The sequence below is a fragment of the Sorex araneus genome, chromosome 2 (assembly GCF_027595985.1).
Source record: "Sorex araneus isolate mSorAra2 chromosome 2, mSorAra2.pri, whole genome shotgun sequence".
In the NCBI taxonomy this organism is placed as follows: domain Eukaryota; kingdom Metazoa; phylum Chordata; class Mammalia; order Eulipotyphla; family Soricidae; genus Sorex; species Sorex araneus.
The window spans coordinates 235,514,169-235,585,345 of NC_073303.1; the positions used below are offsets into that span (position 1 = coordinate 235,514,169).

Genomic DNA, 71,177 nt, shown 5'->3' on the forward strand with positions numbered 1-71,177 from the left:
GTGAGAAATACTTTGACTCAGATGCACACAACCTAGAGATGGTGAACTTCCTGTCTTCAAAAATTGTAATTTTCCAGGACTCGATTGATGGTACAGCAAGTAGGGATTTTGCCTTGCACGTGGCCAACCAAGGTTCGATCCACGGCATTCCACAGGGTCCACAGAACACCACCAGGAGTCATTCCTGAGTACAAAGCCAGGAGTAAGCCCGAAGTACCAACAGCTATAGCCCCCAAAACAAACAACAACAACAACAATAATAATAATAATAATAAACTTATAAAATTCCATCTTCCACTCAGATTTGGGTATTGGGAGTCAATTAGAACTGATTGCACAAGTTAGAAGGAAATCAGGATTGTGGATGGGAGAAAGGCATCCTGCTGTCGGCAATCTGGGATGGAGTGAGGATGGAGGCCGTTCATAGGTGAATCTTTAGATGATGATAGCCTATGCCTTGTAAAACTTGGAGCAAATGTGGCTAGACAACCCTCCATCACTGGGAAATTTGTGAGAATTTTTTTCAGAGGACGTGGTGTTTGCTATTTCCCCCTTCATCCATAATGTACCTGGCTGAACATGAAACATACAATGTATGAGAACATCTTTTAGGAGTGGCGGAGGGGGCAGAGGTGAAGAGGAATGTGAGCTATTAGGATGTGTGTGTGGTGGTGGGGGGAGCAAGATGGAATCTGGGATGCTTGTTCTCTTACAGATCTTTCATGGAGTCTTCCTTGGGCTTACCTTGATTGAGCAGGATGACTCTGGCTCATGTCCTGCCAACTTTGGAAACTGTTCAGAGTCATTTATGCTTATTTTCCTGGTGTGCTATGTTCTTTTAAATGTTTGTCATCAGTGTCTGAAGATATGAAGCACCAAGGAATTCATTTTCCCAAAATGAGAATATCAGGGAAGAAAGGAGAAGGATGAAGTTAAAGAAGGTGAGAAAATGATGACTGGAGGAACCAGCTGGGATGGGAGATGCATGCCCAAAGTAGATAATGGACCAAACATGATGACCTCTCAGTGTCTGTGTTGCAAGCCATAATGCCCAAAAGTAGAGAGAGATTATGGGGAATATTGTCTGCCATGGAGGCAGGGGGAGGGTGGGAAAGGGGGCAGTATACCCGGGATATTGGTGATGGGGAATGTGCACTGGTGGAGGGGTGGATGTTTGATCATTGTGAGATTATAACCTGAACATGAAAGCTTGTAACTATCTCACGGTGATTCAATAAAATAAAATTTTAAAAAATTTATTTTTAAAAAAATAATTAAAAAAAAAGAAAGAGAACCTAGAAAGTTTCTTCATTAAATGGTGTTGGGGCCGGAGAGATAGTTCAGCAGGTAGGGCATGAGTCTTGTACACGGCCGACCCAGGTTCGATCCCTAGAATCCCATATGGTCCCATGAGCCCCACCAAGAGTAATTCCGGAGTGCAGAGCAAGGAGTCACCTCTGAGCACTTCCAGGTGTGACCCAAAAAGCAAATAGTAATAGTAATAACAACAATAATAATAACAATAATAAAGTGGTGTTGAGAAAACCAAATAATGAAAATATGCCTCTATTTGTTGTTGTTGTTGTTTTGCGGTCACATCCAGCAATGCTCAGGAATTAGTCCTGACAGTGTTTGGGGACATATGGGGTGCCACAGATCAAACCTGGGTCAGCCGCATGCAAGGCAAATACCTTGTCCAGCCCTGAAAATATATCTCTATTCAGCATGAAACAAACTCAAGATGGATCAGAGACCTGGATATAAAAAGATCCAAGACACTAGTTACAGAAGATATAATGCATGGGACAAACTCTTCACCATCAACCTCAGCACTGTCTTAGTGATCCATCTCTCAAGGGAAAAAGAACCAAAGTAAAAAAATAGGACTCCGCGCCTTCCGCCCAGAGATGAACCGAGAGCCGCGGCACGAGAAGCAGAGCCTCCGCGCCTATTGACTGTGATCCTGAGGTCTCCTAACCCATTTTGGCACCAGAGCGGATGCTTGAGCCATGCATTTTGACTGTGAACTGAGCTACAACCTCGTGCAGCCCGGGGAGGGATTTTTCTCCCTCTCCACCCCATTTTTCTGAGCGAAAATGGCGGCAGCGGCAGCAGCCACGCGGTGAGAGCCACCCTCTAAGACCCCTCCACCAGGAGGTAGGACTCTCTTTAGTGACGTAGCCTGTAGGTGGTCCTGGGAGGGGGGGCGTTCCCGGCGCGCCTTCCGCCCAGAGATGAACCGAGAGCCGCGGCATGAGAAGCAGAGCCTCCGCGCCTATTGACTGTGATCCTGAGGTCTCCTAACCCATTTTGGCACCAGAGCGGATTCTTGCAGCCATCCATTTTGACTGTGAACTGAGCTAAAATATTAGAAACCCAAAACCGCGCGGCCGCAATAGCGGCCTCGCGGACTCAAAGTCTTCACTCTTACCAATGAAGAGAAATTATTAGATGATGCCTATTCAGCAGGCCTGATTGTTGGGGAAAATTTCCAATCAATAATAGTGAGTTCTGTATGGAAATATGAAATGTACTCAATATATAGAGAGAATAATGGGAATATCATTAGCTACTTAGATGGGGGGTGGGGTGGGAGGGGGGTGTATTGGGGTTCTTGGTGGTGGAACGGGTGCACTGGTGAAGGGATGGTGGTTTAATCAGTATTTGACTGTGACTTAAACCTGAAAAAAAAATAAATAAAAGTGCGTTTGATAAAAAAATAGGACTCATCAAATTTTTAAAAACTTTTCCAAGCCCTTGTTCTCTCTTGGACTGGATCGGTAGCACAGCGGGTAGAGCATTTGCCTTGCACGTGGCTGACCCAGGTTTGATTCCTCCATCCCTCTCAGAGAGCCCAGCAAGCTACCAAGAGTACCCCACCCATATGGCAGAGCCTGGCAATCTACCCATGGTGTATTTGATATGTCAAAAACAGTAACAACAAGTCTCACGATGGAGACGTTACTGGTGCCTGCTCAAGCAAATTGATGAACAATGGGATGACAGTGCTACAGTGCTACAGAGTTCTCTCTTGAACATGTATTCCCTTTTTCTCACCCCTCACATCTAAGTAAATTCCTTTAAGTGAAAACTACATTGCTTCACCAAAAAAATTGTATTTTGCTTTTTGGGGGAGGTCACACCTGGCTACTCCTGGGTCTGCAGTCAGGAAATACTCCTGTAAGTGCTCGGGGACCCTATGGCATGCCAGTGATAGAACCCGGATCAGCCACGAGCAAGGTAAACACCCTTCCCTCTGTGCTATGGCTCCAGCCAAAAAATTAAAGTTTAAGAAAGCTTCAAGCAATTTGCTTATAAATGGATAGACATGGGGAGTATCATGCTAAGTGAAATGAGTCAGAAAGAAAGGGACAGACATAGAGGGACTGCACTCATTTGTGGAGTATAGAATAACATCACATGAAGCTGACACCCAAGGACAGTAGACACAAGGGCCAGGAGGATTGCCCCATAGCTGGAAGACTGCTTTATGAGCAGAGGGGAGAAGGCAGATGGAATAGAGAAGGGATCACTAAGAAAATGATGGCTGGAGGAATCAATTGGGATGGGAGATGCGTGCCGAAAGTAGATAATGGACTAAACATGATGACTTCTCAGTGTCTGTGTTGCAAACCATAATGCCAAAAAGTAGAAAGAGTATGGGGAATATTGTCTGCCATAGAGGCAGGGGGAGGGTGGGAAAAGGGGGGTATATCAGGGATATTGGTGGTGGGGAATGTGCACTGGTGGAGGGATGGGTGTTTGATCATTGTGAGATTGTAACCCAAACATGAAAGCTTGTAACTATCTCACGGTGATTCAATAAAATTAAAAAAAATCTTCAAGCACAGAGAAATAAATATTAAAAAGGAAAAGACAGCCTCCTCTCAAGAGAGAGAGAGAAAGGAGTGGGGGAAGAGAGAGGAGAGAGAGAGAGAGATGGATAAGTGTTTGCCATAGAGACAGGCTCGGGTTGGAGGGTGGCAGGTGGGAAGGAAACTGAGGATATTGGTATTGGTTGTGGGAAATATGCACCAGTGAAAGAACCGGTGTTGGAACATTGTATGACTAAAACCCAATCATGAACAACTTTGTCATATGTAGCACTGTAGCACTGTCATCCCATTGTCCATCGATTTGCTTAAGCAGGCACCAGTAACGTCTCCGTGGTGAGACTTGTTACTGTTTTTGGCATATGGAAAACACCACGGGTAGCTTGCCAGGCTCTGCTATGTCAGTGGAAAACTCTTGGTAGCTTGCCAGGCTCTTCAAGAGAGATGGAGGAATTGAACCCGGGTCGGCCTCGTGCAAGGCAAACACCCTACCCACTCTGCTATCGCTCCAGTCCTTGCATATGTATCTCACAGTAGTTCAACTAAAATTTTTTTTAATTCAAAAATTCCTTCATATGGGGCACAGCGGGCAGGGCATTTGCCTTGCACAGCCAACCCAGGTTCGATTCCCAGCATCCCATATGGTTTCCTGAGCACTGCCAGGGGTGATTCCTGAGTGCAGAGCCAGGAGTAACCCCCGTGCATCTCTGGGTGTGGCCCAAAAATAAATAAGTAAATAGATAAATAAATAAATAAATAAATAAATAAATAAATAAATAAATAAATAAATAAATGGACTGGAGCGATAGCCCAGCGGGTAGGGCATTTGCCTTGCACGGGGCCGACCTGGATTCGATTCCCAGTATCACATATGGTCTCCTGAGCACCGCCAGGAATGCACTCTCCTGAGTGCAGATCCAGGAGTAACCCCTGTGCATCGCTGGGTGTGACCCAAAAAGAAAAAAAATTCCCTCATAGTAAGAGGAAGAAAATTTTAACTTTTTATTATTATTAACGGACTGGAGCGATAGCACAGTGGGTAGGGCGTTTGCCTTGCATGCGGCTGACCCTTGTTCAATTCCTCTGTGCCTCTCAGAGAGCCCAGCAAGCTACCAAGAGTATTCCGCCCTCATGGTAGAGCCTGGCAAGCTACCCTGGGCGAATTTGATATGCCAAAAACAGTAACAAGTCTCACAATGGAGACGTTAGTGGTGCCCACTCGAGCAAATCGGTGAACAACGGGATGACAGTGCTACAGTGCTATTATTATTAACAAAGAAAAAATGATTCTTTGGGGGAATTAAATTTTGCCTTAGGGTCTTTATGACTTATATGTGGTTGATTTTCTCTTTTGAGATATTACAAAAACTTTATAACCAGACTGTGAAACATCTTCATCAAATATTTTGTGGATTTTTGACTTTGCACAGTATATTTTATGTGTCAATTTTACTTCTGGTTCAAATTTATATCATGTCATCTTTTGAACAACATAATCACTTTTCTTGATTAACTAAAAATTTAGTGTCTCAATTCTGTCCAAAATGATCATTTCCAACTATTATTCTCACACTGGTCCCTTCTTTATCCTAACTTTGACAAACTCATCTTGAACAACTTTGTAATTGTGTATCTTACTGTGATTCAATTTTAAAAAATGTTTAATAAATAATAAAACACTAAATATCACCTTAAAAATGGTATCTGAAGTAAAAAGAAAAGACAGCCTCTTGAAGGAAACAAACATTTGCATCTCATATATCAAAGGGCTAAGATCTGGAATAAAGAAAACAGTCATAAAACTCAAGGATGTTACAAAGAGGGCCCTGCGTAGGGAGGGCATTTGCTCAAAGCTGATCGGGGTTCTATTCCCAGCATTCTGTGTGGTCCCCTCAAGCACCTCCCAGGAGTAATTCCTGAGTGCAGAGTCAGGAGTAACCCCTTGGTATCACTGGGTGTGACTCTCCCCGTCAAAAAAGCAAAAAACCAAAAAAAAAATGCTACAAAGTACTTGAATTGTTGAAATGGACAGAAAGTTCCAATTTCTTCCCTTCTTAACTTTGGGAAAGATCATCTCTACTTTCTAGTCTTCTTTACCTCTACATGCCAATGTTTGCATTATTTGCATGGATTGCTACAATTTCCAATGTCATGGCTAAGGCGCCTACTTCCATTTGTTCCACTAAAATAAAGTTCATCATTCCTTGGGATGACTCCAAACTTTGGGGACGCTTAACTTAGTCCTGTTCCTTGATTTCTAGACCATTCGCTCCCTTTTTCAACCCCCCATCTTAAAGACTTTCTACATTGGTCACAATTACACTCTCTAACGTCTGCAGCAACAGCCTAGAATTCTCTGCGATACCCCTAATCTTCCAAATACTTGATCTCTTTTCCATATCCCTGCCAATGGTGGCTGCATTCTCTTCTTTGAGTTAATGAAATACTTCCCCTGGGAGGGTGGCAGGGAGAACAACTCTAAACTTTGACATTAAGCCAGGTGAAGATGAAGCAAGAATTGGCTGTTGCATGAGACCCCCCAGAGAATTCTGGAAAGAAAAGCAAAGGGAACTTTTGATTTTTTTATTTTAAATCGCCAGCAAGATGACTGAGTTGGCTGCCCATGTTGCAAGGGACCAAACAGAAGAATAATTGGGAGCCAGAAATTTGTCTCTCTCCAACGGCCGCCTTCAGGGAAATAAGAAGTGGTAGAAAGTTTTGTCTCTATTCTGCTTTTACCCAAGGGAACATAATTGTTTTAAGGAGTAGAATTAAAAAAAAATAATAATGAAACCATTTCTTTAATGAGCCACTCTGAGAATTCCACCTCCAGGACTCTGTAAACTTGCAGTAATCTCCCAGTACGGCCAAGGCCAAGCTAATTGGGTCTCTCCCCAGATGCTAATAATGAATGAGCGCTTCTGAGTCTCTCTGCTACCTTCTAGCGGTGAGGGGAAATCACCCACAGAGCAAGAACCAAGACCACCAGAAATTTCCACTGCCATCTGAAAGACCTTAGTGAAGACAGAGTTGGGGAGAGAGTGGGAGAGAAACCTGTAAAGACCTTAATGCCAGGGATGCACAAGATCAAAGTTTCTCACAGCTCTCCCGGGAGCTTGTTAAGCGCCAAATCCTTGGCCTTCATCCCAGATACACACTGAAACTCCAGGGTCAGCCTCCGTCTTTTGTGTTTAATAAGCCACATGGGTGAATCTCATACATGGCTAATTTTTTTTTAAGACAACGGCCTTCTGGGGTTTGTTTCAACCTTGCAGAACTAGCTCCTCGTTGAATATCTGTAGGTAACACCAATCATGTACACAATTCACCATGTATTTGTCCTTGGCAATGTTCTGGAACATTCATTTTTTGTGTATATTTTGGATGTGGAATCTCAGGGTGCTATTTATCCAGGGTGGGTCCTGCCAGGAATTCTTGATCATTCATTCCTATTTCTTACTGCTTGAACATTTAATTGATTATTATCTCTCATTTGAAAATTATTGTTCTTTTTTTTTTCATTGCCAAGAGTGAACCTAGAATCTTCCACACACTATCTGGCTGAGCAATAGTTGGACCCAGAAGGCATTATTATTAATCGCATTAAAGAGGTATCTTGGGGCCAGAATGATAGGATAACGGGGAGAGCACTTGCACACAGTAGATCCAAGTTCAATCCTAGGAACCTCATATGACCACCACCACCACCACCCCATCCCACCCCAGGAGTGATCCCTGAGCACAGAGCCAAGTATAAACCCTGAGTAACACCAGGTGTGGTTCAAAACCAAGATAAATAAACAGATAAATATATAGCCTCATTTGTCTGCGTTCATTTCCCGACCAGCTCATGTAAACACTGCTGTCTTCAGCATTGGGTATTAAGATGATCAAATGCTTTTTAAAAAACAAATAATTGTTTATGATTGGGTTTCAGTCATAGAATGTTCCAACACCCACTTCACCAGTGTACATTTCCCACCACCAAATACACTTCTTATTACCATTGAATTTGCAATTTTCTGGTTTGTATGTTTAAGAAACTAATGTAAATCACTGTATCACTATCATCCTATTGCTCATCGATTTGCTCGAGCAGGCACCAGTAATGTCTCCATTGTGAGACTTGTTACTGTTTTTGGCATATCGAATTCACCACGGGTAGCTTGCCAGGCTCTGCCAAAGATGTAAATAGATTTTCTAAAATTGCGTTTATCCAGATTCCTGGGACAAGCATTACATATTTAGTGCCACTGAACCACATACTTCAAATGACTAAAATCTTTCATTTTGAGTCACTTGTATTTTAGAATAGTTCGGTGTCTATTTCCCTTTTGTTCTCTTGGTCTGGGGACCACACTCACGTGAAATGCTCTCAGCTGGGTGCTCAGAGGTCACTGCCACTAATGCTTGGGGTATCCTGTGTACTGTTGGAAAGCCATGAAAAAATCTAGTTTTCGAGGATTTCAACAAATCCCTCTCTGGACATCAGTCTGGAGACGTCTCCAAACACTTAAACTCCCATATGATGTAACAATCCCAAACTCCTGGTGAATTTTTACTCTCAGAACCAAAAGCCAGACACCCAAAAAAATTAAAAAACCTTAAATTCAAAAACTTCTACTCAAGATTAGAAAATTCAAAAAATTCAATTTAGCAATCCCAAATTCTTGGTGAATTTTCACCCCAAGCACACAAAAACCATGAATTTGAAACATTCCAATCATCAAGATCTGCAGACAAGTGCTCTGGGTTACAGGAAAATGTGGTAGATAAAGGAAATATGGGCTGGGGCCGGAAAGATAGTACAATGGGTAGGGTGTTTGCCTTGCATGTGGCTGACCTGGGATCAATCCCTTCGCATCCCATATGGTCCCCCAAGCATCACCAGGAGTAATTCCTGAGTGCAGAGCCAGGAGTAACCCCTGAGCATCGCTGGGTGTGACTCCCCCGCCCCCCAAAAAAGAAGATTTCTGGGATCCCCTTAGCACCACCAGGAGTGATTCCTGTGTGCAGAGTCAGGAGTAGGTAGGAGTCGAGTCAGTGAGCACCACCAGGTGTGACCCAAAAACCAACAACAACAACCAAATTTAGGATGATTAATGCAGTAACTGTGCAATGAGAAAATAATTCTATACTATTTTAAACAATGATGCTTCCATTAAAATAATTTCTTTGTTCTTTTTAGGCCACACCTGGTGATGTACAGGAGTTACTCCTGGCTCTGCACTCAGGAGTCACCCCTGGCGGTGCTCAGGGAACTATATGCTGGGAATCGAACCCAGGTCGACCACATGCAAGGCAAACGCCCTACCCGCTGTGCTATCACTCCACCCCCCTTAAAATAATTTTTTTAATCGCAATACTACTGCTTTGGAACTCCAGGGCATGGAAAACTTGTGGTTCAGTTGTGTGTGATTTGGGTGGGTGATGATGGGGACTCTGAGGGGGAGTGAGATGCTATCTTTCCCCCGCTGTCTGCACCTTCCAGAATCTTCCATGGAGGTGTGCTCAAGAGGGGAGTGATGTGGGGGTGCTGGGTCAACACTACAGCCCATCTGTAGCCACCCCACTGGCCCAAGGGGGGGAAGAATGTTGTAGAAGTATCCAGAGAGCCGCAGGGAGGCCGCTGGCCTTGCACACAGCCTCCATGGGTTCAAGCCCCAGCACCCATAGGGTTCCCTGAGCATGGTGAGGAGTGATCCCTGAGAGCAGAGCCAGGAGTCAGTCCCGAGCCTGCTGTGTGAGACCCAAAAACGAATGAACAAAGAAAAAAAACACCTACCAGACTTTGTGTGAACTCTATTTATATATTATAGTTTTTGCTTTGGGGCCACCCCCAGCAGTGCTCAGGTCTTACTCCCGGCCCTGCACTGAGGGAATCACTCCTGGAGGGATTTGGGGGGACCCTATGAGGTGTTGGGGATCAAACCCAGGTCAGCCTCGAGCAAGGCAAATGTCCTCCCTGCTGGCCTCTCTCCAGGCACCGTTGCCGTGACAATATCAACCCTTCCACATGTCCCTCTTCAATGTTTGTCCTGTTTGATCTGTTTCTTCGCAGAGCTGAAGCTGAAATTCAGGCCCCTGTGCAAGTCACGCACCCTACCCCCACTTCCCCCGCCATGCTGTCTTGCAGAGTCCTTTTATAGAGACAAATGCACCCCTTAATCAAGAGTGTGGTGTAGCTGTATACTTTCTGGAGGTCTCCCCAGTACAGGGGACCACATTATTGTAGACTTCCCAATTTTCATGCTGTGTTTAAATTTTGCCACCTTTCCCATTCTTTCTGTCTTTCTTTGTAAGGTTTTGGGTCACACCTGGCAATGCTCAGGGGTTACTCCTGGCTCTATACTCAGGAATTACTCCTGGCACTGCTCAGGGGACCATATGGGATGCTGGGGATCAAACCCAGGTTGGCTGCATACAAGGCAAACACCCTCCCTGCTGTACTATCACTCCGGACCCCCTGTCCCTTTCTTTCCTTCTTTCTTTCTTTCTTTCTTTCTTTCTTTCTTTCTTTCTTTCTTTCTTTCTTTCTTTCTTTCTTTCTTTCTTTCTTTCTTTCTTTCTTTCTTTCTTTCTCTCTTTCTTTCTCTCTTTCTTTCTTTCTTTCTTTCTTTCTTTCTTTCTCTCTTTCTCTCTCTCTTTTTCTCTCTCTTTCTCTTTCTGTCTCTCTTTCTCTCCTTTCTTTCTTTCTTTCTTTCTTTCTTTCTTTCTTTCTTTCTTTCTTTCTTTCTTTCTTTCTTTCTTTCTTTCTTTCTTTCTTAGGTTCTGGGGTCACACCTAGGGGTTTCTTCTGGCTCTGTGCTCAGGGGGTCACTCCTGGTGAACTTGGGAGACACTATGGGGTGCCGGGGATGGAAGCTGGGCTGGTGGCATGCTCTCCCCGCTGTCCTATGGCTCCGCGCCTCCCCCTTTTGCAGTTCTAAGGCACCCAGAGAGTGCCTCAGAGGGCTACTGAGGACGGGTCATCCTGCCGGCCACTCTCCAGAGGGCACTCTTGATGTCCCTGTTCCTCAGGCTGTAGATAAAGGGGTTCAGCATGGGGGTGACCACTGTGTACATCACCGAGACCACTGCATCCTTCCTTGGGGAAGAGGAGACGGCGGAGCTGAGGTACACCCCGAGGCCCGTCCCGTAGAACAGGCAGACCACGGACAGGTGGGAGCCGCAGGTGGAGAAGGCTTTGGACCGGCCGCCGGGGGACGGCACTCTCAGGACCGAGGACACGATTTTAGAGTAAGAGAAAACAATCCCCGAGATGGGAACGAAACCGGAAATGGTGCCCACCAGGAAGATGACCACGTGGTTGATGGACGTATCCGAGCAGGCGAGGCGGAAGAGCTGGGGGACGTCACAGAAGAAGTGAGGGATTTGCACCTGGGCGCAGAAGGCCAGTCGCGATACCATCAGGCAATGGACCTGGGAGTCCAGGAGGCTGAGGAGGAAGGACACGAGGACCAGCAGGCCACAGAGGCGGGGACTCATGATGACGGGGTAGTGCAGAGGGTGACAGATGGCCACCAACCGGTCATAGGCCATCACAGCCAGGAGCAGACTGTCCAGGCAGCCGAAGAAGAAAAAGAAAGATACCTGCGTCAGACAGCCCGCATAGGAGATGGACCTGCTGCCCGTCTGGACGTTGGCCAGCATCTTGGGGACCGTGGTTGTGCTGAACCCAATGTCAGCTGTGGACAGGACGGAGAGGAAGAAGTACATGGGGGTGTGCAGGTGCGGGTCAGTGATGACGGCCAGGACGATGAGCAGGTTCCCTGTGACGGTGACCAGGTACATGGACAGGAAGACCCCGAAGAGGAGAGGCTGGAGATCTGGCTCTTCTGAAAGTCCCAGGAGGAAGAATTCTGAGAAATGGGTTTGGTTCTGAGGTTCCATAGAGCAGAGACACCTGTTTCAGAAATATCAGAGGTTGGGGCTGGAGCGATAGCACAGTGGGTAGGGCGTTTGCCTTGCACGCAGCCGACCCGGGTTCGATTCCCAGTATCCCATATGGTCCCCCGAACACCCCCAGGAGTAATTCCTGAGTGCAGCGTCAGGAGTAACCCCTGTGCATCGCCGGGTGTGACCCAAAAATAAAAAAAATAGAAATCAGAGATTGTTGAAGGTGCCCAATCACAATATAGCTGAGTGGCGAATTTTCTGGGGATCAAACCCAGAGCTCCCACATGTTTCTATGTTCCAGCCCTTTCAGCCTCTTTACAGCCAGTGTAAGATTTTATTTATTTGATTTGATGAAACAATGCAAAAGAAAATCATGCCCACCATAGCTCTCAGCTGTGAAACTTCCACTCAACTTAATTTTACTGAATTCAACTCCTTTTTCTTTTCTCTTACAAACATGTGTTGTTTTTGTTTGGTTGGTTTTGCTTTTTGTTTTGTTTTGGCTTTTGGCGATGCTCAGGGGTTACTCCTGGCTCTGCACTCAGGAATTACTCTTGGCGGTGTTCCAGTGCTTGGGGGACCCTATGGGATGCCAGGGATTGAAACCGGGTCAACCACGTGCAAGGAAAACGTCCTCCCCACTGTAATATTGCTCTGACTACATCTCTTTCAAACATTTTAATTTAGACACCCCAATGGACAAATTTGTTGACAATCAGTCTCAGGCAGACACCAATTTTCCCATCTCCAATTCTACCTACCCCAAGACCTCAACCCTTCACCAATGACCCCAGGATCCCACCCATCTCCCAACACACCCAGTGATGCTCAGGGATTTCTGCTGGCTCTGTGCTCAGAGATAACTCCTGGCTGTTCTCAGAGGACCCTATGGGGTGCCGGGGATGGAACCTGGGTCAACCATGTGCAAGACAAGTGCCCACCCCGCTGCATTTTCAACTCTGACCCCAATAGATCTATTTTTAAGTTTGGGTTCCATGTAGTTTCCAGTCCTGTTGTGTCAAGTGGCTTGGAAACATTCAGATACTTCACTTCTACATTATGACACCCAGTCAAAGACCCCCAGTCCCCTTCCTCTATAAAATATCTGGGCCCCCCTTCTCTTGCTCTTCCCCAACTCCATTTCATGCCTTCTTGGTATTTTTGTTAAATTTCCTTTCTCATAGATGCCTTGCTATTCATCAGCTTTTTTTTTCTCTCTTTGGCCATGCCCAGTGGTGCTCAGGGCCTACTCCTAGCTCTGTGATCAGGGATCAGTCCTGGAGGAAATCTGGGACCATAAGGGATGCGGGGATCAAACCAAGGACAGTTGCATCAGGTCAAGCTCCCTATCCACTGGACTATCTCTCTGGCCCTATCTATCAGCCTGCCTACACGTCCCTTTTAGAGACTTTGGGCCACGGAATATCAGAGGGAGGAATGAGGACATTTTAAGAGGACGATGCAATAACCAGTAACACTTCTCAAAACTTTAGTGCTTATTTTTGAAGAAAATACATTGCACAGTAATAGCCTTCTTTTCTGAGAGAAGAAAGAGTCATTCTGTTCCAAAACAGGGCCTGACAACTTTAAGACTGGACCACTAAACTGAAGAAAAATTTCAAGAACATGGACCCGAACAATAGTCCAGCAGGGAGGGGGTTTGCCTTTCACACAAGCTGACCTGGGTTCAAATCTTGGCACACCATAGGGTCTCCATGGCACTGCCAGGAGTTAACTCCTGAGCATTGCTGGGTGTGGCCCCAAACCAAAACTGTATCACTGTATCACTGTCATCCCACTGCTCATCAATTTGCTCGAGTGGGCACCAGTAACATCTCCGGTAACTTGTTGTTACTGTTTTTAGCATACCGAATATGGACAGGTAGCTTGCCAGGCTCTGCCATGCAGGAGAGAGATACTCTCAGTAGCTTGCTGGGCTTTCCCGGCAAAAAACTTGGCTGGAGCGATAGCACGGCGGATAGGGCGTTTGCCTTGCACGCGGTCGACCCAGGTTCGATTCCTCTGCCCCTCTCAGAGAGCCCAGCAAGCTACTGAAAGTATCCCGCCCGCACAGCAGAGCCTGGCAAGCTACCCATGGACTATTTGATATGCCAGAAACAGTAACATCAAGTCTCACGATGGAGACGTTACTGGTGCCTGCTCGAGCAAATTGATAAACAAAGGAACAACAGTGAAAACCAAAATAAATAAAATTCCAAGAATTCTTATTGTATTAAATGATCTTCATTTCTTTTTTATACATAGATTAAAATCATCACAAGTTGACTTTTTTTTTCTTTTTGGTTCAACCCGGCGATGCACAGGGGTCACTCCTGGCTCTGCCCTCAGGAATTACTTCTGGCAGTGCTTAGGGGATGATATAAGACTGTGGGAATCTAACCCAGGTCGGCCGCATGCAAGGCAAACGACTTCCCCACTGTGCTATCACTCCAGTCCCACAAATTGACTTTTATTGATTTATTTTCCTATAATTCCATATGCCATTCTTTAAGTTTTTTTTTTTTTGAGTAATACAAAGTAAACTTGTTGTGTGCCTGCTAAGCAGGGGAAGAGGGGAGGGAACTAAGGACACTGGTGGAGGGCAGGTCACACTGGTGATGATGGGATTGACATCAGAATATTGTATTCTGAAACAACTGCATTAGGAAGAACTTTGTATATCACATGTTTTAATAAACATAAATTTTAAAAAGGAAAACGTTATGGACTCATAACACCTCTAAGCTGTAAGACTAATCTTTTTTTTTCTTTGTGGGGTCACACCGGGTGATGCACAGGAGTTATTACTGACTCATGCACTCAGGAATTAGTCCTGGCGGTGCTCAAGGGACCATAGGAGATGATGGGAATCAAACCCAGGTAGGCTGAGTGCAAAGCAAACGCCCTACCCGCTGTGCTATCACTTCAGACCCTGTAAGACTAATCTTAAGGGAGGTGACAGACAGAACAGGGGCCCGTGTTTTGCATGCTTGGGGGACGCTTGGTTTCCCACCACCCTTTACACTCCCCCTCCCCCAAAGCACCCCTGGGTGTAGCAACAATGGTCCTGGCGTTGTGGAATCCCATCTGTACTTCATCTTTGGTTGATGGATTTGCCACAATTGCCTGAGCAGCGCAAGGGGGGTCCCTGAGCACTACATGGGAGGGACCCCCTCCGCCCAAAATTAATTTCAACATATTTAATTAACTGACGAGAATGAGGACATCTGTCATAGTGCTTTGATTTAAAAAGTGAAGAATCATTTACTCTGGGTATATAGATCACGGTCATCCCATTGCTAATCAATTTGCTCGGGCGGGCACCAGTAACGTCTCTATTGTGAGACTTGTTGTTACTGTGTTTGGCATATCGAATATGCCACGGGGAGCTTGCCAGGCTCTGCCGTGAGGGACGGAAGACTTGAACCCAAGTTGGCCATGTGCAAGGCAAACACCCTACCTGCTGTGCTATCGCTCCAGCCCAGGGTTTATAGATAGAATGTAATAATAACAACAATTATTCATAATAGCAATAAGAGTAATAAGAGTAATGCCTGAAATTCACTTCTTAATTTCTGGGAACATAAGGTGTCTCCTGTTATTTATTAACATTTAGGTCACTCCTGGGAGTGCTCGGAGGGTCACAAAGCATCAGCAACACTCCCTTGGGTCCCGCATGCCCTCCTGTCCCTGGAACCATCTCCCCAGCCCCAAGGCTTAGTTCTTAGTACCAACTGCACACCCGCTGACACCGGGTTGATTCCGGAGTCAACCTTCTTGCCCAAATCCCCCAGATAATAAATAAGATCGATCCCAGTCAAAATCAAAGAGAAGGCACCAGAGTGATAGTACAGCGAGGAGGGCATATGCCTTTCATGCGTCTGACCTGGGTTCAATCACTGGCATTCCATACGGTCCCCTGACCACCACCAGGAGTAACTCCTGAGTTCAGAGCCAAGAGGAACCCCTGAGCATTGCCCGGTGTGACCCAAAAAAAGCAAAATAAATAAATAAATAAATAATAAAGCAAATGCATCTTTTAAAAAAGCAAAGCAAAGCTCTCTGAGCACTGTGCGTGGAGAGCTCGTTCCCCCTTTCCACGTAGAGGGTCCAAACAGACTTGTATAAGTTGACCCCTCACCCACCCAGGTGGACCCCAGACCCCATCCCTTAGCTCTGCCAGGCCAGCCAAAGCCCCTCTCCCACAGAGCTGGGACACAGGGCAGGAATGAAGAAGAAGCTGGAAGGAGCTGACAAGTAGCCACAGAACGGAGTTTGGGTGTTGCTTCCGGAAGGGGCGGGGCGCCGTACTTACTCTGTCTGACGCAGCAAGAGAAATGCTTTTCTCCACCAGGGTCTGGAACACAGCAATCCAAGAGCCTCTGCCTACAACGGCAGGGGAGGGGAATGTCAGCTGGGTTAGCAGGAAAGAATTCTGCCTTGGTGGCCCGTGATTGGAGCCCCTGTTTGCCACCAGTCCTGCACTCACCTACCTTTCCACGCCCCATGGCTGGGAAAATTCAGTTATAAATTCTGACTATCCCTGGGGCTGGAGCGATAGCACAGCAGGTAGGGCGTTTGCCTTACACGCGGCCGACCTTGGTCCGAGTCCCAATATCCCATAGGGTCCCCCGAGCACCTCCAGGAATAATTCCTGAGTGTAGAGCCAGGAGTAACCCCTGTGCATTGCCGGGTGTGACCCAAAAAGCAAAAAAAAAAAAATTCTGACTATCCTCATTATACAGTATTAATAATAGATGCATATCTCTTGGGATGGGGGGGAAATATCAATAACAATGAATAGGATATACACGCTACATATAAAATATACCTATATATACCAATAAAAATGAACAAGGACACACACACACACATATATATATATATATATTGGTTTGGGGGCCACGCCCAGCAATGCTCAGAGATCACTCCTGGCAGTGCTCAGGGGTCCCTATAGGATGCTGAGGATTGAACCCAGGTCAGCCGCATGCCAGGCAAGTTCCCTCCCCACTGTACTATCTCTTTGGCCTCATGAACAAGATACAGTTCACAAATATCTTCTGGGACTAGCATCGGGAGTGCTCCCATTGAAATGCTCCTGTTTTCGTTTTCCTACTTATATCACCCTCGTCCTCCTGGTCCCTTTAGAGTATTCTGGGAGAAGACCAACCCAAGCTCTCAGTGAGGTAAATGCCTAGAGCAGTAGACCCCATAAGGGAGGTGCTTCTTCTAGTAAGAGTTTGGAAATTCCCCCGCAAGAACCAAGAGTTAACACAGCTGCTCTTTGTTGGCACTTGGCTCTGAGGCATCCTCCCATCTATTCACCCAATCCTCCCGGTTTTCCTAATAAGAGAAAAACTTGGGGGCTGGAGCAATAGCACAGTGGGGAGGGCGTTTGCCTTGCACACTGCCAACCGGGGTTCAATTCTCAGCATCCCATAGGGTCCCCCGTGCACCACCAGGAGTGATTCCTTAGTGCAGAGCCAGGAGTAAGCCCTGAGCATCGCCGGCTGTGACCTAAGAAAACAAAAGAAGGAAAAATAAGAATTAGATAACCCCTCCTCCAACTACGCCCAGGTCCAGGTACTCCCGATGCTGTTTTGGTTGCTCTCGGATTATGACCGAGGAACAAGCACCTGATGCACCAAACAATCGACCTTCAGTGCACCTTGAGCGTCTGTTCTCGGGAGTGGCAGGAACGCGGGGCGAGTCATGGATCTCTTGTGGTAGATGGAGGTTCTAGAGCGAGGAGACATGGACGGGAAGCTCAGTGCTCGGGAGCCTCAGACCCACGGAGAGCCGGAGCCCCGGGCTGATTATTTACAGTCGCGGGGCTGGGACAGCTCAATACACAGGGCTTGTCATTAGCTAAATTGGCCATGGTGCTCACCCTCTCTGAGGACTTCCTGTTCTTGATGGAGGAGAAAAGATGATGAGTGAATTAGGTGTAAGGCTCGGGGGTCCTTCCTCTGCCTGGGAGGAATGTACCCGTCCAACTCCAGGTTCGTTTCCAAGTTGCAAAATATCTTATTTTTTCCTCCCAGTTAAAAGGGGCCATAGATGAATTGTTTGTCTTCAAATTTATTCACTGACTCATGAAACGTAGGCAGGATTTTGTCTTCTCTGTCAAGAACAGTATTCAAGGGTCCAAGTGATGGTACAGCGGGCAGGACATTTGCCTTGCATGTGCCACCCTGGGTTCACTCCCCGGCATCCCATATGGTCCCCCAAGTACTGCCACGAGTAATTCCTGAGTGCAGAGCCAGGAGTAACCCCTGAGCATCGCTGGGTGTGACCCAAAAGAGCAAAAAAAAAAAAAATTATTCAATTCCCTTATTTCAATTAGAGCACAGCGGGTAAGGCATTTGCCTTGCAAGCGGCCAACCCAAGTTCAATTCCTCTACCCCTCTCAGAGAGCCTGGCAAGCTACCGAGAGTATCTCGCCCAGACGGCAAAGCCTGGCAAGCTACCCGTGGCGTATTTGATATGCCAAAAACAGTAACAACAAGTCTCACAATGAAGACGTTACTGGTGCCCACTCAAGCAAATCAATGAGCAATGGGATGACAGTGCTATAGTGATATTTCAATTAAGGCTTATCTGAAAGAGAACTTGCTATTCTTTCTACAGTATAGATTAGAACCGGCCTGTTCAATAAAGTACTCTCTCTCTCTCTCTCTCTCTCTCTCTCTCTCTCTCTCTGCTCATGGGAATGCCATCTAGTTTTAGCCTAAGCAAAGCAGTGCAGCTATTTCTCCAAAAGAAGTAAGAAATACAACTTCCATATGAATCAGTTATTCCACTTCTTGGTATCTATCCACAGGACACAAGAATATTCATTCAAAAAGACATGTGCACACCCATGTTTATTATGGCACTTCGTAGAAGAGTCGGGATATGGAATCCACTCAGATGTCCAACAAGGGGGCCAGAGAGCAATAGGACAGCGGGGAGGAAGCTGCTGGCTTGGCAGTGGCCAGTCCACGTTTAATCCCTGGCATCCCACCCAGTCACCTTGATGTAGGCAGGAAGGCAGATAGGGAAGGGATGAAGGTGTGGGACATGCCTGCCCCAGGCCATGGCAGTAAATTTCCTAGGAAGGAATGGCTCTGAAGTTGCGAAGGCCAACCTTGCAGAAAACAGGAACCAAAGGCCTGATAAGACCCTCACCCGGCGCCAGCAACAGACCCAGAGAAGCTCCTGCAGAAACGAAAGGCCAGGAAAGGAACTTCGAAGAAGACCATCACCACTCCCAAGCTCCCTGGTAACTTCCTTAGCAACAGACTTTGACCTAGGTAGAAGCCCCACGCGGGGGCAGGTTGGTGAAACCCTATAAAACCCACCTTGAACAATGGAAGTGTGTGCATATGCTGCCCGAGCCCATGTGTTGCTTGCGCCCATGAGGCCGAACACATGTGGTGCCTGAGCACATGTGTTGCCTGCATCTCCCCCCTTGAGATATGTACTTTCATGCTTTCATGCCTAATGCTGGGATGTGTGTAGGGTCTCTCTCTGCCCTTGGAGAAGCCCGGGTTCTCTCTTGAGCGTGTTACTCTCTGTCTCACCATCTCCCCCTTCACACCTTCAAAAACCCCCCAAATAAAATCTATTTACTTCACTGTTTATCTACTCCTGAAATTTCTTTCCGCGAGGTGAGACAAGAACCCAGTAACCCTGGGTCCCCAGTGGCAGAGGTGGATCAGGAGAAAGTGACTGTCTTTTTCCTCCCCACTTCACATAAGTCACCCGTGGGGACCCCCCGATATCATCCTGAGCACTTCCAGGATTAATTCCTGAATGCAGAGCCAGAAGTAATCCCTGAGCACTGCTGGGTGTGGCCCAGGAATCACAGGAAACAAATATCTTAAACAGACTTGGATAGTGAAGGTGTGCCATATATATATATATATATATATATATATATATATATATATATATATTGCAGTAAGGTTTGGTTAGGCGGTCTAAGGCATTGAGATATACACGAGAAAGAAATAATTTATGGAGGATCACAAAACTATCTCTGGTGTTGTTGTGACCCAGAGAAGCCTGTTCAACCCCTTTTATTAACTAGCTTAATGTTCTAACCAATGATATTCAGCCATATAGGCAGAATATGCAGATTAACCTAGTCAAGAGAAACAGTGTCAAAGTCAGTTACATAACCAGAAGCATAGTCAGTTACAGTAACAGTAACAGAAAACAATTTTTACACCCAAGCCTAGCTAGGCCTGAGATTGTGAGATGTTGTACACACACACACACACACACACACACACACACACACACATATATATATACACACACACATACACACATACATATATATATGCAATGGAATACTATGCAACCATAAAGAATGATGAAATTTGGCAATTTACTGCAACATGAATGGAACCAGAGGATATCATGTCCTGCGACATAAGGTAGAGTAGCTATATACAAGGAAGCTGGCAACCCCTCAAACTCTGGATTACAGAAATGAAAAGATGAGGGAAAGAGAGAAACGGAGGCAGAGCGAGAGGAGGCAGTCTGGGACTGACATCCGGGAAGGGGGCAGGAACCTTGGACACAAGTGGTGTCAATATGGGATATCTGTGTGTGTATGTGTGTGTGTGTGTGTGTGTGTGTGTGTGTGTGTGTAGCACTCTAGCACTGTAGCACTGTAGCACTGTCATCCTGTTGTTCACTTTTGTTTCACTTTAGTTACATGCTCTGGGGCAGCTCACATGTCATGTGCCCCAAAATATGAATCATTTTGTCCTCAGATATCAACTCTGCATCTCCTATGTTCCCATCAAGGGCAAAGGCATTGATGGTTCTGCTACTTCTTTGAGTACATGATTTTGTCACCTATATTCATTAAAAACAGAAGTGCTAGCATTTGGGAGTTGGGGAGAATAGTATTGAAAACAAGGAATTTGGGGCTGGAGTGATAGTACAGTGGGTTGGGCATTTGTCTTGCATGCAGCCAACCCAGGTTCGATTCCCGGCATTCTATATGGTCCCCCGAGCACTGACAAGAGTAACTCCTGAGTGCATAGCCAGGAGTGCATCGCTGGGTGTGACCCAAAAAGCAAAAGACAAAAACCAAGGAATTATAAATAAAATGTCTATCACTGCCATCCTGTTGCTCATCGATTTGTTTGAGCAGGCACCAGTAACGTCTCTCATTGTGAGACTTATTGTTACTGTTTTTGGCATATTCAGTATGCCACGAATAGTTTGCCAGGCTCTGCTGTGCGGGTACCATACTCTCAGTAGCTTGCCGGGCTCAATCAGCGAGTGTTGACATATGTTTTCAGGAACAGATTCACGGAACTAACCCCAAGAGTGTGTGGGGTTGAGGGTAGGTAAGATAGAGAAGAGACTGCTATGACAATAATAGCTAGGAATGATCACATTCCTGAGGGTTAAAAGTAGGTAGCACTGCACTGTCGAACTGTCATCCCATTGTTCATCTATTTGCTTGAGCGGGCACCAGTAATGTCTCCATTGTGAGACTTGTTACTGTTTTTGGCATATCAAAAACGCCATGGGTAGCTTGCCAGGCTCTGCCATACAGGCAGGATACTCTCAGTAGCTTGCCGGGCTCTCCAAGAGGGATGGAGGAATCGAACCCAGGTCAGCCTCATGCAAGGCAAACGCCCTACTTGCTGTACTATCGCTCCAGGGGAAAAATGTAGGTAAGGGATATTCTCAATAACTTTTCAATATCAATATTGCAAACCACAATATCCAAATGGAGAGAGAGAGAGAGAGAGAAAAGAAAGTCACCTGCCATAGAGGCAGGCAGGGGGTAGAGGGTGGCAGCAGGCAGGGGGTGGAGGGTGGGGGGTGATAGGAGGGCACCTGGGGACACCGGTGCTGGAAAATGTACACTGGTGGAGGGATGAGCGTTGGAATGCTGTATGACTGAAATCCAATCATGAACAGCTTTGTAAGGGTCTATCTCACAGTGATTAAAAAAAAGTTATAAAAAATATAAATAAAAGATTACACCATACAAAATAAAAATTTAACTGTCCGTCAGGTAATGCAGTTACTGTGGTGTCAAAGTTTATTGTATTGGTGTCCAAAGTTTTTGCATACTGCCATCACCAAAGTGATTATTGTACTCCATCGCTGTCCTTATTTCACCCCTGGCACAATCTTCATCCCTCCCCTACATCTTCCCTCCCACTGTTGATCATTTTTGTAATCCAAGGCCATCATTCAATATTGTTATTCAATACTGCCAGTTCCTTCATTCTGCCTTTATATTCCATAGATGGATGAGATTATCTGATATTGGTCCTTTCTTCTCTGATTTATTTTGCTTATATGATACTCACCAGTGCCATTCATGTTAGGACAAATTGCATTATTCATCTTTCCTTCCAGCTGAATAATATTCCATTGTCCACACTAACCTACCTGCCTACCTCAACTCCTCTTTGGGTTGTTTCTGCTCACGTTTGTGATCACCTGCTTATGGTCCTGGCCATTAGCTTCGACCCCCACCTCCACACCCCCACATACTTCTTCCCACCCAACCTGTTCCTCACCTCCACCATTGTCCCTAAGATGCTGGCCAGTCTCCAGACACACAGCAAAGTCATCTCCTACGCAGGCTGCTTCACGCAGATTCCCCTTTTCTTGGTGTTTGGGAGCATGAACAGTCTGCTCCTGACCGTCGTGGCCTATGACCACGTCGTGGCTATCTGCCACCCCTTGCATATCATGGTCATCATGAATGCTTTCCTCTGCGTCCAGTTGGTCAGCAGGTCCTGGCTGTTGAGCTTGGCCGACTTGGCTCTCTAGGGCCTGTGGATGCTGTGTCTGACTGCCTGTCACTGTTGGGTCACTCCACACTTTTACTGTGAGCAGGCCCAGATCCTCAAACTTGCCTGCCCGGACATGAAGGTCAACCAGGTCATCATCTATGTTGTGATCAGTCTCCTGGGCTTTGCTCCTTTCTTGGGGATCCTTTTTCCCTCTCCCCATATTATCTTCTCTGTTCTGAGCATCCATTCGGAGGATGGAAACTATAAAGCGTTTTCCACCTGCACCTCATATCTCACTGTTGTCTCTTTATTCTACAGGACGGGCCTGAGTGTGTATCTCAGTACTGAGGTATCTCCCCAGAGGGAGATGATGCCTTGGTGATGTACACAGTGGTCATGTTAGGGTTCAGAGTCAACCACCCCTCAAGGACAGAGAACAGAGCTGATAATGCAAATCACATAGCGAGGTTTATTGCTCCAGCTAGCTGGGGTCCAAGTATCTGCCCGGCACAGCGAGCTTCAACAAGGACCCTGAGCACTAGGTTCAGCAAGTTCTTATACTTTCATTTTGGCAAGTCAGCATTACTCAGCAAATTTCTATTACCTATCACTGTATTACTGTCATCCTGTTGCTCATCGATTTGCTTGAGCGGGCACCAGTAACATCTCCATTGTGAGACTTGTTGTTACTGTTTCTTTTTTTTTTTGGCATATCGAATATGCCATGGGTAGCTTGCCAGGCTCTGCCATGCATGCAGGATACTCTCAGTAGCTTCCTGTGCTCTCTGAGAGGGGTGGAGGAATAGAACCCAGGTCGGCTGCGTGCAAGGCAAATGCCCTACCCACTGTACTATCACTCCAGACCCTCTATTACTTATAGAGTACATATATTTTTGTTGTTGTTTTGGCCCGCAACATCCAGCCCACTTCCTGACAGTTACATTCCAGAGACCTAATCTTATCCCAGGGACCTAATCTTTGACGACCATCTGGTTTTTCTGCTTTTCTTGTGCCTGGAAGAGCCTAAATCACTCAAAGAGGCCACAAAGCCTGTCGTGGCAGTTCTCCGACTAAGCAGGTCCGAACAGTCATCCCCATGCTGAACCCCTTCATCAACAGCCTCAGGAACAGAGACATCAAGGGGGCCCTCCAGAAAGTTGTCCTGAGAACACTCTTCATGGAGGGATGGGAAAACAGACTCTGGCTTTTGTTTTGTTTTTCATTTTGTTGACCTTGTAGCCGTAGGAGCCGTTGGAGCAGTGCCTCTTTATCACCTTGGAGTTTGCTTCCTGCTCATAAACGACGTTGGTCAAAATTGCTTGACAGGGGCCAAAGCAATCAGACAGCAGGGAGGGTGTTTGCCTGGCACGGGAAACACCTGGCTTCGATCCCTGGCATCCCTCAGGGTCCCCCAAGCTCTGTCAGAAGTGATTTCTGAGTGCAGAGCCAGGAGGAAGCCCTGAATATCACCGAGTGTGACCAAAAAAGCAAATATTAAAAAATTGCTTTGCAGTTCTATCAGCTTGGGGGTAAGGGTGCTGTTCTCCTCATCTGTCCTATCACGAAATTCTCCTGTCACCCATTTCTGGTCCTCAGATCTAAGGTAAAGTCCTGCAGGTCAAGAGCAGCCATTTCAAGGACCCACTCAAATATAGTTGGAGAAGAAATATGAACTAGGGCCGGGAGACATAGACAGCGGAGAAGATGCTTGCTTTGCACATGGTAAACCCGGGTTCAATCCCGGGAATTCAGGAGTGATTTCTGAATGTTGATCCAAGAGTAAGCCCTAAGCTCCACTGGTTGTGGTCCCCAACCAAACAAATTAAAAGTTAAGAATAAATTCACAGGGGCAGGGGGGAATACTGGGGATTTTGATGGTGGAAAATGTGCACTGGTGAAGGGATGGTGTTTGATGATTGTACGGCCAAACTCAAACATGAAAGATTTGTAACCGGATCTCATGGTGAATCAATAAAAAGGGGGGAAATAATAAAGTAATCAAATAAAATTAACATTCTGAATTAAAAAAAATAAATGTAGAGTACATGCCCAATTCAATCGGCTTAATCAATGGCTGAATAGATAGCAGTGCTTCTACATTAAAATAAATAAATTTAAAAATATAATAAATAAATTCACAAATAGTACAGCAGGGAGGGTGCTTGCTTTTTTATTTTTAATTTTATTGAATCACTGTGAGATACTTACAAGCTTTCATGTTGGGTTACAATCTCACAATGATCAAACACCCATCCCTCCACCAGTGCACATTCCCCACCACCAATATCCGGGTATAACCCCCCCTTACCCACCCTCCCCCTGCCTCCAAGGCAGAGTATATTCCCCATACTCTCTCTCTACTTTTGGGCACTATGGCTTGCAACACAGACACTGAGAGGTCATCATGTTTGGCCCATTATCTACTTTGGGCATGCATCTCCCATCCCAACTGGTTCCTCCAGCCATCATTTTCTTAGTGATTTCTTCTCTATTCCATCTGCCTTCTCCCCTCCGCTCATGAAGCAGTCTTCCAGCTATGGGGAAATCCCCCTGGCCATTGTGTCTACTGACCTTGGGTGTCAGCCTCATGTGATGTTATTCTATACTCCACAAATGAGTGCAGTCCTTCTATGTCTGTCCCTCTCTTTCTGACTCATTTCACTTAGCATGATACTCTCCATGTCTACCCCTTTATAAGCAAATTTCATGAGTTCATCTCTCCTAACAGCTGCATAGTATTCCATTGTGTAGATGTACCAAAGTTTCTTTAACCAGTCATCTGTTTTAGGGCACTTGGGTTTTTTCCATATTTTGGCTATTGTAAACAGTGCTGCAATGAATATGTAGGTACAGATATCATTTCTACTGTGCTATTTTGCATCCTCAAGATATATTCCTAGAAGTGGTATTGCAAGGGCTGGAGCGATAGCACAGCGGGTAGGGCGTTTGCCTTGCACGCAGCTGACCTGGGTTCGATCCCCAGCATCCCATATGGTCCCCTGAGCACCTCCAGGAGTAATTCCAGAGTGCAGAGCCAGGAGTAACCCTTGTGCATCGCCGGGTGTGACCCAAAAAGCAAAAAAAAAAAGTGGTATTGTGGGGTCATATGGAAGCTCAATTTCTAGTTTTTGAAGGACCGTCCATATTGTTTTCCAGAAAGGCTGGACCAGTTGGCATTCCCACCAACAGTGAAGGAGCATCCCTTTTTCTCTACATCCACGCCAGCACTGGTTGCTTTTGTTCTTTTGAATATGTGCCAGTCTCTATGGTATGAGATGATATCTCATTGTTGTTTTGATTTGCATCTCCCTGATGACTAGCGATGTGGAGCACTTTTTCATGTGCCTTTTGGCCTTTTGTATTTCTTTTTTGAGGAAACTTCTGTTCATTTCTTCTCCCCACTTTTTGATGGGGTTGGAGATTTTTTTCTTATACAATTCTACTAGTGTCTTGTATATCCTTGATATTAATCCCTTATCAGATGGGCATTGGGTAAATATTCTTTCCCATTCTGTGGGCTCTTTCTGTATTTTGGTCACTGTTTCCTTTGAAGTGCAGAAGCTTCTTAGTTTGATGTAGTCCCATTTGTTTACGTTTGCTTCCACTGCAATGTCCTTTTTCATGCCTCTGCCCACCTCATCTCTTCCCACACTGCTCACCCCTAATTCTGCAGTCCTGGTAACAGTTCTCTAAATAGCAGAGTTTTTTCTTCTAAATGAGATTCTGAATCTTTCATTCTTTCATTTCCTTTAAAGTCCTCAACACTGTTTTGCTATTGTTTGACTTTAGGAACTGGAAATTTCCTCATTCCTCATCTTTCTGTTCTGAGCCTTTCCCAGTAAGGCCAAGACAGCAGGAGGATGCAGTAAAAATCCAGAGAAAATGATGCTAAGAAGAATGTTTGTCACAAACCGAGACCTGGTAGTGAAAGTGTCTAAGACCCAAGTGAAGTCGCTGTGATTCTGGGTTCCTTGGATCCAAACTATTGAAAGTGATGGACGCACTCTCATTTCTTTGCCCCAAAGTGTCTCTGCGCTGTCACAGGGGCCGTGGAGTTCCTCCTCCTGGGGCTCTCAGATGACCCCCAAGTCCAGCCTGTCCTTTTCGGCATCTTCCTGTCCATGTACCTGGTCACCGTCAGTGGGAACCTGCTCATTCTGCTGGCCATCAGCTCCGACTCTCGCCTGCACACCCCCATGTACTTCTTCCTGTCTGTTTTGTCCACAGCTGATATCAGCTTTACCTCCACCACAGTCCCAAAGGTGATTTGGGACATTCACACTCAGAGCAGACATATCTCTCATGCCAGCTGCCTGGTGCAACTGTCCCTTTATGTCCTTTGTGGATGTTTGGAGTGTGTCATTCTAGGGGTGATGGCCTATGATCACTTTGTGGCCATCTGCCACCCCCTGCACTACCCAATCATCATGAATCCCCGTCTATGTGGCTGGCTGATTCTGGGGTCCATCTGCATCAGCTTGCTGAATGCCCAGCTGCAATTCTTGATGATGTCACAGCTCATCTTTTGCAGCCAGGTGGAAATCCCTCACTTCTTCTGTGACTCCCCTCAACTGCTCAAGCTGGCCTGTGGGAATATCTGCACCAATAACCTCATCATATATTTTATTGTTGCTATTGTGGGTGGTATTCCAGTCTTGGGAATTTTTATTCTTACACGAAAATCATCTCCTCTGTTTTGAGAATCTCATCCAAAGGCGGGTGGTCCAAAGCCTTCTCTACCTGTGGCTCTCACCTGCCTGTGGTTTGCTTGTTTCATGGGACAGCCATTGGGGTGTACTTTAGTTCAGCCGTCTCCCAGTCCCCCCCGGAAGGAGACAGTGGCCTCAGTGATGTACAGCATGGTTATCCCCATGCTCAGTCCCTTCATCTCCAGCCTGAGGAACCAGGATACAAAGATGGCCTTCCAGAAGTTACTCAGTAGGACAGTTTAGCTTCAATTGTTATGTTTATAATTAAAAATATTTTTAATTTTAATTTTTATAAAGTTGTTCACAATAGTTTATTACATTCAATATTCTAATACCTTCCAACCACATTTTTTTGAATTATTCCACCATCATCCAACCCTGGCCCAAAACAGGTCTAAATAATTTATTTTCTACTGCTAGTTATGAATAATCTACTAGTAATGATCCAAAAACGTTTCCTTAGAAGAAAGCATGTGAAGATTGTTGTATCTTACCCTGAAGTCATTTAGCCCTTCTGTAAGAGATTACTCACATTTTGTTGTTACAGGTCGACCCTTATGCACTAATATATACATGTTTTTATCGAGATGGGTTGCCTTCTACTTTATACCCCATCCCATGTGGTGTGCTACTCTTGGTAAAACAGTGGGTTAGAGTACGAGGTGCTCCAGAAATTCTAAAATTTTAAGTAGGGTGATACAGCTGGAGTTAGACTCTCAATTGGATGGTGACTTAGGGTCAGCAGGCATCTCTGAAGCTTGTGGCTCTATTCCAAGATTTATTTGTGAGTCTCTGGATCATGGCCGTTAATGAACATATATGGTGCCAGAGGCAGTGTGGGCATGACTGCCAGGCTCTCAGAAGGATAGGAGGATGAGAGAGAGGTCGCCCATCTCTGACTTCATGAAATCTGGAGATTTTGGTCACAAGACCTGCATACGTGAGTTTCATTCTCATGCATGAAGCTCGTCCCAAACCTGTAGAGATCAGCTATGAACATGACAGCAATTGGGTTCTGGAGGGTTTTGGTTACCAGGCTCTATTGGAGCCCCAGATGAGACTCAGTCTGGTTTGGGGTCTGGAGGCATCACTCTAGCCTCAATTCTTATGATGATATTTTTATTTGATCATAAAATTGGAGAATAATGGCAACACCAACCTATGACATGGCCAAATGTTAATCTCCTGATCCACCGAACTTTGTAACTATGCATTTTCTGATCCTTCATCTACCTATCTGAAAATTGCAAAATTGTTTACTTTATCTCTTCTTCTATATGGAGCAAGCAGATATTCTCTAATGACACGTGACCAAACCCCCTTAAAAGCCCATTCTCTCACCTGTTTGACTCTTTGGATTTTGCTTCTGTCAGCTCTGTCTTCTTTAGAAATGCATAATTGTCTTTTAAATATCTGAAAGCATAAATGTGTGTGTAGCTATGAATTCTGTTCACAGGCTATTCAGGAATTTTGGCTTTGATCAGACCAACTGATACAAATTAGGTGAGAAGGTGCAGAGTTTCATGCTTGAATCTTGGCTTCCAAGCTTTGGGGTCTTCTTTTGGGGTACCACCCAGTATACTTCTTTTTTTGGGGGGGTGATACCCTGCATAGCTCAGGTGTTACTCCTGGTTCTGAATACAGGAATTATTCCTGGAAGTGCTCAAGGAACCAAATGGGATGCCAGGGATTGAACCCAATTGGCTACAATGCAAGCCAAATGCCCTCCCTGCCGTACTCTCTGGCCCAGAATTTCTGTTTGCATTTGATCCATATTGGTTGAATTCCCCACTTGTTCTTTCTTGTCCCTTAAAGGCCTGTGCTGAGTGAGTTACACTGAAAACCCTACTCTGGGTGGGGGTGTGGGGGAGCCACAGGACCAAAGGGTCTGCTCTGCATGAGGGTCCCCTGGTGTGACTCCCGGGCTGCAACAGCTATAGCTGAGCATCTGACCAGGGGGCATCCCCAGAACTACCAACTGCTTCCAATTCTATCAGTTTATAATTTTTTTATAAATATGATTTGATTGATGAAACTCATTTGACTGAAAAAACTGATTTGATTGACAAATCTTTTTGGTTGACAAATCTGACTTGGTTGACAAATCTGATACTTCTTCTGATTTAAGAGAAGTACTGGATGCACACAGAAAGCAAGGAAAGTGCAAGTGTGATTTCTCTTTTTCACTTTCCAGTCAGACAATGTGATGTAGGAAGTTGTTCTTAGTAGAGTTGTTTCAAGCACACAGTGTTCCAACCCCAACCCTGTCCCCAGTGTGACTTCCCTCCACCAACAGCCCCAGGTACCTCCCACCCCCAGCCTGTCCCCTTGGCAGGCATGAAATAAACAAATTTCATCTCATAAGAGCAAGCATCATTCCGAACATTCACACACACATCCATCAAAAAAAGCAGACAATTCCAACGTGCTGTTATAGAAAACAAGAAAAGTCACACCCCAGAAAGATGGGGTGGGGCGGGAATGAAAGAAAAACAACACAAAAAATCAGGCTGGAGAGACAGATAATTCAGTAAGTAGGGAATTTGCCTTACACATGGCCAACCTGGGTTTGATTCCCCGCACCCTATGTGGTCCCCTGAGCAGCGCCAGGAGTAATTCCTGAGTGTAAAAGCTAGGGGTAACCCCTGAGCATTGCAGGTTGTGACCCAAAAAGCAAACAAACAAGCCCCAAAACACTCATCAAAAATAATTTAAAAAATAAACAAATCTCGGGGCTGGAGCAGTGGGTAGGGCGTTTGCCATGCAAGCGGCTGACCCGGGTTCAATTTCCAGCATCCCATATGGTCCCCTGAGCACCTTCAGGGGTGATTCCTGAGTGCAGAGCCAGGAGTTACCCCTGTGTATCACCAGGTGTGATCCAAAAAGCAAAAAAAATCTCATCACCACCAGCACCAAAAAGAAAATATATGTTGTTTGATTAGTCATGACGAACACAATTCCTTGGGAGATGTCAGAGTCCACTCATAAATTCCATTTAAATAGACACTGAAATGAACACTGATAGCTTTCAAATTGGACCTTGAGGAGCAGAGTAGTTGCCAGGGGAGAGAAACCCCAGCCCCTCACATCAATTCCCTGCTTTCCTCCATCTCCCATTAGCAGTCCCCAGGGACTGGGCTAACGAGAATCAAGAATCTTACCACAAGTTCTATGGCTTGATCCCTCATGGCCAAGGCGGTGTCATAAGGAGTCAGCCCTGCAGCCTGGAGGGTATTTCTCAGCCGGGATCACCTCTGGGTCACTTTTCTTCACCAATACCTGTGCAGGCTCATGCCCACCCTCCCCTTCCTCCCCATCCAGAGCACCGTCTCAGCTCTCCTCCTTCACCCGGGCACAGAGCCCAGCCCGGAGCATGAGCCCGCAGAGACAAAGAGACCAGTGAGTGCTGGGGGGTGCTGGGTGCGGGAGGCTGGGCCTGACTTTTGTCTCACCACCCAGGGAAGTGGGGTCTGCAGACATAAACGGAGCAGCCGTGCATCATTCCGGGTGATACACAGGGCACTCATGTTTGCTTTTCAGCATTGGGGTTCACGGTTCTCAGGAAATATTCTGCTTTCCCCACCAGCATCTCTAGCATTTGACCTGCCCAATGCACTATTAATGAATCTCCCCACCCCCAAACTCTTCCTGAAACAACCCAAAATGATCACAGATCTGTCCAAGTCGGATGGAGCCACAATCTGGAATTAGTTGGCACCTGGAGGTGGTTAGTGTCACCCTGACAGGGAAGTAGAACTGTCTTTCTCTGGGCAGTAGAGAATGTCCCAAAGCTGTTGGAGGGGTTAGAGCAAAAAGACAGTGCATAGGATGCTTACCTGGCACATGGCCACTTGGGGTCACTTGGGATACCTCTGGTATCCCAAAGGGTTCACTGAGCACTGTCAGGAGTGATTCCTGAGCGCAGAGTCGGGACTCAGCCCTGAGCATGACTGGGTGTGGCCCTGAAACAAACCCAAAAACACTTGTTGGAAACCCCACAGAAGTGCTGAACAGGCTGTTTTGGTTTATTTGATGCTGGCCTTGAAGGTGAGAGTTCCCAGTTAGTGTCCTGCAGAGGTGCATTTGCTCCTGTCACAAGGGCCAGGGCTTACTCCTGGCTTGGTCTCAGGGATCACTCTAGGGGGTTTGGGGAACACTGGGGAACATTGTTTTGGATTGAACGTGGGTCACTCAAGCGCCTTACCTGCTGCTTTCTTTCTCCTGCCCCGGTTTTCTTTTATTGTCTCATAATATGATTGAGATGATATTATATCAGTTTCAGGTGATAGAAAAGACTTGTTATTTTAATATTTTTCAAAGTGATCACCACATGAATTCTATTTGATCTGTGTGGCACCATCTAAAAACCTCAATCTTTTTTTGGGCGATGAGAACTTTTTTTTAAGTTTCATATGATAATATTTTTATTTTTTAATTATTTTTTAAATTTTATTCTTTTATTGAATCACCATGTGGAAAGTTACAAAGCTTTCAGGTTTAAGTCTCAGTTATACAATGCTTAAACACCCCTCCCTTCACCTATTCCACCTATTCCACAGCGCACCTATTCCACCACCAAGAATCACGGTATACCTCCCCCTTCCCCCTACCTCTCCAGCCCCCCACCCCGCATGTGTAACTGGTAAATTTCACTTTATTTTCACTTTACTTTGATTACATTCAATATTTAAACAAAAAATTCACTATTATTGATTTGGAGTTCCTCCCCGCTAAAGTTGACCTGCTGAAAAGAAAGCATTTGGTAATTTGTTTTCCATTGCTGAGAATGAAGAGATATGAGGTCGAGAGGCCGCACTAGCAGCAGCACAGTTTTGGATTTCTGTATTTTAGTATTTTAGTAACTAAGTCCAGAGAAATGTCTGCCAGAAATCGCAACATTGTAAGCTTGGACCTCTCAGCTACTTTATATTCCACATATGAGTGCGATCTTTCTATGTCTGTCTCTTTCTTTCTGACTCATTTCACTCAGCATGATACTTTCCATGTTGATCCATTTATATGCAAATTTCATGACTTCATGTTTTTTGACAGCTACATAGTATTCCATTGTGTAGATATACCAGAGTTTCTTTAGCCAATCATCTGTTTTCGGGCACTCTGTTTTTTTTCCATATTGTGGCTATTGTAAACGGAGCGGCAATGAACATGGAAATGCAGATGTCATCTCTACTATGACTTTTTGCCTCTCCGGGATATATTCCCAGGAGTGGTATTGCTGGGTCAAATGGGAGCTCAATTTCTAACTTTTTGAGAATCGTCCATATTGTTTTCCAAAAGGGCTGAATGAGTCGGCATTCCCAGCAGCAGTGAAGGAGAGTCCCTTGGGTGATGAGAACTTTTAAGATTTATAATTTTAGCAACGTTGAAGTGATTGGATTGCAACAATAGTATTGAGTCACCAGATATACATATATCTACATAATCTTTTTCCTTTCTTCTCTTTCTTCCTTCCAACCTCCTCTCTCCCTCCCTCCTTCCTTCCTCTTTCCCTCCCTCCCTCCCTCCCTCCCTCCCTTCCTTCCTTCCTTCCTTCCTTCCTTCCTTCCTTCCTTCCTTCCTTCCTTCCTTCCTTCCTTCCTATTTTTTGGATCACAACCAGTGATGCTTAGCGCTTACCCTTTCTCTACACTTCGGAATCTCTCCTGGAGGTGCTAGGACCTGGGTCTGATACAAGCAAGGCAAACTCCCTCCCTACTGTACTAATGCTCGGATCCTCCAAACTTATTTATTTTCTAAATTTAATATGCAAACTTTATTTCTTGCCCAGGGACTGGGCAGATAGAGAAAGTGTATTACAAGGTCAATATTTTCAGAAGGCTAGGGGTGTTGTCTGAGGTACAGAGTTGCTCAGCATATGTGAAACCCAATTCATCATATAACACACACATTAGCAGCAAACATTAGCGAATGCTAGTGATAAGAAAAATGGAGCTAGATACTTTATTACAGTGTTTTCACAAATTATCCACAGCAAGGCAATAAAATGCCCCATGTTTGAGTAAAATTAAGTAATACTTATTCATACTCTTTATTATTATATATTATATTTTTTGTTTTATTATTTTAAAATTTTAATGTTTAAAATTTTATTGAATCACCATGAAATACTTACAAGCTTTCATGTTGGGTTACAATCTCACAATGATCAAACACCCATCCCTCCACCAGTGCACATTCCCAACTACCAATATCCTGGGTATACCTCCCCTTTCCCACCCTCTCCCTGCCTCCATGTCAGAGTATATTCCCCATACTCTCTCTCTACTTTTAGGCATTATGGCTTGCAACAAAGACACTGAGAGGTCATCATGTTTGGTCCATTATCTACTTTGGGCATGCATCTCCCATCCCAACTGGTTCCTCCAGCCATCATTTTCTTAGTGATTCCTTCTCTATTCCATCTGCCATCTCCCTTTGCTCATGAAGCAGTCTTCCAGCTATGGGGAAATCCCCCTGGCTGTTGTGTCTACTGTCCTTTGGTGTCAGCCTAATGTGATGTTATTCTATACTCCACAAATGAGTGCAGTCCTTCTATGTCTGTCCCTCTCTTTCTGACTCATTTCACTTAGCATGATACTCTCCATGTCTATCCATTTATAAGCAAATTTCATGACTTCATCTCTTCTAACAGCTTCATAGTATTCCATTGTGTAGATGTACCAAAGTTTCTTTAACCAGTCATCTGTTTTAGGGCACTTAGGTTTTTTCCATATTTTGGCTATTGTGAACAGTGCTACAAAAATTTAATTTTATAAGTTGTTCACAATAATGTATTACATTCAATATCCCAACACCAATCCACCCCATCAGTATACCTTCTCACCAGCATTATTTTAAATTTTCCACTACCACCCAAGCCTGCCCCAAAGGCAGATCCTAAATAATTTATTCTGTATTGCTAGTTATGAATAATCCACTAAAATGATCCAAAAAGGTTTCCTTAGAGAAAAGTGTGTGAAAATTGTTCTATCTCACCTTGGAGGTATTAAGCCCTTGCATGAAAGGTTACTAATATGTTTTTCTGGGTCCTCCTACTTTCTGCCCCATCAAATGTGGTGTGATGCCCTTGGTACACCAGTGTCAGAGAGTATGAGATTCTAAAATCCAGTAATTCTAAAATTTTTAATAGGGTGCTAGAGTTGGAATTGAATTTTTAACTGGATGGTGATTTGGGGTCCGGAGGCATCTATGCAGCTTGTGGCTCTCTTCCAACATTTATTTGTGAGTCTCTGGATCATGGCCATGAATGAGCTTATATGGCGCCTGAGGCTGTTGGTGGGTGTGACTGCCAGGAATGCAAAAGGAAGCAGAGGGAGATGGAGGAAACTGGCCCATTCCTGACTCCCTGTGAGCCTGGAGATTTTGGTTACAAAAACCCGAATACCTGAGGCTTTCAGCAGATCCATTCATGGATGAGGCTCGCCCTGAGCCTGTGGAGATGGGCTGTGAGTGTGATGGCGGCTGGTTCTGGAGGTTTTAGGCTGCCTGGGCTCTGCTCTGTTGGGACAGGTGCTGGGCTCACTTGCCCCCCTCTGAGGTGCCCCAGATGAAGTCAGCCTGGCATGGGGTGTGGAGCATCTCTGTTTATTTTCATCACAGGTAAGGTATTTATAACAGTTGAGCACTTATGGGATTGATAAGTTACCTCACTAACCACTGCCCTAGCACCCCAGACCCTCCAGCAATGCCCTTTATCATGCCTCTGCCCACCTCCTCTCTTCCCACACTGCTCACCCCAAATTTTGTAGTCCCGGTAACAGTTCTCTAATTAACACAGTTTTTTCTTCTAAATGAGATTTTGAAACTTATGTTCTTTCATATCCTTTAAAGTCCTGAACACTGTTTTGCTATCCATTAACTTCTGGAATCTTGAAATTTCCTCATGCCTAATCTTTCTTTCGCTGAGCCTTTCCCAGCAAGGCCAAGGCAGCAGGAGAATGTAGTAAAAGTTCAGAGAAAATGCTGCTAAGAAGAATGTTTGTCGCAAACCGAGACCTGGTAGTGAAAGTGTCTAAGACCCAAGTGAAGTCCCTATGATTCTGGGTTCCTTGGATCCAAACTATTGACAGTGATGGACCCACTCTCATTTCTTTTCCCCAAGGTGTCTCTGCGCTGTGGACCCCCACAATGTCACAGGGGCTGTGGAATTCCTCCTCCTGGGGCTCTCAGATGACCCCCGAGTCCAGCCCGTTCTCTTCAGCCTCTTCCTGTCGATGTACCTGGTCACCGTCACGGGGAACCTGCTCATCGTGCTGGCCATCAGCTCTGACCCCCGCCTGCACACCCCCATGTACCTTTTCCTGTCTGTTTTGTCCACAGCTGACATCTGCTTTACCTCCACCACGGTCCCAAAGGCGATTTGGGACATTTACACTCAGAGCAGAAATATGTCTCATGCCAGCTGCCTGGTACAACTGTCTCTTTTGAATATTTTTGGGTGTTTGGAGTGTGTCATTCTAGGGGTGATGGCCTATGATCGCTTTGTGGCCATCTGCCATCCTCTGCACTACCCCGTCATCATAAACCCCCGTATCTGTGGCTTGCTGATTCTTGGGTCCATCTGCATCAGCCTTCTGGACTCCCAGCTGCAATTCTTGATGATGTCACAGCTCATCTTTTGCACCCGGGTGGAAATTCCTCACTTCTTTTGTGACCTCTCTCAACTGCTCAGGCTGGCCTGTGGGGATATCTTCATTGATAACCTCATCATATATTTTATTGTTGCTCTTCTGGGCGGTGTTCCAGCCTCAGGGATTTTTTATTCTTACACGAAAATAATCTCCTCTGTCTTGAGAATCTCATCCAAAGGCGGGCGGTCCAAAGCCTTCTCCACCTGTGTTTCTCACCTGTCCACAGTTTGCTTGTTTTATGGGACAGCTATGGGGGTGTACCTCAGCTCAGCTGTCTCCCAGTCCCCCCGGAAGGGGGCAGTGACCTCAGTGATGTACACTATGGTTGTTCCCATGCTCAACCCCTTTATCTACAGCTTGAGAAACCAGGACATCAAAAGGGCCTTCCAGAAGCTTCTCAGTAGGACAATTTAGCCTCAATTCTTTTTTATTTTTTTGCTTTTTGGGTCACAAAGTGATGCACAGGGGTTACTCCTGGCTCTGTGCTCAGGAATCATCCCTGGCGGTGTTCAGGGCATCATATGGGATGCTGGGAATCGAACCCAGGTCGGCCGCATGCAAGGCAAATGCCCAACCTGCTGTGTTATTGCTCCAGCCCCTAGCCTCAATTCTTATGATATTTATTTTTTGTTCATAGAATTGGAAAATGATCGCAACACCAATGCTGTGACATGGCCAAAAAGAACTTATAGATCTGCCAAAGTTTGTCTTTTTTTTTCTTTTTTGGGGTCACACCCAGCGATGCTCAGGGGTTACTCTTGGCTCTGCACTCAGGAATTATTCCTTTTGGTCCTTGGGTGACTAGATGGGATGCTAGGAATTGAACTCGGGTCAGCCGTGTGCAAAGCAAACGCCTTACCTGCTATACTATCATTCCACCCCCACCTTTTTTTATATGTAGAAGTGTTGTTACTTATTCAGCCATTGATTAAGCTGATTGAATTGGGCATTAACTCCACATAACTTTAAAAAATTTTTAAATTGAACATTCGTGAGATAGACCATTACAAAGCTGGCATAGTTGAGTTTCAGTTATACAATGATCCAGTACCCATCCCTCCACCAGTGTGCATTTCCCACCACCACTGTTCCCTGTTTCCCTTCCACAATCCCCAATTACCACCTCCCTCCCACAGCCTCCCTCAATGGGAGGTACTTTCCTTCTTCTTCTTTCTCTCATTCTCCTTTTCTGCATCATGATTTGCAATACTGGTGCTAAGAGGTCATGGTGTTTGTTCAGGGTATTTGGTATTTTTATCTGGATGGTAAGGCTTTAGAAGCTTTGCAATTGGGCAACCACATTGGGGTATGGATGTGACTGCCCAGGCTTCTGGAAGTATAGGGAGGTGGGGGAAGGTACTCCATCCTGACCCAAAGGAACCCTGGAGAATTCAGTCACAGAATCCGGATACCAGAATTTTCAGCAGATTATGTCTTGGTGAGTGCATCCTGAGATGGTGGAGACAGGCCAGGTGCATGTTAAATCCATCTGAGCTGGAGGAAGTTGACAGTGTCCCAGGGACGTGAGTTTTACCCTCTAGTCTTGGATTCCCCAAGCCTTGGAGACTTGGAGATAATAGGTGATCATCCTGCAGATGCACAAACAGATACCCTGCAAAGTCTTCCCTCCACCTACATTCCCCACCAGCCTAAGGGATTGGGAAGGTTTGTCTTAGAAACACAAAATGGCACTCAAATAAAGACACCTCTTGGAATCTAATGGGGAGGGCAGTTCCTCTGAGGCTTTGTTTGATCAGATACAGAAAGAAATGACCCAGATTTCCTATAAATCCCCTCCCCCCCCTCAAAAACAAAAGCAAACCGGAAGACTTGATTGATTATCTGATAGTCCTAAGCTAAGTTCCTTGGTGCTTAGGGAGTTTCTTTCTCTTCTACTTTTCTGATAACTTTCCTCTTTCTGTTTTGTTTGGGGTCCACATTGGGCGATGCTCAGGGGTTACTCCTGGCTGTGCACTCAGAAATTACTCCTGGTGGTGCTCAGGGGACCCTATGGAATGCTGGGGATCGAATTTGGGTCGGCCCCGTGCAAGGCGAGCATTCTCCCTGCTGTCCTCTTGCTCTGATCCAAGTTTTTCTAAGTCTAAGCATCTTTTTGTTCCTTACACTCTTGAAAACATTGAAAAACATGGGAGCTGTGGATGAAAACAGCTGAGGTTGTGATAAAATACTAAAAAATTTTTCCTTCGCTTTTAATCACTTGATGACTTGCAGCTCTAACAGTCCAGTTGGACATTGTATAAATGACCTTGAAGTTAAATTGCATGTTTTGGACCAAAGTATGTCATCACAGTAACCTGTAAGGTTTATTTTTTCCCCTTAGTTCCATTTGTAATCTTCCAAAAGCAGGGCTAGACATGCCTTTGGCTCACATACTAATTTCTCTGTGTTGAAGAAAATAGACAATAGTTTTAATGAGAGCAATTTTATCAGGAAACAGGGAGGGAAATTGGTTTCCCTTGAGTTTCCCTCCCCACCCCGAGCAGAGCCCCGGCAGCTGAAGACCTCCGGAATCCAGCCACAGCAATGCTCAAGGACCCTCTCCACAAGTTCAGACAAGCCTCACGCATGAAGGAACCGGCAGAGGAACTCAGGTGTGTGGGATACAGGGCTGAGATCTCCAAGCCTGCTCGGATCAGGACTGGGCCTCTTCTGCCCAGATCCCCCATTTTCCAGTAGCTAGGCAGTCACACGCAGAAACTGCCCCAGGCACCATGTAATCCCATCAACAGCCAACATCCAGAGATTATAAAACCAAGCTCTCGACATCTTATAGCCTGGTTCTCCCTCTCAGAGAACCTGGCAAGTTACCGAGAGTTTCCTGCCCACATGGGAGAGCCTGGCAAGCTCCCCGTGGCATTTTCATATGCCAAAACCAGTAACAATGCTGGGTCTCATTCCCCTGACCCGGAAAGAGCCTCCAATGTGGCACCATTGGGAAGGACAAGTAAAGAGCGACTGCTAAAATTTCAGGGCTAGGAAGAATGGAGACGTTACTGAGACCGCTGGAGAAAACTGACGATCAGCGGGATGCTGATAATGATGAATTTTATCAGATCAATGGTTTAAATAGTGAAAGGAAGAAGCTGGAGCGATAGCACAGCAGGTAGGGCGTTTGCCTTGCATGCGGCCGACCCAGGTTCGATTCCCAGCATCCCATATGGTCCCCTGAGCACCTTCAGGAATAATTCCTGAGTGCATGAGCCAGGAGTAACCCCTGTGCATCGCCGGGTGTGACCCAAAAAGAAAAAAAAAAGTTAAATAGTGAAAGGAAGATGAGAAGCCTAAAACTGTGCCAGCTTGGGAAATGACTCAGCGAAGTACAGGGTGTTCAGTTAAATACACTGTAAGTAAAGTCCATGAAACAGAGCAAAACAAACACTTGACTCACCTGTGAAAAAGAAACAGGGGCCAGAGCACTAGTACAGTGAGTAGGGCGTTTGCCTTGCTTGCAGCCAACCCAGCCATGCCATGGGGTTCCCTGACCACCACCAGGACTAATTCCTGAGCATTGCTGGCTGTGATCCGAAAAGCAAAAAAAGAAAATAAAGAAACAAACTAGTCAGTGATCCAAGGAACTGAAGCTCATGTTGTGCGTATAGGAGACTTGAATTGATCCCCTGCACTGCATGGACAAGGCTGGGAGCACTGGAGCATGAGTTATGAGTATTCCCTGAACACCACCAGGTGTGGCCTCCTGGGGAGAAAAAAAGCACCACCAAAGCAAAAGCAACAACCACTCACATGAAAGGAAACAAAGCAAGAGCCAAAAATGTAGCCCAGTGGGCTGCGCTTATGCTTAGCATGCCAGAGATCTATCCAGGTCCCACCTCTGGCACCACATGATCCCTGGAGCATGGCCAGGTGTGACTCCTGAGCAGTGGAAAGGAAGTAACCCCTGAGTGTCCCCTGGCAAGGACTAAAATCTCATCTTATATGTAAGAATAAAAGTCATTATTCAAAGGGGATAAAAGGGCTGCAGGCCAGTTGAATAAAATGAGTTCATTGTGTGGGTCAAAGATGGAGATATTTCGAGATCAACATGCTGAATATATAGATGTTCATTTACAATGCTGTACCCCTGAGATGTGTAATGAGGTTGTAAATACTGTTTCTTTAATAAATAAGAAGAAGCAAGAACAAATCAAGTATCTCTCCGCTAGGCAACACCCCAGTCTAATTAATTAATAGGATGGTGGGACTTGAATGAGGAGTTTTCAAATTCTCTGGGTACTTCTCAAAGGTTCAGGATCAAGAACCAATGTCAGAGGGCTGGAGCAATCGTCCAGCATGGAGGGTGTTTGCCTTGCACATGGCTGACCCGGATTTGATTCCTGGCATCCCTTATGGTCCCTCAAGCACCACCAGGAGTAATTACTGAGTGCAGAGCCACAAGTGACAACCCCTGAGCATTGTTAGTGTGATCCAAAAGCCAAAACAAACAAACAAAAATGAAATCAATGTCAGGAGCCATAGTACAGTGGAGAGAGAGATTGCCTTGCACGCAGCCAACCCAGGTTTGATTCCTGGTACCTCATATGTTTCCATGAGCCTGCCAGGAGTAATTCCTGAATACAGAGCCAGGAGTAGCCCCTGAGCAAAACCATGTGTGGCCCCAAAATGTAAAAAACAAAACAAAATACCAGCGTCAGGGTCAGAGCAGTGGGGAGGGCACTTGCCTTGCATGTGGCCAGCATGATGAGTTGGATCCCGGGCATCCCACACATCCATGGTGTTTATCCACCGATAGTTTCAAAGCCAAACTCCATTTCTTCCCACTCTCCATCACTTGGGACTATGTGATGAGAACCTGATGAGGGCACAAGGTTCATTCGATGGAGATGGTGAACAACCCTGCATTGTTTATTTGAAAGATGTGTGAACGTTCTCATCACAGAGGACCAGAGAGATAGGACAGCAAATGAGCCAGTCGCTTTGCATGTTTCCAACCTGGGTTCAATCCCCAGCATCCCATAAGGTCCCCTGAGCTCCCCAGAAGTGGTCCTTGAGTACCATCAGGTATGGCCCAAATACAAAAAATAAAGAAGAACCAGTGTCAGAGAATCTCACATAAACAGCACCGATACATGCCACTGAAGGCCTGCATATGTACCTTGGACCTTGGAAAATATTATGTGTCACACACACTTCACAGAAAGTTGTGCATTTCTATAAGATATCCAGGTCTCGGGTGCAATGGGATCAAATATAGAGCAGTTTGACACATGTCAGATCATAGACCCCCTCCAGCACATTCAATCTGTGCCAAAAGACATGTTTAGAGTGTGGAGAGCTAGAAAGCATGGCTCAAGGTGTTGCCTTGTACACAGTTAACCCCTACTCGGCTGCATCTGGTCCCCTCAGTACTGGCCAGGAGTGATCCCAGGAGCACAGAACCAGGAGTGATTCCTGAACACTGTACGGATAGTCCCAGCCACCCCAAAGAAGCCAGATTTATTTGTTTGTTTTTGAGCAACACCTAGCAGTGCTCAAGGCTGACTCTGGGCTCTGCACTGAGGAATCACTCCTGGCGGTACTCAGGGAACCCTACACAGTGCTGAGGACCAAACACAGACCAGCTGCACGCCATGCACTTGCCCTCCCCACTGTACTATCTCTCCGGCCCAGAGAGGGCATATTTAAATATAAAACATCACGTGGAATGACAGGCAGGGGAAGCATAAAAGATGAGACGCCAAGGGCCAGTTGGTCAGGGGCTGAGGATGTCACTGATGTTCTGCATGTCCAGACAAAACCTTGTTCATCACATGGGGACAGTTCTGGGCAGCAGTCTCTGCAAGGCCCTCTTCATATCTCTGTTCCTCAGGGTGTAGATAAAGGGGTTCAGCATGGGGGTGACCACGGTGTACACCACGGAGGCCACCACACCGTTCCGTGAGGCTTGCAGGAGGCTGGAACTGAGGTAGACCCCCAGGCCCGTTCCATAGAACAAGCAAACCACGACCAGGTGGGAGCCACAGGTGGAGAAGGCCTTGTGCCGCCCCCCTTTGGCAGGGACTTTCACGATGGAGGACACGATTTTGTAGTAAGAGAGAAAGATGCCGGAAGCCGGAAGTGCCCCGAAGAGGGCAGCGATGATGTAGATGAGGATGTTTTGTGTGGAGGTGTCGTCACAGGCGAGTTTGAGGAGCTGAGGGGGGTCGCAGAAGAAGTGGGGGACTTCCACCACAGGACAGAAGTCCAGCTGTGAGATGACCAGGACGTTCAGCTGGGATTCCACCAGGCTGATGAGGAAAGAAGCCAGAGCCAGCAGGCCGCAGAGACGGGGGTTCATGATGACAGGGTAGTGCAGGGGGTGGCAGATGGCTACAAAGCGGTCATAGGCCATCACGGTCAGGAGGACACTGTCCAAACACACCAAAAGATTAAAGGAGGACAGCTGGGCCAGGCAGCCGGTGTAGGCCATACCTCTGCTCTGGGTATGGATGTCCCAGATCATCTTGGGGACCGTGCTGGAGATGACCCCGATGTCGGTCACGGACAAAATGGAGAGGAAGAAGTACATGGGGGTGTGCAGGCGGGCGTCGGAGCCGACGGCCAGGACAATAAGCAGGTTCCCCGTGACAGTGACCAGGTACATGGACAGGAAGAGGCAGAAGAGGATGGGCTGGACTTGGGGGTCATCTGAGAGCCCCAGGAGGAGGAATTCCACGGCCCCTGTGACATTGTGGGGGCCCACAGCACAGAGACACCTTGGGGAAAAGAAATGAGAGCAGATATAAAAGTAATATATAGGGGGCTGGAGCAATAATACAGCAGGTAGAGCGTTTGCTTTGTACGTGGCATACCCGGGTTCAATACCCAGCATCCCACATGGTCCCCCGAGCACCACCAGAAGTGATTTCTGAGTGCAGAGCCAGGAGTAATCCCTGTGTATTGCCAGGTGTGACCCAAAAAGCCAAAAATAAATAAATAATAAAAGTAATATAGATAATCTATATAGATATATATGTAATCCATATGCAAATAAATATATAATATAGTATATGTTATATATAAATATAATGAAGAAATATATAAGTATAAATAGATTGATAAATAAATATATACATATAAATAGAATATGGGTTATATATAAATCTGGGCTGGAGCGATAGCACAACGGGGAGGGCGTTTGCCTTGCACGTGGCTGACCCTGGTTTGATTCCTCCATCCCTCCCGGAGAGCCTGGCAAGATACTGAGAGTATCCCACCCACACAGCAGAGCCTGTCAAGCTACTCGTGGTGTACTCGGTATGCCAAAAACAGTAACAACAAGTCTCAGAACGGAGATGTTACTGGTGCCCGCTTGAGCAAATCAATGAACAATGGGGCTACAGTGCTATAGCGCTATATATAAATCTATATAAAATATAATTAATAAATATTTAAATATAAATAAATATTTTATGTACATATATGTATATTGTGTATATATATATGTGTGTGTGTGTGTAGGTACCTCTTAGTAACTTTATTTATTGTTGAAAAAATTTATAAAGCAATATTTGCACGTAAGCAACACCCAACTTGGCGATGATTCTGGGTTATAACAAGCACCAAATCCTGCCCTGGTTCTTCCCTCCTTTGGTGGCAGAGAGCAATTCGTGCACATCAGTGATGCAGTCACCAAACAGAGCACCTGTGCCAGCCACCTTGCTGAATTTACAGCTATATCAGGCCAGCTGAGAAGGTCTGGGTTTGCCTCCCACGGGGAGGGAGTGCCCCAACCATGCACACTCTTTCTTCACATGCTGCGTAGGCCACTATCGGCACAGACACCCGGTTCTAATTTTTGTGCTCTCTATGCCGAGTGCCCACTATAGTCGAGCAGCAAATAGAGTTCAGAGGTGCCCATGACCACTGAAAATCTTTCTTAACCCTCACCTCACTTGCACCTGAACTCGTTTCCGGAAAGCAAACCACTGGAGCGACTTCTGATTTTTTATTTTTTAATTTTGGTCACCAAATATATGTTTCCTCCTTGCATCATCTCTGCTTGGAGACAACCCTGAGCTCCTCCCGGCTGGGTTAATCCTTCCCTGCACAGTCTTGCTGTCTGCAGAGGGAAAGACCCCCACAGCCCCTGCCACACCGCCATCTCCCCTGCGACTCACTGGCCTCCGAGATGTCTCTGCTGGCTCATGACTTGAATCTAGGTCCCCTGCCCACTCCTGCTCAGGTGGATGCCAGTGGCTGGCGAGCTTTTCTTGAAGCAGATGGGAAGGCAGACTCGGGCATGAATCTGCCCAGGTTGACAATTGCTCTAGGAAAAGGACGTGAGTCTGCGGCTGCTCCCTTGCAGGACCCCGGCGGCTAATTAATGGCACTTGCTTGGCCTTGAGGGATCCAGACAACTACACTCCTAATGAGCCAGACTGGCTCCTGGGATCCCCATCTCAGAGGACAACCTAAATTCAAAGCAGGGGGGCAGAGATCAAGGAGAGATTTCCAAGTGTCAAACTCGCCCACCTTCCCAGGAGAGAAAGCGAGAGTGTCCCTCTATGATTTGCTTCTTAATTCCAAGTTCATGGATCTTGATATCCAAAGCAGGATCATTTTTCATTTAATCATGAATTCATTCTTGAATTTTATAATTCACTGATGACTTTTTTAAAAAAATTTATTAGTGAATCACCGTGAGGTACAGACTTACAAACTTTCGTGCTTGCATTTCAGTCATACAATGGTCAAGTCCCCATCCCTCCACCAGTGCCCATTTTCCATCACCAAAGGTCCCAGAATCCCTCCCACCACCCCACCCTGCCTCTGTAGCAGAGCACTCCCTTTTGCTCTCTCTCTCCTTTTGGATGTTGTGGTTTGCAGTATAGGTATTAAGTGGCCATCATGTTTGGTCTATAGTCTACTTTCACTGATGATTTTTGACTTGTATATCGGCCCCTGGATTGGGTGGGACACCTTGTGGAGAATCACCCTTCATACGGAAAGTCATTCTATTTTCTTCTTTAAGAGTTTTCTAAGTTTGCGGCCAGATATAGAGTACAGTGAGGAGGTACTTTGCCTTGCAACACAGGATTTGCCTTGCAAATCCCCAGCATCCTATATGGTCCCCCTGAGCACTGCCAAGAGGGATTTCTGAATGCAGAGTCAGAAGAAACCCCTGAGCACTGCTGGGTGTGGGCCAAAGAGCCAAAATATTTTTTTTCTAAGGTCTTTGAAAGATCTTTTTAGGGGCTGGAGCAATAGTACAGCAGATAGGGCATTGCCTTGCATGTGGCTGACCCAGGTTCGATTTCCAGATTTTGCTGAATTTACAGCTATATCAGGCCAGCTGAGAAGGCGATAGGCCGAAACACCTCCAGGAGTGATTCCTGAGTACAGAGCCAGGAGTAACACTAGTGCATTGCTGGTATGACCCAAAAAAGACAAAAAAGAAAAAGATCTTTTTAAAAGTATTTTTTAGGTATTTTACCTCTTTCAAAAAAAAGTCCACATTTCAGCCTTTTGTTTTTACACATGTCTTTTGGTTTATTCAAAAACCACCAATTTTATTCACTTATTCTTTGCCACTTCCATGAATCAACCTTTCTAACCTCCCAACATTCCAGGTGTGGGATAGAGCCACAGTCATTCAGGGTGTTCTAGGAGGTGACCTTCTTCAATGCAGCCTTTGGAAGGTTCTAGATAGTGCTGACTGAATATAGGGCTCAGCTCTCCAACACCGGGGCTCTCTCTGGAAACACCAGCACGGCACTTGGTTTCCACTTGGAGCAAGCTGAGGAGTGAGCGGGCATATTGGAAACTGCGAATTATAGAGGCCTCCTCCTTCATGAAGATGTGTGCATCTAAGTATCTAAAACCACCCAGTGATGCTCTGCCTACCCACGTACTCCACAGGCCAGCCCACCTCAAAAGTTTCCAACAAAATCCCCCAGCCAAGAACAGCAGGCTTGCCCCAGGAACCTCAGGAGGGGCGTCAGAAGAAACTTCTCTGACTCTGAATGATCTTCCACACCAGGGCCCCTGCAGGGACATCACCCCTTGGTGTAGCTGTTCTTCCCCAAAATTCATCCAGTGTCCCGGCGGGTCCTTACATTCACTTCCTTGAGAATTGATTTTCCTGCAAAATGGTTTTGATTTTACATCAGTTTTGGGGAGCAAATGCTCAGGGTTAAATAAATGGTGTCCTTAACAGATGGTTCTTGGCAATGAAAATGGTTTCGTTCTTGCTTTATTTTTTTATTAGTTTATTTTTAATTAGAGAGTCATCGTGAGGGTACAGTTACAGATCCATACATCTTTGTGCTCATGTTTCCCCCATACAAAGTTCGATAACCCATCCCTTCACCAGTGCCCATTCTCCACCACCAGTAAACCCAACATCCCTCCCCTCCTCCCCAGTCCCGTCTCCCCCACCCCACCCTGCCACTATGGCAGGGAATTCCCTTTTGTTCTCTCTCTCTGATTAGGTGTTGTGGTTTGCAATAAAGGTGTTGAGTGGCCATTGTGTTCAGTCTCTAGTCTGTATTCGTTCTTGCTTTATTGTCTTTCTGGCCTGAAGTCTCTGGATAAAGAATTGAGGTATTTGTCAGTAGATGATGTGAATTAAACTTCACTTCACAGGGATGTGTAAGCAGGAGATCCCAGTCTCAGCTCTCCTTCAAAGATGAACAGGAGGCAGGATATCCATGAGCACAAAGACAGAGCACAAAGGAGCGCTCAGAAGTCCTGGAAACTCTAAGAAGCATCACTGTATCACTGTATCACTGTCCTCCCATTGTTCGTTGATTTACTCGAGCAGGCACAAGTAATGTCTCTATTATACTCAGCCCTGAGATTTTAGCAGCCTTTCCTTCTTGTCTTTCCCAATGATTGGAGGCTGTTTCAGGATCAAGGGAATGAGACCTATTATTACTGTTTTTGGCATATCGAATATGCCACGGGTAGCTTGCCAGGCTCTGCTGTGCTGGTGGGATACTCTCAGTAGCTTGCCAGGCTCTCCAAGAGGTGTATATATATACATATATATGTATATATACATATATATATATATCTTTTACTGTATTTGGGATATGAATAGCCATGGGGATCTTGCAAGGCTCTCCCATGAGGGCAATAGACTCTGGATAGCTTGTCAGTTCTCCAAGAGGGAAAACAAGGCTATTAGATATCGCAAAGCAGCCTCGTGATTCCAGGTGCTTGATCTTATAGTCTCTGGATGTTGGCCGTTGGTGGGATTACACAGCGCCAGGGACAGTTTGTGAGTGTGGCTGCCAAGCCACTGGAAAATGGGGGTCTGTATGGAGAAGGCTCAGTCCCAATCCAAGCAGGCTTGGAGATCTCAGCCCCGGGTCCCGCACACCTGGCACACTCTGTCAGTCCCTTTATCCGTGAGGCTCATCTGAACGAAAGATAACTGAGAAATAACAGATTATCACACAAAAGGCAAAAGAAGAAACTTCCTTATTTATCAATTTACCATTGCTTTAAAAATCAATAAATTATTTTATTTCCAGGAGTATAGATTTAGGGATTCAATGAGATGTATACCACATCCCACCACCAATAAAATTCTATCCCCATTAGCCAGAATCTGGAAACCTGTGTGCCTGAACAGACGACTAGTTAAAGAAACTTTAGCTCATCTACACAATGGAATACTATGCAGCTGTTTTAAAAGATGAAGTCATGAAATTTGCATATAAGTGGACTGACATGGAGAGTATCATGTTAAGTGAAATGAGTCAAAGAGAGAGACATCAGATTGGAGCAATAGTACAGTGGGTAGGGCGTTTGCCTTGTACACGGCCAACCTGGGATTGATTCCCAACATCCTATGTTGTCCCCTGAGCAGCGCCAGGAGTAATTCCTGAGTTCAAAAGCTAGGAGTAACCCCTGAGCATCGCAGGGTGTGACCCAAAAAGCCAAAAAACAAACCCCAAAACACCAAAAATAATTTAAAACAAACAAATCTCATCACCACCACCAACAGCACCAGCACCAAAAAGAAAATATATGTTGTTTGATTAGTCATGACAAACACAATTCCTAGGGAGATGTCAGCATCCACTCATAAATTCCATTTAAATAGACACTGAAATGAACACTGAGAGCTTTCAAATAGGACCTTGAGGAGCAGAGTTGGTTGACAGGGGAGAGAAACCCCAGCCCCTCACATCAATTCCCCGATTTCCTCCTGTCTCCCATTAGCAGCCCCCAGGGGCTGGACTAATGAGAATCAGGATCTTCTTACCACAAGTTCTGTGGCTTGATCCCTCAAGGCCAAGGCGGTGTCATAAGTAGTCAGCCCTGCAACCTGGAGGGTATTTCTCAGCGGGGATCACCTCTGGGTCTCCTTTTATCACCAGCACCTGAGCAGGCTCATGCCCGCCCTCTCCTTCCTCCCCATCCTGAGCACGGTCTCAGCTCTCCTCCCTCACCCGGGCACAGAGCCCAGCTCGGAGCATGAGGACGCAGAGACCAGTGAGTGCAGGGGTGCTGGGTGCGGGAGGCTGGGCCTGACTCTTGCCTCCCCACCCAGGCAAGTGGGTCTGCAGACACACACGGAGCAGCCGTGCATCCAACGGGTGATGCACAGAGTGCTCGTGTTTGCTTTTCAGCGTTGGGGTTCACGGCTCTCAGGAAATATTCTGCTTTCCCCACCAGCATCTCTAGCATTTGACCTTCCCAATGCATTATTGATGAATCACCCCACCTCCAAACTCTTCCTGAAACAACCCAAAATGATCACAGATCAGACCAAGCAGGATGGAGCCACAATCTAGAATTAGTTGGCACCTGAAGGTGGTTAGTGTGACCCTGACAGGGAAATAGAACTGTCTGTCTCTGGGCAGCAAAGAATGTCCCCAAGCTGTTGGAGGGGCTGGAGCAAATAGACGGTGCATAGGGTGCTTACCTGGCACATGGCCACTTGGGGTTGAGCTCTGGTATCCCAAAGGGTTCACTGAGCACTGCCAGGAGGGATACTGATCAGAGTCGGGACTCAGCCCTGAGCATCGCTGGGCGTGGCCCTGAAACAAACCCAAAAACATTTGTTTGAAACTCCACAGAACTGTGGAACAGGCTGTTTTGGTTTATTTGATGCTGGCCTTGAAGGCGAGAGTTCCCAGGGAGTGTCCTGCAGAGGTACATTTGCTCTTGTCACAAGGGCCAGGGCTTACTCCTGGCTTGGTCTCAGGGATCACTCTAGGGGGTTTGGGGAACATTGGGGAACATTGTTTGGGATTGAACGTGGGTCACTCAAGCGCCTTACCTGCTTCTCTTTCTCCTGCCCCGGTGTTCTTTTTATCTTCTCATAATATGATTGAGATGATATTATGTCAGTGTCAGGTGATAAAAAATACTTGTTATTTCAATATTTTGCAAAGTGATCACCACATGGATTCTATTTGATCTGTGTGGCACCATATAAAAACCTCAATCTTTTTTTGGGTGATGAGAACTTTGAAGATCTATAATTTTAGCAACATTGTAATGATTGGATTGCAACAATAGTATTTACTCTAGTCACCAGATATACATATATCCACATAATCTTTTTCCTTTCTTCTCTTCTTTCTTCTTTCCAACCTCCTCTCTGCCTCCCTCCCTCACTCACTTCCTTCCTCTTTTTCTTCCTTCCTCTTCCTTCCTTCCTTCCTTCCTTCCTTCCTTCCTTCCTTCCTTCCTTCCTTTCTTCCCTCCTTCCTTCCTTCCTATTTTTTGGATCACAACCAGTGATACTTAGCGCTTACTCTTCACTCTACACTTAGGAATCTCTCCTGGAGTTGCTTGAACCCGGGTCTGATGCAAGCAAGACAAACTCCCTCCCCACTGTACTAATGCTCTGGCCCCCCAAACTTATTGATTTTCTAAATTGAAGATGTGAACTTTATTTCTTACCCACGGACTGCACAGATAGAGAAAGTGGATGACAAGGTTAATATTTTCAGGGGGCTAGGGGTATTGTCTGGGGTACAGAGTTGCTCAGCATATGTGAAACCCAATTCATCATATAACACACACATCAGCAGCAAATATTAGCGAATGCTAGTGATAAGAAAAATGAAGCTAGATACTTTATTACAGTATTTTCACAAATAATCCACAGCAAGGGAATTAAACGCCCCATGTTTGAGTAAAATTAAGTGATACTTATTCACACTCTTTATTTTTATTATATATTAAAATTTTGTCTTATTATTTTAAATTTTTGATTTTTTAAAATTTTATTGAATCACCGTGAGATAGTTATAAGCTTTCATATTTGGGTTACAATCTCACACTGATCAAACACCCATCCCTCCACCAGTGCCCTTTCCGCACCAGCAATATCCAGGACATTCACTATATATTCCAGACTACAGTCCTCCCCTTTCCCACCCTCCCCCTGCCTTCCATGGCAGACAATATTCCCCATACTCTCTCTCTACTTTGGGGCATTATGGCTTGCAACAAAGACACTGAGAGGTCATCATGTTTGGTCCATTATCTACTTTCAGCATGCAATCTCCCATCCCAACTGGTCCCTCCAGCCATCATTTTCTTAGTGATCCCTTCTCTATTCCATCTGCCTTCTCCCCTCCGCTCATGAAGCAGTCTTCCAACTATGGGGCAATCCCCCTGGCCCTTGTATCTACTGTCCTTGGGTGTCAGCCTCATGTGACGTTATTCTATACTCTACAAGTGAGTGCAGTCCTTCTATGTCTGTCCCTCTCTTTCGACTCAATTCACTTAATATGATACTCTCCATGTCTATCCATTTATCAGCAAATTTCATGACTTCATCTCTCCTAACAGCTGCATATATTCCATTGTGTAGATGTACCAAAGTTTCTTTAACCAGTCATCTGTTTTAGGGCACTTGGGTTTTTCCTGTATTTTGGCTATTGTGAACAGTGCTGCAAAAAATTAATTTTTTAAGTTGTTCACAATAATGTATTACATTCAATATCCCAACACAAATCCGCCCCATCAGCATACCTCTCACCACCATTATTTTGAATTTCCTCCTATCACCCAAGCCTGCCCCAAAGGCAGATCCTAAATTATTTGTTTTGTATTGCTAGTTATGAATAATCCACTAGAAATGATCCAAAAAGTTTTCCTTAGAGGAAAGTGTGTGAAAATTGTTCTATCTCACCTTGGAGGCATTAAGCCCTTGCATGAAATATTACTAATATGTTGTTCCGGGTCCTTCTACTCTCTACCCCATCAGATGTGGTATGATACTCTTGGTACATCAGTGTCAGAGAGTATGAGATTCTGAAATCCAGTAATTCTAAAATTTTTAATAGGGTGATAGAGGTGGAGTTGAATTTTTAACTGGATGGTGATTTGGGGGTCCTGAGTCATCTCTGCAGCTTGTTGCTCTCTTCTGACATTTATTTATGAGTCTCTGGGTCATGGCCATGAGTGAGTTTACATGGCGCCCGAGGCAGTTGGTGAGTGTGACTGCCAGGAACGCAGAAGGAAGCATAGGGAAATGGAGGAAGGCAGCCCATTCCCGACTCCCTGCAAGCCTGGAGATTTCGGTCACAAAACCCGAATACCTGAGGCTTTCAACAGATTCATTCATGGATGAGGCTTGCCCTGATCCTGTGGAGATGGGCTGTGAGTGTGGTGGTGGCTGGTTCTGGAGGTTTTAGGCTGCCTGGGCTCTGATCTGTTGGGGCAGGGGCTAGGCTCTCCTGTCTCTCTCCGAGTGCTCCAGATGAAGTCAGCCTGGTGCGGGGTATGAAGTCTCTCTGTTTATTTTCATCACAGTTAAGGTATTTATAACAGTTGAACAATTATGGGACTGATAAGTTACCTCACTCACCACTGCCCTAGCACCCCAGACCCTGCAGCAAAGCCCTTTATCATTCCTCTGCCCACCTCATCTCTTCCCACACTGGTCACCCCTAATTCTGTAGTCCTGTAACAGTTCTCTAATTAGCACAGTGTTTTCTTCTAAATGAGATTCTGAATCTTTTGTTCTTTCATATCCTTTAAAGTCCTCAACACTGTTTTGCTATCGTTTGACTTTTGGGATCTTGAAATTTCCTCATTCCTCATCTTTCTGTCCTGAGCCGTTTTCAGTAAGGCCAAGGCAGCAGTAGAATGGAGTAAAAGTCCAGAGAAAATGGTGCTAAAAAGAATGTCGCAAACCGAGACCTGGTAGTGAAAGTGTCTAAGACCCAAGTGAAATTGCTGTGGAGCAAGGAAAGTCTCTTTAACAAATGGTGCTGGCACAACTGGACAACCATATGCAAAAAAATGGCCTTAGAACTCGACCTGACACCATGCACAAAAGTCAGATCAAAATGGATTAAAGACCTCAACATCAGACCACAAACCATAAGGTACATTGAAGAGAAGGTCGGCAAAACCCTCCACGATATTGAAGATAAAGGTATCTTCAAAGATGAGACCGAACTAAGCAATCTAGTAAAAACAGAGATCAACAAATGGGACTACATTAAACTAAAAAGCTTCTGCACCGCAAAAGATACAGTGACCAGAATACAAAGACTATCTACAGAATGGGAAAGGATATTTAAACAATACCCATCAGACAAGGGGTGGATATCAATGGTATATAAAGCACTGGTTGAACTCTACAAGAAGAAAACATCCAACCCCATCAAAAAATGGGGCGAAGAAATGAACAGAAACTTTACCAAAGAAGAGATACGAATGGCCAAAAGACACATGAAAAAGTGCTCTACATCACTAATCATCAGAGAGATGCAGATCAAAACAACCACGAGATACCACCTCACACCACAGAGACTAGCACACATCCAAAAGAACTAAAGCAACCGCTGTTGGAGAGGATGTGGAGAGAAAGGGACCCTTCTACACTGCTGGTGGGAATGCCGGCTAGTTCAGCCCTTTTGGAAAACAATATGGACGATTCTCAAAAAACTAGAGGTTGAGCTCCCATTTGACCCAGCAATACCACTGCTGGGAATATATCCCAGAAAAGCCAAAAAGTATAGTCGAAATGACATTTGCACTTATATGTTCATCGCAGCACTGTTTACAATAGCCAGAATCTGGAAAAAAACCCGAGTGCCCTAGAACAGATGACTGGTTGAAGAAACTCTGGTACATCTATACAATGGAATACTATGCAGCTGTTAGAAAAAATGAGGTCATGACGTTTGCATATAAGTGGGTCAGCATGGAAAGTATCATGCTAAGTGAAATGAGTCAGAAAGAGAGAGACAGACATAGAAAGATTGCACTCATCTGTGGAATATAGAATAATAGACTATAAGACTAACACCCAAGAATAGTAGAAATAAGTACCAGGAGGTTGTCTCCATGGCTTGGAGGCTGGTCTCTCATTCTGGGCAACTCAGAGAAGGGAACACCAAGTAGAATGTGGTTGGAGGTCATGTGGGGGAAGGATGATGCGGGCCAAATATAGACTAGAGACTGAACACAATGGCCACTCAACACCTTTATTGCAAACCACAACACCTAATCAGAGAGAGAGAACAAAAGGGAATACCCTGCCATAGTGGCAGTGTGGGGTGGGGGGAGATGGGACTGGGGAGGGGGGGAGGGATGTTGGGTTTACGGGTGGTGGAGAATGGGCACTGGTGAAGGGATGGGTTATCGAACTTTGTATGGGGGAAACATGAGCACAAAAATGTATAAATCTGTAACTGTACCCTCATGTTGACTCACTAATTAAAAATAAACTATTAATAAAAAAAAAAGAAATTGCTGTGATTCTGGGTTCCTTGGATCCAAACTATTGACAGTGATGGACCCACTCTCATTTCTTTGTCCCAAGATGTCTCTGCGCTGTGGACCACCACAATGTCACAGGGGCCGTGGAATTCCTCCTCCTGGGGCTCTCAGATGACCCCCGAGTCCAGACTGTCCTCTTCAGCCTCTTCCTGTCCATGTACCTGGTCACCTTCACAGGGAACCTGCTCATCGTGCTGGCCATAAGCTCCGACCCCCACCTGCACACCCCCATGTACTTCTTCCTGTCTGTTTTGTCCACAGCTGACATCGGCTTTACCTCCACCACAGTCCCAAAGTTGATTTGGGACATTCACACTCAGAATAGAAATATCTCTCCTGCCGGCTGCCTGGAACAACTGACTCTTTTTAATGTTTTTGGGTGTTTGGACAGTGTCATTCTAGGGGTGATGGCCTATGATCGCTTTGTAGCCATCTGCCATCCTCTGCACTACCCCATCATCATGAACCCCCCTCTCCGTTGCCGGCTGATTCTGGGATCCATCTGCATCAGCCTGCTGGACTCCCAGGTGCAATTCTTGATGATGTCACAGCTCATCTTTTGCAGCCGGGTGGAAATCCCTCACTTCTTTTGTGACCTCACTCACCTGCTCAGGCTGGCTTGTGGGAACATCTTCACTGATAACCTCGTCCTATATTTTATTGTTGCTCTTCTGGGCGGTGTTCCAGCCTCAGGGATTTTTTATTCTTTCACAACAATAATCTCCTCTGTCTTGAAAATCTCATCCACAGGTGGGAGGTCCAAAGCCTTCTCCACCTGTGGCTCTCACCTGTCCGTGGTTTGCCTGTTTTATGGGACAGCCATGGGGGTGTACCTCAGTTCAGCTGTCTCACAGTCCCCCCGGAAGGGGGCAGTGACCTCAGTGATGTACACTATGGTTGTCCCCATGCTCAACCCCTTTATCTACAGCCTGAGAAACCAGGACATTAAAAGGGCCTTCCAGAAGTTTCTTAGTAGGACAGTTTAGCCTCAATTCTTTTTTTTTTCTTTTTGGGTCACAACTGGTGATGCACAAGGGTTACTCCTGGCTCTGTACTCAGGAATCACCACTGGCAGTGCTCAGGGTCCATATGGGATGCTGAGAATCAAACTGGATTGGCCGCGTGCAAGGCCAATGCCCTACCCACTGTGCTATTGCTCCAGCCCCTAGCCTCAATTCTTATGTTATTTTTATTTGTTCATAGAATTGGAAAATTATCGCAACACCAACATTGTGACATGGCCAAAAAGAACTTATAGATCTGCCAAAATTTGTCTTATTTTTTCTTTTTTGTTCACACCCCGCAATGCTCAGGGGTTACTCTTGGCTCTGCACTCAGGAATTATTCCTTTTGCTTCTTGGGTGACTAGATGGCATGCTGGGAATTCAACTCGGGTTAGCCGTGTGCAAGGCAAACCCCTTACTTGCTGTACTATCATTCCGCCCCCACCTTTTTTTTTTATATGTAGAAGTGTTATTACTTATTCAGCCATTGATTAAGCTGATTGAATTGGGCATGAACTCCACATTACTTTAAAAACATTTTAAATTTAGCATCTGTGAGACAGACCATTACAAAGCTGGCATAGTTGAGTTTCAATTATACAATGATCCAGTACCCATCCCTCCACCAGTGCGCATTGCCCACCACCAATGTTCCCTGTTTCTCTTCCACCGTCCCCAATTCCCAGCCTCCATCTATGGGAGGTACATTTCTTCTTCTCTCTCTCCTTCTACTCTTGTGCATCATGGTTTGCAATATGGGTGCTAAGAGGTCATGGTGTTTGTTCAGGGTATTTGGTATTTTTATCGGGAAGGTAAGGCTTTAGAAACTTTGCAATTGGGTGGCCACATCGGGCTATGGATGTGACTGACCAGGCTTTCAGAAGTATACGGAGGTGGGGGAAGGTATTCCATCCTGACCCTGGAGAAAGCCTAGAGAATTCAGTCACAAAATCCGGATACCAGAATTTTCAGCATATTATGTCTTGGTGAGATCATCCTGAGATGGTGGAGACAGGCCAGGTGCATGGTGAGTCCTGCAAACGTCAGGACTCCATCTCAGCTGGAGGAAGTTGATAATGTCCCAAGGCCGTGAGTTCTACCCCCTAGTCTTGGAGTCCCCCAAGCCTTGGAGACTTGGATAAAATAGGTGATCATCCTGCAGTTGCGCAAACAGATACCCTGGAAAGTCTTCCCTCCACCAACATTCCCCACCAGCCTAAGGGATTGGGAAGGTTTGTCTTAGCAACACAAAAGGGCCCTCAAATAGAGACACCTCTTGGAATCTAATGGGGAGGGCGAGTTCCTCTGAGGCTTTCTTTGATCAGATACAGAAAGACCTAGATTTCCTATAAAATCCTCTCCCCCCTCAGAAACAAAAACAAACCAGAAGACTTGATTAACTGAGAGTCCTATGCTAAGTTCCTCGGCACTTGGGGAGTTTCTTTCTCTTCTACTTTTCTGATAACTTTTCTCTTTCTGCTTTGTTTGGGGGCCACACTGGACGATGCTCAGGGATTACTCCTGGCTGTGCACTCAGAAATTACTCCTGGTGGTGCTCAGGGGACCCTATGGGATGCTGGGAATCAAATCTGGGTCGGCCACATGCAAAACGAACATCTTCCCCGCTGCTCTTGCTCCGGTACCAGTTTTTCTAAGTCTTAGCATCTTTTTATTCTTTACACTCTTGAAAACACTGAAACACCTTGGAGCTGTGGATGAAAAGAGCTGAGGCTGTGATAAATCAATAAAAAGAATCTTTCATTTGCTTTTAATCACTCAATGACTTGCAGCTGTAACAGTCCACGTGGAACATTGTATAAATGACCTTGAAGTAAATTGCATGTTTTGGACCAAACTGTAAAAAATTACAAAGGTGGCGCATGTGGGAGGGGGAGATGCGGTGATGTATCGTGTTATTCTGTTGTCCGAGGGCCTTGGGGCAGTTCTCTCTTGCACACGCTGCTCAAGTTCCGTGTACTCAAGCCACTGTGTAAGGACTGGATCGGGACGGCTCCTCCTTGTGCTCTGCTTCTGTGTATGCCGCTGTGCTCCCTTCTCTCTGTCTCTCTGTCTCTGTCTCTGTAGTCTCTCCTCTGGACTCTTCCAACCTCTCTCTGTCTCTGCTTTTGTGTCCTCTCTTCTCTGTCTCTTCTGTCTTCTTCTGTCTCCCCTGTCTTCTTCTTCTGTCTCTCTCTGTCTTCCCCCACAGTCTTAGTTTATATAGCAAATTACATAGGGTGGTGACACAAAGGTGGCTTGAACATTAACAAATCAACAAAGAAGGGTAAGACTATTTCTCAAGGAGATTAACAAAATCTCATCTAAGGATCTCAATTAGGAGATCAGTTCGAGGGTGTGTCAGGATGTGTCCCTTTCTTCCTCCCTCAGCTAGTAATCTGCTTAAATAGTTATCGTAAATTTACTTCTAATATTTCTAGCAATGTCATTCTGTATGAGCACAGTAAGAGATATATCAGACTTAAAGTTTGGTTCTTCCTGAGGACATTCACTATCTATTCCAGACCACAGTCCTCAGGCAATGTTAGTCTTCCTAGCCCCAGCAGGGTCCTAGTCTCGTTGTTACTTTTGGATCATGACAGCATTTGTCTATGACCATGCTCTCAACTTATAGTTGAGTATTGTGGTGCTTTGGCCTGGCCAATTTCAGTGCCAGAGTCGCTCACGGCTTGCCCTGGGTCCATTCTGTCCCTCATTGGGACCCTGCTTTTGAGGTACTAAGAACTAAGGGCAACTGAGTTGAGAAATCAGACTATAATAATAAATATTATTGGAGTCAATCAGTCCCAAGTTACAAAGCATATTATTAACTGTCTTCCTCTGTCCATACAGAAAGGTCATTGCTCTAAGGTAAACTAAGTTCCCTGTGGCAAGGCTGAAAGGACAAACCTCATGTTATCCTACACCAAAATATGTCATCACAATAACCGGTGAGGTTTATTTTTCCCCCTGAATTAAATTTGTAGTTTTCGAAAAACAGGGCTAGACATGCCTTTGGCTCACTTATTAATTTCTCCGTGTTGAAGAAAATAGACACTAGTTTTAATGAGAACAATTTTATCGGGAAACAGGGAGGGAAACTTGAGTTTCCATTGAGTTTCCCTCCCCACCCCGAGCAGAGCCTCCACAGCCAAAGACCTCCGGAACCCAGCCACAGCCATGCTCAAGGCCCCTGTCTACATGTTCAGACGAGCCTCATGCATGAAGGAATTGGCAGAGGAACCCAGGTGTGTAGGACCCGGGGCTGAGATGTCCAAGCCTGCTTGAATTAGGACTGGGTCTCTTCCGCCCAGATCCCCCATTTTCCAGTAGCTAGGCGGCCACACCCAGAAACTGCCCCTAGCACTGTTTAATCCCATCATCAGCTAACATCCAGAGACTATAAAACCAAGCTCCGGACATCTTATAGCCTAGTTCTCCCTCTTCGAGAACCTGGCAAGCTACCGAGAGTTTTCTGCCCACATGGGAGAGCCTGGCAAGATCCCAGTGGCGTATTCATATGCCAAAACCAGTAACAATGATGGGCTTCATTCCCCTCACCCTGAAAGAGCCACTGTTGGGAAGGACGAGTAACGAGAGGCTTCTAAAATCTCAGGGCTAGGACGAATGGAGATGTTACTGAGACCAATGGAAAAAAATCGACAATCAACGGGATGATGATGAATTCTATTAGATCAATGGTTTAAATAGTGAAAGGAAGATGAGAGGCCTAAAACTGTGCTGCCTTGGGAAACGACCCAGCAGAGTACAGGATGTTCAGTGAAATACACTGTAAGTAAAATCCATGAAACAGAACGAAACAAACACTTGACTCACCTGTGAAAAAGAAACAGGGGCCAGAGCACTAGTACAGCGAGTAGGGCGCTTGCCTTGCATGCGGCCAACCCAGCCATCCCATGGATTTCCCTGAGCACCACCACAATTAATTCCTGAGCACAGAGCCAGGAGTAACCCCTGAGCACCGCTGGGTGTGACCCGAAAAGCAAAAAAGGAAAATAAAGAAACAAACTAGTCAGTGATCCAAGGAACTGAAGCTCATGTTGTGCGTATAGGAGACTTGAATTGATCCCCTGCACTGCATGGACAAGGCTGGGAGCACTGGAGCATGAGTTATGAGTATTCCCTGAACACCACCAGGTGTGGCCTCCTGGGGAGAAAAAAAAGCACCACCAAAGCAAAAGCAACAACCACTCACATGAAAGGAAACAAAGCAAGAGCCAAAAAGTTAGCCCAGTGGGCTGCGCTCATGCTTAGCATGCCAGAGATCGATCCAGATCCCATCTCTGGCACCACATAATCCCTGGAGCATGGCCAGGTGTGAATCCTGAGCACTGGGAAGGAAGTAGCCCCTGAGTGTCGCTTGGCAGGGACTAAAACCTCATCTTATATTGTAATAATAAAAGTCATTATTCAAAGGGGATAAAAGGGCTGCAGGCCAGTTGAATAAAATGAGCTCATTGTGTGGGTCAAAGATGGAGACCAGATATTTCGAGGTCAACATGCTGAATATATAGATGTTCATTTACAATGCTGTACCCCTGAGATGTGTAATGAAGTTGTAAATACTGTTTCTTTAATAAATAAGAAGAAGCAAGAACAAATCAAGTATCTCTCTGCTAGGCTACACCCCAGTCCAATTAATTAATAGGATGGTGGGACTTGAATGAGGAGTTTTCAAATTCTCTGGGTACTTCTCAAAGGTTCAGGATCAAGAACCAATGTCAGAGGGCTGGAGCGAACGTCCAGCAGGGAGGGTGTTTGCCTTGCACATGGCTGACCCGGATTTGATTCCTGGCATCCCTTATGGTCCCTCAAGCACCACCAGGAGTAATTACTGAGTGCAGAGCCACAAGTGACAACCCCTGAGCATTGTTAGTGTGATCCAAAAGCCAAAACAAACAAACAAACAAAAATGAAGTCAATGGCAGGAGCGATAGTACAGTGGAGAGAGCGATTGCCTTGCACGCAGCCAACCCGGGTTTGATTCCTGGTACCTCATATGTTTTCCTGAGCCCGCCAGGAGTAATTCCTGAATACAGACCCAGAAGTAGTCCCTGAGCAAAATCATGTGTGGCCCAAAAATGTAAAAAACAAAACACCAGCATCAGGGTCTGAGCAGTGGGGAGGGCACTTGCCTTGCATGTGGCCAGCATGATGAGTTGGATCCCGGGCATCCCACACATCCATGGTGTTTATCCACCGATAGTTTCAAAGCCAAACTCCATTTCTTCCCACTCTCCATCACTTGGGACTATGTGATGAGAACCTGATGAGGGCACAAGGTTCATTCGATGGAGATGGTGAACGACCCTCCACTGTGTATTTGAAAGATGTGTGAACGTTCTCATCACAGAGGACCAGAGAGATAGGACAGCAAATGAGCTAGTCGCTTTGCATGTTTCCAACCTGGGTTCAATCCCCAGCATCCCATAAGGTCCCCTGAGCTCCCCAGAAGTGGTCCTTGAGTACCATCAGGTATGGCCCAAATACAAAAAATAAAGAAGAACCAGTGTCAGAGAATCTCACATAAACAGCACCGATGCATGCCACTGAAGGCCTGCATATGTACCTTGGACCTTGGAAAATATTATGTGTCACACACACTTCACAGAAAGTTGTGCATTTCTATAAGATATCCAGGTCTCGGGTGCAATGGGATCAAATATAGAGCAGTTTGACACATGTCAGATCATAGACCCCCTCCAGCACATTCAATCTGTGCCAAAAGACATGTTTAGAGTGTGGAGAGCTAGAAAGCATGGCTCAAGGTGTTGCCTTGTACACAGTTAACCCCTACTCGGCTGCATCTGGTCCCCTCAGTACTGGCCAGGAGTGATTCCTGAACACTGCACGGATAGTCCCAGCCACCCCAAAGAAGCCAGATTTATTTGTTTGTTTTTGAGCAACACCTAGCAGTGCTCAAGGCTGACTCTGGGCTCTGCACTCAGGAATCACTCCTGGAGGTACTCAGGGAACCCTACACAGTGCTGAGGACCAAACACAGACCAGCTGCATGCCATACACTTGCCCTCCCCACTGTACTATCTCTCCGGCCCAGAGAGGGCATATTTAAATATAAAACATCACGTGGAATGACAGGCAGGGGAAGCATAAAAGATGAGACGCCAAGGGCCAGTTGGTCAGGGGCTGAGGATGTCACTGATGTTCTGCATGTCCAGACAAAACCTTGTTCATCACATGGGGACAGTTCTGGGCAGCAGTCTCTGCAAGGCCCTCTTCATATCTCTGTTCCTCAGGGTGTAGATAAAGGGGTTCAGCATGGGGGTGACCACGGTGTACACCACGGAGGCCACCACACCGTTCCGTGAGGCTTGCGGGAGAGTGGAACTGAGGTAGACCCCCAGGCCCGTTCCATAGAACAAGCAAACCACGACCAGGTGGGAGCCACAGGTGGAGAAGGCCTTGTGCCGCCCCCCTTTGGCGGGGACTTTCACGATGGAGGACACGATTTTGTAGTAAGAGAGAAAGATGCCGGAAGCCGGAAGTGCCCCGAAGAGGGCAGCGATGATGTAGATGAGGATGTTTTGTGTGGAGGTGTCGTCACAGGCGAGTTTGAGGAGCTGAGGGGGGTCGCAGAAGAAGTGGGGGACTTCCACCACAGGACAGAAGTCCAGCTGCGAGATGACCAGGACGTTCAGCTGGGATTCCACCAGGCTGATGAGGAAAGAAGCCAGAGCCAGCAGGCCGCAGAGACGGGGGTTCATGATGACAGGGTAGTGCAGGGGGTGGCAGATGGCTACAAAGCGGTCATAGGCCATCACGGTCAGGAGGACACTGTCCAAACACCCCAAAAGATTAAAGGAGGACAGCTGGGCCAGGCAGCCGGCGTAGGCCATGCCTCTGCTCTGGGTATGGATGTCCCAGATCATCTTGGGGACCGTGCTGGAGATGAACCCGATGTCGGTCACGGACAAAACAGACAGGAAGAAGTACATGGGGGTGTGCAGGCGGGCGTCGGAGCCGACGGCCAGGACGATGAGCAGGTTCCCCGTGACAGTGACCATGTACATGGACAGGAAGAGGCCGAAGAGGATGGGCTGGACTTGGGGGTCATCTGAGAGCCCCAGGAGGAGGAATTCCACGGCCCCTGTGACATTGTGGGGGTCCACAGCACAGAGACACCTTGGGGCAAAGAAAAGAGAGCAGATATAAAAGTAATATATAGGGGGCTGGAGCAATAATACAGCAGGTAGGGCGTTTGTTTTGTATGTGGCAGACCTGGGTTCAGTACCCAGCATCCCACATGGTCCCCTGAGCACAAACCAGAAGTGATTCCTGAGTGCAGAGCCAGGAGTAATCCCTGTGTATTGCCAGGTGTGACCCAAAAAGCCAAAAATAAATAAATAATAAAAGTAATATAGATAATCTATATAGAATTATATATAATACATATGCAAATTAATATAATATATTATATAGTATATGTTATATATAAAGATAATAAATATATATAAATAGATTTACAAATAAATATATACATATAAATAGAATATTGGGTATATATAAATCGGGGCTGGAGTGATAGCACAACGGGGAGGGCGTTTGCCTTGCACGTGGCTGACCCTGGTTTGATTCCTCCATCCCTCCCGGAGAGCCTGGCAAGATACTGAGAGCATCCCACGCGCACAGCAGAGCCTGTCAAGCTACTCATGGTGTATTCGGTATGCCAAAAACAGTAACAACAAGTCTCAGAACGGAGATGTTACTGGTGCCTGCTCGAGCAAATCAATGAAGAATGGGGCGACAGAGCTACAGTGCTATATATAAATCTATATAAAATATAATTAATAAATATTTAAATATAAATAAATATTTTATATACATATATTTATATTATATATGTGTGTAGGTACATCTAAGTAACTTTATTTATTGTTGAAACAATTTATAAAGCAATATTTGCACGTAAGCAACATCCCAACTTGGCAATGTTTCTGGATTATAACAAGCACCAAATCCTGCCCTGGTTCTTCCCTCCTTTGGTGGCAGTGAGCAATTCATGCGCATCAGTGACGCAGTCACCAAACTGAGCTCCTGTGCCAGCCACCTTGCTGAATTTACAGCTATATCAGGCCAACTGAGAAGGTCTGTGTTTGCCTCCCACGGGGAGGGAGTGCCCCAACCATGCACACTCTTTCTTCACATGCTGCGTAGGCCACTATCGGCACAGACACCCGGTTCTAATTTTCGTGCTCTCTAAGCCAAGTGCCCACTATAGTCAAGCAGCAAATAGATGCCCATGACCACTAAAAATCTTTCTTAACCCTCACCTCACTTGCACCAGAACTCGTTTCCGGAAAGCAAACCACTGGAGCGACTTCTGATTTTTTATTTTTTAATTTTGGTCACCAAATATATGTTTCCTCCTTGCATCATCTCTGCTTGGAGACAACCCTGAGCTCCTCCCAGCTGGGTTAATCCTTCCCTGCACAGTCTTGCTGTCTGCAGAGGGAAAGACCCCCACAGCCCCTGCCACACCGCCATCTCCCCAGCAACTCACTGGCCTCCGAGATGTCTCTGCTGGCTCATGACTTGAATCCAGGTCCCCTGCCCACGCCTGCTGAGGTGAATGCCAGTGGCTGGGAAGCTTTTCTTGAAGCGGATGGGAAGGCAGACTCGGGCATGAATCTGCCCAGGTTGACAATTGCTCTAGGAAAAGGACGTGAGTCTGCGGCTGCTCCCTTGCAGGACCCCGGCGGCTAATTAATGGCACTTGCTTGGCCTTGAGGGATCCAGACAGCTGCACTCCTAATGAGCCAGACTGGCTCCTGGGGTCCCCATCTCAGAGGACCACCAAAATTCAAAGCAGGGAGGGAGAGATCAAGGAGAGATTTCTTAATGTCAGACTCGCCCGCCTTCCCAGGAGAGACAGGGAGAGCGTCCCTCTAAGATTTGCTTCTTAATTCCAAGTCCACGGATCTTGACATCTAAAGCAGGATCATTTTTCATTTAATCATGAATTCATTCTTGAATTTTATAATTCACTGATGACTTTAAAAAAAATTTATTAGTGAATCACCGTGAGATACAGTTGCAGACTTACAAACTTTTGTGCTTGCATTTCAGTCATACAATGGTCAAGTCCCCATCCCTCCACCAGTGCACATTTTTCATCACGAAAAGTCCCATAATCCCTCCCACCACCCCCACCCTGCCTCTATAGCAGAGCACTCTCTTTTGCTCTCTCTCTCCTTTTGGATGTTGTGGTTTGCAGTATAGGTATTAAGTGGCCATCATGTTCGGTCTATACTCTACTTTCACTGATGATTTTTGACTTGTATATCGGCCCCTGGCTTGGATGGGGCACCTTGTGGAGAATCACCCTTCATATGAAAAGTCATTCTATTTTCTTCTTTAAGAGTTTTCTAAGTTTGGGGCCAGATATAGAGTACAGTGGAGAGGGCCTTTGCCTTGCAACCCAGGTTCAATCCTCAGCATCCCATATGGTCCCCCTGAGCACTGCCAAGAGGGATTTCTGAATGCAGAGCCAGAAAAAAACCCTGAGCACTGCTGGGTGTGGGCCAAAGAGCCAAAATTTTTTTTCTAAGGTCTTTGAAAGATCTTTTTAGGGGCTGGAGCAATAGTACAGCAGATAGGGCATTTGCCTTGCACGTGGCTGACCCAGGTTTGATTTACAGATCCCATAGGCCCAAACACCTCCAGGAGTGATTTCTGAGTACAGAGCCAGGTGCATCGCTGGGTATGACTCAAAAGACAAAAAAGAAAAAGATCTTTTAAAAAGTATTTTAGGTATTTTTTACCTCTTTCAATAAAAGCCCACGTTTCAGCCTTTTGTTTTTACACGTCTTTTGGTTTATTAAAAAAACATCGATTTTATTCACTTATTCTTTGCCACTTCCATGAATCAACCTTTCTAACCTCCCAACATTCCAGGTGTGGGATAGAGCCACAGTCATTCAGGGTGTTCTAGGAGGTGACCATCTTCAATGCAGCCTTTGGAAGGTTCTAGATAGTGCTGACTGAATATAGGGCTCAGCTCTCCAACACCGGGGCTCTCTCTGGAAACATCAGCACGGCACTTGGTTTCCACTTGGAGCGAGCTGAGGGGTGAGCGGGCATATTGGAAACTGCGAATTATAGAGGCCTCCTCCTTCATGAAGATGTGTGCATCTAAGTATCTAAAACCACCCAGTGATGCTCTGCCTACCCACGTACTCCACAGGCCAGCCCACCTCAAAAGTTTCCAACAAAATCCCCCAGCCAAGAACGATAGGCTTGCCCCAGGCACCTCAGGAGGGTCGTCCAGAAGAAACTTCTCTGACTCTGAATGATCTTCCACACCAGGGCCCCTGCAGGGACATCACCCCTTGGTGTAGCTGTTCTTCCCCAAAATTCATCCAGTGTCCCGGCGGGACCTTGCATTCACTTCCTTGAGAATGTATTTTCCTGCAAAATGGTTTTGATTTTACATCAGTTTTGGGGAGCAAATGCTCAGGGTTAAATAAATGGTGTCCTTAACAGATGATTCTTGGCAATGAAAATGATTTCGTTCCTGCTTTATTGTCTTTCTGGCCTGAAGTCTCTGGATAAAGAATTGAGGTATTTGTCAGTAGATGATGTGAATTAAACTTCACTTCACAGAGCAGTGTAAGCAGGAGATCCCAATCTCAGCTCTCCTTCAAAGATGAACAGGAGGCAGGATATCCATGAGCACAAAGACTTCTGGGAGAGCTCAGAAGTCCTGGAAACTCCAAGAAGCATCACTGTATCACTGTATCACTGTCTTCCCATTGTTCGTTGATTTACTCGAGCAGGCACAAGTAATGTCTCTATTATACTCAGCCCTGAGATTTTAGCAGCCTTTCCTTCTTGTCTTTCCAATGATTGGAGGCTCTTTCAGGATCAAGGGAATGAGACCTATTATTACTGTTTTTGGCATATCGAATATGCCACGGGTAGCTTGCCAGGCTCTGCTGTGCTGGTGGGATACTCTCAGTAGCTTGCCGGGCTCTCCAAGAGGTATATATATATATATATATATATATATATATATATATATATATATACATATATATACATATATATATATCTTTTACTGTATTTGGGATATGAATAGCCATGGGGATCTTGCAAGGCTCTCCCATGTGGGCAATAGACTCTGGATAGCTTGTCAGGTTCTCCAAGAGGGAGAACAAGGCTATTAGATATCGCAATGCGGCCGCATGCTTCCGGGTGCTTGATCTTATAGTCTCTGGATGTTGGCCGTTGGTGGGATTACACAGCGCCAGGGACAGTTTGTGAGTGTGGCTGCCAAGCTACTGGAAAATGGGGGTCTGTATGGAGAAGGCTCAGTCCCAATCCAAGCAGGCTTGGAGATCTCAGCCCCGGGTCCCACACACCTGGGTTCCTCTGTCAGTCCCTTCATGCGTGAGGCTCGTCTGAATGAAAGGTAACTGAGAAATACCAGATTATCACACAAAAGGGAAAAGAAGAAACTTCCTTATTTATCAATTTGCCATTGCTTTAAAAATCAATAAATTATTTTATTTCCAGGAGTATAGATTTAGGGATTCAATGAGATATATACCACATCCCACCACCAATAAAATTCTATCTCCATTAGCCAGAATCTGGAAACCCATGTGCCTGAACAGATGACTAGTTAAAGGAACTTTAGCTCATCTACACAATGGAATATTATGCAACTGTTAGAAAAGATGAAGTCATGAAATTTGCATATAAGTGGACTGACATGGAGAGTATCATGTTAAGTGAAATGAGTCAGAACGAGAGAGACATCAGGCTGAAGCAGTAGTACAGCGGGTAGGGCGTTTGCCTTGCGCACAGCCAACCTGGGTTCGACTCCCAGCATCCCATATGGTCCCCCGAGCATCACCAGGAGTAATTCCTGAGTGAAAAGCCAGGAGTAACTCCTGTGCATCGCAGGATGTGACCCAAAAAGCAAAAAAAAATAGCGAGGGACATTCACAGAATGACTGCACTCATTTTGGAATATAAAGCAATATAATGGGAGACTAACACCCAAAGAGAGTAGATATAAGGACCAGGAGGATTCTTCCTCCACGGCTTGGAAGCCATCCTCACATGTTAGGGGGAAAGGCAGATGAGATAGAGAAGGGACCACCAAGAAAAAGATGCTTGGAGAGTTTGCTTGGGACAGGAGATGTGTGCTGAAAGTAGACTTTAGACCAAACACGGTGGCCATTTAATACCTATATTGCAAACCAAAACACCCAAAAGGAGAGAGAGAGTAAAAGGCACTGTTCCTGCCACAGAGGCAGTGGGGGGGGCAAAGGAGGGGGTATTGGGAGGCATACTGGGAACATTGGTGGTAGAGAATCGGCCCTGGTGGAGGAATGGGTACCCGACCATTGTATGACTGAAAGGTAATCACAAAAGTGTGTAAGTCTGTATCTCAAGGTGTTTCATTAAAATTTTTTTAATTCTATTCCCATTAAACACAATCAAGTCGCCTTCTTCCTATTCTTCCCCTGAATTCCTTTTCCACTCAAAAAAAAACCATATTCTGTTGTCAGAAACTTAGAATTGATTTTTGTTAAATTCTGCTGGTTTGTGGACCAGAGCAATAGGTCAGTGGGTTGGGCGTTTGCCTTGCATGCAGCGAAGCTGGATTCAATCCCCAGCACCCCTTATGGTCCCCCAAGTAGTGATCCCTGAGTGCAGAGCCAGGAGTAAATCCTGAATATTGTCAGGTGTGGCCCCAAGCCCTCCCCTCAAACAAAAGTTTTGCTAGTTTAGTTTCTGTGTCTCTTTTTATTTCCTTTGAGGATTCTAACTGACTGTGCTCAGGGCTTTGCGTGAAAAGCATGCGACTCAGTCACTCAAGCCATTTCCCGCATGTCTATCTTCTGACTTGAGGCAACGGGATGGGATGAGCTGCGGAGACAAATCAGGGCATGCCTTCCCCTTTGCCCCGTTGACCTACGGGAAATCTTGCTGATGGCACTGAACAGTTGTAGACTGTTGGGGGTGGGGGTGCAGAGAAACCCTCTGCTGATTCTGTAGGTGTTTCAAGCCCACATGCTAAGACAGAAAACTAATGGGGGTGCGCCCCACGCTCATCTGGTGACCGTCTTTCATGTCATTCCATAGCCCAACCGGAAACATGTATCCAGGTCAATGACACTTCTTGTTTTCCTATGCATTTTTTGATTATTTTTGAGATTTTTATTTGATCTACAAAGTTATTGATAGTTGAGTTTTATTGGGGGGGTTTGGCTTTTGGACCACACCCACGGTGCTCAGGACTTAGTCTTGGTTCTGCACTCAGGGATCACTCCTAGCAGGCTCAGGGGACCATACGGGGTGTCAGGGGGGCTCGAATTCTGGTTGACTGTGTGCAAAAAATAAAATGCCCTCCTCGCTGTACTATCAGTCTCACCCCCAATCATTGTGTCTTATGCATACAATATTTCAACACCAATTCCACCACAGTGTCAACTTCTCTACACCAGTGTCCCCATAGTTCGTTCCCTGGCCTGCCACCTTGACGGGCCCATTACAAAGTTGAGTGGTTCCCTGAGTCTCACTGGGTGTGGCCCAAAAAACAAAAACCAAACCAAACGAACCAAAAATAAACCAAGGAAGAAGTATTCCTCCCAAAACTACTTAAGAGAGGCCATACAAATGAATCTCCAGTCATGCCTTGAATGCAGTGCAGGTTTCCACAGACGATCACTTCATTAGAATCTAAGTTCTGCCTAAGAGAACAAGCAAGTCGCAGGTAAAACAGCAGGAGTTATAGACACAAGAAAGAGTTATAATAGTCCCACCGTGCCCCAAGGAGAGCAAAAGCCTGGATTCAGAGTCATACAAATAAGCAAAAACATCCTAATTAATGTAGGAAGTTGTTATCAACCTGTTTGTTTGTTTGTTTGTTTTGAGGGTCACACCTGGTGATGCGCAGGAAACTATCAAATATCAAAGTAATCTTTTTTTTTAGAATTTATTAATTGAATCATAGTGAGGAAAAGTTGTTCATGATTGGGTTTTATTCTTACAATGTTCCAACACCCACCCCTTCACCAGTGTACATTTCCCACCACCAATATCCCCAGTTTCTCTCCCACCCCTCTATGCTCTTTGGCAGGCACTTTTCTTCTCTCTTTCTCTCTCTGTCTTTCTCTTTCTCTCTCTCCCTTCTCTCCCTCTCTTTATCTTCCTCTATTCCTTCCTCTCTCTTTCTCTCTCTTTCTCTCCCCTCCCTCTCTCTCTCCCTCTCTCCCTCTCTCTCCATCTTTCTCCTTCTCTCTCCTTTTGGGAATTATGGTCTTCAATACAGTTACTGAAAGGTTATTAGGTATATCTCTTTACCTACTTTCAACATTCAGTTCCTGTCCAAAGGGATCATTTCCAACTATTATGATGGGACCAGTATGATAATGTAACATGGTAGCACAGTCGCCCTGTTGTTCATCGATTTGCTCGAGTGGGCACCAGTAATGTCTCCATTGTGAGACTTGTTGTTACTATTTTTGGCATATCGAATACACCATAGGTAGCTTGCCGGGCTCTGCTGTGCAGGCAAGATACTCTTGGTAGCTTGCCAGGCTCTCTGAGAGGAACAGAGGAATTAAACCCGGGTTGGCCATGTGCAAGGCAAATGCCCTACCCACTGTGCTAAAACCTACTCATAAAAATATTTAAAGTGAGGAGTGGGGCAGCGCCTGCCCGAACTCCAAATGGTCCCAGCCGCTGGAAGTCACGCCCTCGACCCACCCTCGGTGCCATCTTCCCACCTTCAACAGAGAAGAGGCCAGGCAGTCTGATGAGCAACGCGGCCGGAGAAATGGTCCGGACCCGAATCCGGGCCAACAACACCAGGGATCCAGACGGAGGAGGTACAGCTGGTACACCTTCTCCGGATGGAACCCTGGCGACACTGAGCAGCAACTAACACGGCTCCGGGTTGCGGGACTGGAACACATCCGAGCCGCGCGGCCGCTAACGCGGCGGCGCAACCTTTTCTAAAAACTGAAAATATACAATCTTTTAATGACAAACCAATTATCAAATGCTTCCTTAGTAGGACTGTCTTCCCTGGGGGGAAACTCCAACAACAATAATGAGTTTTGTTTTGCAATATGGAATGTAATCAAGGTAGAGAGAAAATGAAGTGAAATTCATCAGTCATACAGTTGGGGGGGGGGCGGTGGCGGGGGGTATACTGGGGATTTTGGTGGTGGAATATGAGCACTGGTGAAGGGATGGTGTTTGAATATTGTATAACTGAGACATAAACCTGAAAACTTTGTAACTTTCCACATGGTGATATAATAAAAATTAAAAAATATATATTTAAAGTGAAAAAAATAATCAAAATTTCAGTATACGCATAAAAAATTGCTTGGAACACAACTAATTGGTATTTACCAAAGCTGGAGACTCTGGACCCCATGCCCCAGCATGTCCACCTTAGTAATAACTTATATGCGTTATAAATGTGTATACGTAGAGTAGAATAGACATGTTGAAAATAGCAGGAAAGCTGAAGTCTCAAATGTATCTGTGAGAAAATTAATTGTGCTATACCCTCAGAGTGGAAATGATCACTTTGGGTATCAGATAAATCTTACTTGAGAAACTGGACATCAGTGCAGGACTCGTGCGAGAGGTGGACTCTCATGGATGGAAGTGACTGGCACTACAGACTGGCAAATGTGAAAGCCCAAAAGTCACAGATACAATAAGAAAGGAACGATTTAGCCTGTCTTGTCTTCACATCCTTGACACTGGAGTGAGAAGCCAACATAGAGAGGTATGATTCCTGGCCACGTGCAAGATCCTGACCTTACTAGAGAGATCCACTGGCTTCCCCTGCCTCCGTTGTTGCCATTAGCAGGTCCTCAGAGATGAGGTAGAAAGAACCAATTTGGCTAATTATGAGTTGTGTGGCTTGAGTCCTGGGCCCACAGGAGGGTAGATAATGAGCCAGGCCTCTGTCTCTGATTGGTATATTAACGTCTCCTACTTAACAATGGCAGTTCCTGGAGTCAGAATCGGCACAAGAGCTTTCCCACCCGCGTCTATGTCTTCCAGGGTCCAGGAGAGAGGCTTAACCCTCCTCCTTTCCCAGAGACTGGAAACTCATATCAGGAGCCAGCACAGGCTGCAGCGACGGTGGATGGAGGAGGGACCGTGGGGTCCTATGTTCTCATCCCCGTGACGGTCAGAATGGATGGCACAGCCAGGTAGGAGCGTGTCTACGGGAGGTCTCTGGATTCTCCTCTCGAGGATGTTTCTGTTCTTTATCAGAAACAGGGCTTTTTCTGTTTGTGCTGTTCCCGAGTTTTCATTCTACACTCTGCTCTTCCCCACCCCTAGATGCATCCGCAAACCTCTCCCAGACAGACTGAGAAAGGGATCTTGCCGTGATGCCACTTAAGCCCTCCTCAGTGATTTTGCTTTTTTTTGAGGGGAGTCACACCCGGCAATGCACAGGGGTTACTCCTGGCTCATGCACTCAGGAATTACTCCTGGCAGTGGACCATATGGGATGCTGGGAATCGAATCCAGGTCAGCCGCGTGCAAGGCAAACGCCCTACCGCTG

At 45.8% G+C, this 71,177-nt stretch overlaps 5 protein-coding genes across 5 annotated transcripts; 2 read left to right on the forward strand and 3 right to left on the reverse strand.

Moving 5' to 3' along the window:
* Positions 1-10,787: 10,787 nt before the first annotated feature.
* On the reverse strand, positions 10,788-11,726 carry LOC101545099 (olfactory receptor 18-like). Its single transcript, XM_004619529.2, has one exon. It carries the CDS (start codon positions 11,724-11,726, stop codon positions 10,788-10,790), a length of 939 nt encoding a protein of 312 aa, XP_004619586.2.
* Positions 11,727-26,107: 14,381 nt separating this feature from the next.
* On the forward strand, positions 26,108-36,272 carry LOC101544830 (olfactory receptor 7C1-like). The gene is made up of 4 exons (XM_055124640.1): positions 26,108-26,176; positions 26,524-27,135; positions 29,023-29,033; positions 35,330-36,272. Exons 1-4 carry the CDS (start codon positions 26,108-26,110, stop codon positions 36,270-36,272), a joined length of 1,635 nt encoding a protein of 544 aa, XP_054980615.1.
* Positions 36,273-41,640: 5,368 nt separating this feature from the next.
* Positions 41,641-43,977, reverse strand: LOC101544299 (olfactory receptor 18-like). Its single transcript, XM_004619527.2, has 2 exons — positions 43,958-43,977; positions 41,641-42,589 (listed from the first exon to the last, which is right to left on the reverse strand). The coding sequence occupies exons 1-2, from the start codon at positions 43,975-43,977 to the stop codon at positions 41,641-41,643; spliced, it is 969 nt and encodes a 322-aa protein (XP_004619584.2).
* Positions 43,978-44,004: 27 nt separating this feature from the next.
* LOC129401785 (olfactory receptor 7C1-like) lies at positions 44,005-54,568 on the forward strand. Its single transcript, XM_055124641.1, has 2 exons — positions 44,005-44,129; positions 53,626-54,568. The coding sequence occupies exons 1-2, from the start codon at positions 44,005-44,007 to the stop codon at positions 54,566-54,568; spliced, it is 1,068 nt and encodes a 355-aa protein (XP_054980616.1).
* Positions 54,569-60,798: 6,230 nt separating this feature from the next.
* Positions 60,799-63,109, reverse strand: LOC129401786 (olfactory receptor 18-like). Its single transcript, XM_055124642.1, has 2 exons — positions 63,090-63,109; positions 60,799-61,747 (listed from the first exon to the last, which is right to left on the reverse strand). The coding sequence occupies exons 1-2, from the start codon at positions 63,107-63,109 to the stop codon at positions 60,799-60,801; spliced, it is 969 nt and encodes a 322-aa protein (XP_054980617.1).
* Positions 63,110-71,177: the final 8,068 nt, after the last annotated feature.

Coding starts and splice junctions, on each gene's coding strand:
- LOC129401786 (XM_055124642.1), bottom strand. CDS start 63,109: ATGGCGGTGTGGCAGGGGCT. Junction 61,748..63,089: donor ATGGCGGTGTGGCAGGGGCT/GTGGGGGTCTTT, acceptor CTTTGCCCCAAG/GTGTCTCTGTGCTGTGGACC.
- LOC101544830 (XM_055124640.1), top strand. CDS start 26,108: ATGTCCTTTTTCATGCCTCTGCCCACCTCATCTCTTCCCACACTGCTC. Junction 26,177..26,523: donor CCCCTAATTCTGCAGTCCTG/GTAACAGTTCTC, acceptor TTTGCCCCAAAG/TGTCTCTGCGCTGTCACAGG.
- LOC101545099 (XM_004619529.2), bottom strand. CDS start 11,726: ATGGAACCTCAGAACCAAACCCATTTCTCAGAATTCTTCCTCCTGGGA.
- LOC129401785 (XM_055124641.1), top strand. CDS start 44,005: ATGTCTCTGCTGGCTCATGACTTGAATCTAGGTCCCCTGCCCACTCCT. Junction 44,130..53,625: donor TCGGGCATGAATCTGCCCAG/GTTGACAATTGC, acceptor CTTTGTCCCAAG/ATGTCTCTGCGCTGTGGACC.
- LOC101544299 (XM_004619527.2), bottom strand. CDS start 43,977: ATGGCGGTGTGGCAGGGGCT. Junction 42,590..43,957: donor ATGGCGGTGTGGCAGGGGCT/GTGGGGGTCTTT, acceptor CTTTTCCCCAAG/GTGTCTCTGTGCTGTGGGCC.